The sequence below is a fragment of the Lolium perenne genome, chromosome 7 (genome assembly GCF_019359855.2).
Source record: "Lolium perenne isolate Kyuss_39 chromosome 7, Kyuss_2.0, whole genome shotgun sequence".
Classification (NCBI taxonomy): Eukaryota; Viridiplantae; Streptophyta; class Magnoliopsida; order Poales; family Poaceae; genus Lolium; species Lolium perenne.
In genome coordinates, this window is record NC_067250.2 from 21,255,214 (window position 1) to 21,327,302 (window position 72,089).

The 72,089-nt window shown below is 46.4% G+C and overlaps 1 protein-coding gene across 1 annotated transcript; it reads right to left on the bottom strand.

Annotated features, from left to right (window-relative positions):
• Nucleotides 1-15,179: 15,179 nt before the first annotated feature.
• Nucleotides 15,180-17,646, bottom strand: LOC127311197 (protochlorophyllide-dependent translocon component 52, chloroplastic). The gene is made up of 7 exons (XM_071823331.1): nt 17,080-17,646; nt 16,800-16,987; nt 16,564-16,708; nt 16,323-16,481; nt 16,038-16,229; nt 15,767-15,954; nt 15,180-15,654 (listed from the first exon to the last, which is right to left on the bottom strand). Exons 1-7 carry the CDS (start codon nt 17,572-17,574, stop codon nt 15,396-15,398), a joined length of 1,626 nt encoding a protein of 541 aa, XP_071679432.1. The 5' UTR covers nt 17,575-17,646; the 3' UTR covers nt 15,180-15,395.
• Between the last annotated feature and the right edge of the window lie 54,443 nt (nt 17,647-72,089).

A 72,089-nucleotide genomic window follows, 5' to 3' on the forward strand; every position in this document is an offset into this window, starting at 1 on the left:
GGAGTCTCGATCATGTCCGCATAGTTCTCGAACCGGTAGGGTGACACACTTAAGGTTTGCTGTCGTTTTAAGTAGATATGGAATATGAAATGGAGTTCGAATGTTGTTCGGAGTCTCGGATGGGATCCAGGACATCACGAGGAGTTCTGGAATGGTCCGGAGAATAAGATTCATATATAGGAAGTCACTTTCCAAGTTTGGAAATGATCCGGTGCATTTATGGAAGGTGCTAGAATATTCTAGAACCTTCCGGAGAAATCACCAAGGAAGGTGGAGTTCCGGATGAACTCCACCAACCCTAACCAGCCAACCAAGAGGGAAGGTGGAGTCCATGGTGGACTCCACCACCTTGGCCGGCCAAGGGAGAAGGAAAGGGAGGAGTCCCACTTCCCCTAGGTTTCACCCATATGGAAGGTTTTGAGTTGGACTCTTATTCGGATTTTGGGCAAACCCTTGGGGGTTCCACCTATATAAATGAGGGGGAGAGGGAGGGGGCTGGCCACCTCTTGAGCCTCACCACCAAAGGGCACCCAAGGCCGGCGCCCAAGTGCCCCCTCTCCCAAACCCTAGCCTCTCCCCTCCTCGATCTTCTCCCGCGGTGCTTACGGTGAAGCACTGCCGGAGATCTCCACCACCACCACCATGTTGTCGTGCTGGCGGGATTCCGAGGAAGATCTACTACATCCGCTACCCGCTGGAACGGGGAGAAGGACGTCGTCATCAACACCGTATGTGTGATCGAGTGCGGAGGTGCTGCCCGATTGTGACACCGTCAAGATCTTCTACACGCTTTTGAAAGCGGCAACTGATCAACTACATCCACTACGAGATTTATTTTGTTAAAGCTTAGCGATCTTCGAGTGTATTTTGATCTTCACCTTTTTGCTACCATCTATTAGATTAGATCTTGGCTTGTTATTCGTTCTTGCGGTAGGAATTTTTTTATTTTCTATGCTACGAATCCCTACAACTTGAAATTTATCCAAGTAGCGCCTAGGCGTAAATGAGAAACTTCTTTAGGTATAGAAGAGTGAACAGTGGCTATCCGCTATATGCCTTTGCAAATAACTATTAGCATTATCTTCGTGATGTCTTAGAATCTTCATTGTGTCGAAGTTTTGAAAGTAACTTTAGGTGTTCGATTTTCTCCACACAAAAAATACTTCTAGATTTTTCGGCTCACAGTTGTTGGATACTCTCCCCGAGCGTCTCGACCGACCAATCCATCCCAATTGAAGACCAACATAGATTTACATCCGGCACACCTCTGTATTCGTTTAGGCTTGCGTTAATTAGGTCTAGATCAATATCTTTGGCGATAATCTCCAGGCTCGCTCCATAGTAACAATCCATTTGCAAATGAAAGTGGTAATAAGATGCACATCAAGCCTAAGCTTTAATTACAAAATTGTGATACCTGCAGATTTATATAAAGATATAAAGACGAGCACAGAGACTTCACAAGAGAACATACGTGTGGTCCTAGATAGGAACCACATGCTCCATGCTCATGGACAAGATAAATAATAAGTAGCATTTATTTATAATGATACGTTATCGCAGTTTAAGAGTACAACAATTGTGAAATGGACTATATAGGCAGCCAGCAAACGATGTTATAAAAGGTTAACTAAGTAGCCTAGAGCAAACATGGTATCACCTATATATAGTTCTTGCGAAGTGGGAGAGAGGAATGAAGAGAGATAAAGAAAGTTGCTTGCCACGGTTCCAACCTGGCCTTTGGGTCTTGGGTGGGAGCCCAATAGAAATATGTGGGACTAGGAGACATAGGGAGCTGAGAGAATATCTAGTGCTCAGATCAATTATGTGCTACCAGTTTCCCGGTTGATTCAAACCGTCGGATCAAAAAGTGATGGCCATGTGATTTGTGTGCAGCACATTAGCAATGCAGGTGGACAGTCCAGCTGACCTGATGGACAGTCCGCCAGGTTAGGCGCAAGGAACAATTTGGTTAATTACATGAAAGGTGATTAATAATGAACTGACGAGGTTTATAGTTTTTTGATATTGGCGGGCATCCCTACAACACATTTGCCAGTGGACCCTTGAGTTCTCTGAAATGAACCCGCACACCATCTAAGTGAGATTCCATGTGCAATATTTTTATGGACAGAACCTTCTTCTGTTCTATAATCAACCCGCGCTAAACTTGTGTGAACGCATTGGGCTCAGATTAGGAGTGGGGATTTATTTTTGTCAAAGTCAAGGTCTGCATGAAAATGAGTCGGCACACAAATCAGTAGACCGTCACTTTTTGATCCGACGGCCCAGATCGTGGGAAACCAGTAGCACATAAATAGCTAGGAGCACTAGATATGTTCTCGTAGGGAGCTGATCACTTGAGTCGTTAAAGCGTTGAACTTATCCTTTACTGTTGTTGTTCTGAGCTAGGATGAGTAGTCTCTGCATCGAGTTGTTTTGCTCTCGTCTTCTAATTCCACTTGGAGCTAATTATTTCCGTCTCATGTACGACCAAGAGTGAGGGATCATCTCAGCACTAGCATGCAATTATTGTTGGCTAGGAGGTCTGTTTGAGATGATTATCGCAGGTTCGTCTGGAATGAATCGGGCTGGTCTTTGATAGTAAGGAGCGGCATATCTCCCATGTCCTCGAGGAGATTGGAGTTGACCTCGCGTGCTGGCCGCTAGATCCGTCCTCTACCATGAGTGCAGGCTTTATCTAGTTGTGTTTGTTTCGTCGCGAGTTGTCCCCCCGTCTTTTTGGATTTTTTTTTCTCTTGCCCCATCTGTTCGTAACATATGGAGTTACTATTTCCTTTTTGTAGAGGGGACAATGCCGAAGGACCGAGAAAGAGATGCATTAATACGAAGAGGTGGAATTACAAATAACAAACAGGCCCTCAACAAAAAAAAGTAAATTACAACTTTGGCTCGAAATTTAGCAAAGAGGACGCAAGAAAAAACCTAAAAACTCGATCAGGTCCCTAGTCTTCTCCACCGTTCTTGCAATATGGAGTCGCCCCTCGGCCATCGCTTCTGTCATTGGGGAACATGCCACTTGGGAAGGAAGCGATGATGAATGCCACCATCGATCAATCAAAGAGGGTCCTCTCCTAGAGGTTGAAGAGATGCCACTTCAAAGTTGTCGTGAGTTTCCTCCCATCGGCATAGATTGATGATCTACATAGGATCATCGTAGGAAAACTCACAATAGTAGCTCGAAGTCCCCTCTGTTGTGAATGAGCAACTAGTATTCACAGTGGGCCAAAGGCCAGTACATGTACAAGGGTACAATATGCAGGGAAACCCCTCACACCATGGGAATATACAGTATAGGTGACTATACACCACTAACACCCCCCCGCAAACTCATGGTGGATCAACAACACTGAGTTTGGAGAAAAACAAACCATGTTGTACTCTGGTCTGGGCCTTCGTGAAGAAATCAGCAAGCTGTAGCTCAGAAGGCACATAATGAGGGGCCACAACCTGTTCCTGCACAGCATGACGCACGTAGAAGGCATCAACACCTATGTGTTTGGTGAGCTCGTGCTTCACCGGGTCACCCGCAATGCTAATGGCACCAGTACTGTCCGATAAGAGAGGAGTCGGGGCATCAGCAGAGACACCAAAGTCCGCAAGTAACCAGCGTAACCAAGTCACCTCAGCCGTCAAGAGAGCCATCGCTCGCAACTCAGCCTCAACACTCGAACGAGAGACTGCAACCTGCTTCTTGGTCTTCCAAGCAATGAGAGAGCCACCAAGAAAGACAAAGTAGGCAGAAAGAGACTTGCGATCCTCTGGATCACTAGCCCAGGTAGCATATGAGTAGGTCTGGAGCTGTAAGGAGCTGGAGCGAGGAAAGAAAAGCCGACGGGAGATAGTGCCACGAATATAGCAAAGGACACGAAGAAGATGACTATAGTGGACACTAGCCCAGGCTGCATGTATACCTCCTCAGTCAACTCACCATTAAGAAAAGCATTCTGCACATCAAGCTGACAGACAGACCAGTGACGAACAGAAGCAACGGCAAGAAGAGTACGGGCAGTGGTCATGTGAGCCACTGGAGCAAAGGTCTCATCATAGTCACGGCCATGCTCCTGCTGAAAGACGCGAGCGACAAGTCGAGCCTTGTAGCGCTCAAGAGAACCATCGGAGTGAGTCTTGATTTTGTAGACCCACTTGCAGGTGATGGGACGAACAGAGGAAGGAGGAGTGACAACATCCCAAGTGACAGTGCGCTCAAGAGCAGCAATCTCCTGAGCCATCGCTAGCTGCCATTCGGGATGAGCAAGGGCATCCCGATAAGAGGTCGGCTCAAGGGCAGCAGAAAGACCGTAGTGAGTGGGAGAATAGCGATCAGGAGGAGGACGAGGACGAGCATGAAGATGATGAGTCGGCTCAGACGGAGAGGGCATCGCATCAGAGGTAGAGGGCATGTCAGGAGAAGCAGCATCATCCTCACGGGGACGACGGGAGTAGTGAAAAGGATAGGGAGGGACGACCGTAGTCGAGGAAGGTGACATGGGAGAGGAAGGTGTGGAGGGTGGGGACGGTGGTGAGGGAGGAGAGGGAGGTCTGGCGGGTGGAGGAGGAGAAGGTGGTGAGATACTCGGCGGAGTAGGGACCGGAGGCACAGGAGGAGGTGAGTCAGGGAACATGAGAAAAAAGATATCATCCATCGAGAAGGAAGAGGAGGAGGGACGCGGGTAGAAAGGATGGGACTCATCAAAAGTGACATCCCGAGATATGCGCATCCGACGACCAATAGGGTCCCAACACTTATATCCTTTGTGCTCAGGGTTGTAGCCAAGGAAGACACACTCAACAGATTGAGCACTCAGCTTGGTGCGTTCGCGTGGAGCAAGAAGAACATAGCACACGCAACCAAAAAGACGAAGGGTCGAGTAATCAGGAGTGTGACCAGTGAGACGCTCAAGAGGAATACCACCCTGCAAGGCTGTGGAGGGCTGAAGGTTGATGAGATAGGTGGAAATAGACACAGCCTCAGCCCAGAAGTGAGGAGGAAGAGAGGCAGCGATCATCATCGCACGAGCCGTCTCAAGCAGGTGGAGATGCTTGCGCTCAGCCACGCCATTTTGGGCATGGGCGCCAGGGCAGGAGAACTGGGAAAGAGTGCCCTGCTCAGCAAGAAAACCACGCAACAGCTGGGAGATATACTCACCAGCAGAATCAGCCCGAAAGACATGTATGGGCGTGGAAAACTGAGTGTGGACCATGGCAGCAAAACGCTTGTATATCGAGAGAACCTCGCTGCGAGAAGTCATGAAATAAATCCAAGTGTGGTGAGAGAAGTCATCGATAAAAAGAACATAGTAGCAGTGGCCTCCCTTGGAAGCAAAAGGAGCCGGACCCCATACATCAGAATGGCCCAAATCAAACGGACGCTGAGATACAGACACACTAGTAGTATAAGGTAACTGATTCTGTTTACCAAGCCTACAACCCTGACAACCCTGAAGCGAGACATCTCCTGAGACAGGCCCCAGAAGTCCTCGACGAAGTAAAGATGACAAGCGAGAACCACAAAGATGACCAAGACGATGGTGCCACTGCTGAAAAGAGGAGGTGGTGGAAGCAGCAAGCACACATGGAGCGGTCGATGAAGTGGTGGAAGAAGGAACATGAAGCCAATCAAGCTCCCAAAGTCCCTGGGAGTCACGGCACCAAGGGCCAGCCCCAACCAGGGCCCGAGTGTGAGTGTCCTGAACAGAACAAGAATCAACATCAAGAATGACCCGACAACCAGAATCAGTGAGTTGAGCAGTGGAAAACAAGTTCATGGTAAGACGGGGAACATGAGAAACATCAGGAACGAAAAAGGAGAAAGTAGAAAGAGTGCCACGACTAGCAACAGGGAGGGAAGTACCATCGGCAGTAAGAACACTAACAGGAAGAGGAAGAGGTCGAAGAGAAGAAAGAGATGAAGAATCAAGAGACATGTGAAAAGAAGCTCCGGAATCCAGAACCCACGAAGATGTACCTGACTGTGGAGAGGAAACAGCCGCGGAGGCAGCAGTGCCCGTCGAAGCAGAGCCGGAGGAGGCAAGGGGACGCTGAAGTCTCACTATATCCTACTCAGTGAAGCCGGTGGTGACAAGCGCTGAAGGTGGAGCACGAGGAGGCACACCCCACTGCTTCTGGTAGCAGTCAGAATCAAGGTGACCAGACCTCCAACAGTGAGTGCAGAACCGAGGAGGGCGAGAGCAACCCCCACCCCGAGAAGAGCGGGCTCCTCCAGAAGCAGCAGGCACTGGTGTAGGAAGAAGTGGCGGTGCAGGAGCAGTGGGAACTCGAGCAGCAAGAATAGAGGGTGTCCCAAGCAGTCCAGCACTGCGCAGACGAGTCTCCTCAGCACGAAGCTCAGTCAACACCTCTGAGATAGGAACACGGCCTCGAGCAAACAACTGAGCACGACGGGGCTCAAACTCTGGACGAAGTCGAGACAGGAACTCATGGATCCTCTGAAAGTCCATATCTGAGCATACTGTCCGGCAACACTGGCAAGTACCACAGACAGCACTGCGAAGGGAGTCAAGCTGGCGCCAGATCACCGCACTCTGGGTGTAGAAATCATCAACAGTAGAGTCACCCTGCTAAAGATCATGCTCCTGACGCAACACGGACAAGTACAGAGAATCCCCAGAAGGATGATAGCGCTGACGAAGGTGAGACCACATCTCAGCGACAGTAGCGAGGCCCATAAACTCAGAAGCAAACTGTGGCTGAACACTCTGCGAAAGAACAGCGGCAGCTCTAGCATCCTCATCACACCACTGAGTAAAGGTAGCCAAACTATCGCGGTAGGAGCCAAGAGCCTCTGAATAGGCAAGTACCTGCTCTTCATATGCCTCATCAGCAGCAGTCTCGGCAGACTTGGCTGCATCCCGATCAGCCTGCGTAGCATCCTCAGCAAGGGCTTGTGGCATAGACGGCGGAGTAGGAGGCACAGGAGCAGTGGGGTACGGCGGACACGAGACCTCGCCAGTAAGAACACCCCACAGCCGAAGGCCACGCATGTGGATGCGCATAAAGGCAGCAAACTCTCCATAGTTGGTACCATCAAAAATCACACGGCACCGGGGAATACTGACATATCCAGACGAAGACGACGCCATCTTCCTTCAAATAATTTTTTTTTCTTTTTAGATCACGATCTGGATCGGGATCTCAGGCTGGCCGCCCGTGGCAGCCAGAGGCAGGCGATGCGGCGCCGGAGAGGGGCGGCGCGGCCGACAGCAGGGCGGCGCTGGAGATGGCCGGCGCGGCCAGCGGCGGGGCGGCGCAGGAGATGGCCGGCGCGGCCAGCAGCGGGGCGGCGCCGGAGATGGCCGGCAGGGCCAGCAGCAGGGCGGCACCGGAGATGGCCGGCACAGCCAGCAGCGGGGTAGCACCAGCAGAAGACGGGACGGCGCCGGCGGTGGCAGAGAGGGCTGGCCAGGGACAGTGCCGGCAGGGGACGGGGCGGCGCGAGTCGGCCGGGAACGACGCCGAAGATGGTCGGAATCGGCTCGATTTTGAGCTCAAAATTTGATGAAAAAGGGGAAGAAAGAGGAAAGTGGAGCAGCAGCGGCCGGAAAGATCACCGGCGGCGGCGGCGTGGATCGAGCACGGAGTTGCAGCGTGCAAAAAGCTAGACCTAGAGCTTTGATACCATGTTGTGAATGAGCAACTAGTATTCACAGTGGGCCAAAGGCCAGTACATGTCCAAGGGTACAATATGCAGAAAAACCCCTCACAATATGGGAATATACAGTATAGGGAACTATACACCACTAACACCCTCCTGTTCGCACACGAACACGTCGCCGTGTACCCTCGACGCCGAGCGCGATGCGCGGCAGCACACGCCGAGGGAGGCTCGCCGGAAGCGCGATACGCAAGACAGTCCGGCGGGCTCTTTTGTAGACCCGAAACCCCACTCGCCCGGGAGGGACCCCGTCAGGGCTTGCGGCGGCTATGGGATGCCCTAGGTCGGCCTGACCGCCCCTAGGACCTCGTGGATTCGCAGCCTCCAATCCTGAAGAACAACGAAGAACGAGAAGAAAGATACAAGGGGAGAGAGATAAAAGTAGATGAACACGAAAAAGTAGTAGATGTGTTTGTTCGATTGGTGTTGGTTCAATCGGCCTGCACCCCTCATGTATATAAAGGGCGACTGGACTTTCCGTGCAAGATGAAGGGCTGGATTCACGTCCAAAACCCTAGATTGGGTCCAATTCGGATGGTTTGGTCCGAACTTTCTATAACTGTTCGGTAAAAAACGTATCTGCACATTGCGGGCCCTTTTCGAGGCAGTAAACGACCTCAAATCAAAATCTCGTTAACAACAAAGTTGTTCGCCTCGAAAAAACGAAGAACTTTCATGTTGATCGCTTTTCCATCCGAGTTCATCTTGAACGTCTCATCAAGGTCGCAAGAAAATATATCAATTCTGACATTTTCGTCTCTTCTCCAATTTGGCTCGCGCCCTACCTTAGAGGCCTCTATGGTCGGGCGCCCTACCTCCGGTAATTTGAGTTCCAGCAGTATTTTAGCTCCACAAATTGCATACTAACTCGGATCGCGATGACTCAAAAACCAAAGTTGCTCGTTTCGACGAGACACACAACTTTCGTTTATATCACTTCTTCATTTGAGGTCATCTTAAAGGAGCTCTAATGGAAGCCTTCATATATCGATCCTCGAGATCACCTCTGACTGCTAGTATAATCGGCTATCAAGCCGGATCATGGCACAACTTGGCATGGTGGACATGATGTCTCCTAAATGAGCAATATATCTGTCACGCCGAACACCGAATTATGTTCTTGATTAGCCATCGGCCCAAAACGAGTATCAACACATGCCCCCCTGTTTTCTGGCAGAGCTTGCATGCCAGAAAATAACTTTCTCCACCTTTTGCCCAGGACGATGTCAACACTCCATCGGCCATTGGTTCTCAGGACGATAATTCTATATCGGTCATTTATGTTCAGGTTGTTTGCCACCTTGGTAGAACTTCAAATAATCACCTTTGAGAACAACCACTTCATCTTGACGATTGATGGATGTCCCAAATACGTTCATGTACATCTCCCATAGCGGCCCTTGCTTGATCTTCATCCAATCACTTCAAAAGAATACCGTCAACTGTTCGGCGATAAAGCTTATCGTCCATTAATGCACACTTAAAAGCCATCTGCCGAACAACTCTGTCCGTCTTCTTGCTAGGATCCTGCAAATATTCAACAATATGTCTTTCCAATTTTCTTATTTACCTGCACTAGATCCTTCATTAGTGACCGAATTAATGGGATTTAATTCGGTCTTACCTATGACAACAAGAGCAAACATCGGCTTATGAGATATATGAAAACGCCACGATTAACATGGTAGCCAGATGCTTGTTGTGCTAACTCATTTGCATTCCAAATGTCTTGTCTAGATATATGAGAAATGCAAAAGTACCCTAAGGTAGAAATTATATCTAGAGATTGATCAAGATACATATTAAGTGATTCGTCGAAACATTGGTAAACCTTAGATTTTTTATATACTACTACCAACGAATCACTAGAAGCCTCAATATGTGTAGCACCTATAGCAAAAAAATAGTTCTAGCACGAATAGCGAAGCTTCATATTCGGCCTAAGATAATCTAAGCGGCATGAGGCTTTGAAAATAGAACCAGTAGGAGATAAATAAACAATACCAAAGAATTGGCTATTGCTTTCAAAAACTGAAGCATCATCATACTATCTCCATGGTACTAGAGAGACAAAATCAATAAACATATTATGCTCATAATCAATACCCAGCAATGAAATTTAGAACAATTTGGCCTTTCATAGATTTACAAATTCATAAGCCAAATTGCAAAAGCATAAGCATAATATTCAATAAACACATACCTTGTCTCGGGTTTCAATAGGACTAGGGACGATGTTAGCACAACACATCGTCCATGATTAGATAATTCTCTTAGGGCGATAGGATAAGTATCGGCCATGTGCTGTTTGCCTCAAAGGCCTGTATAATTCATCCACCAAAGTATGTATAGCCGAAATAAACAAAATAAAACAACTCTGATTATGAACTCTAAACATTTCGGCCTCTCAGATTAGCAACAAAATTGCAACTAACCAAATGAATAACGTTTTGGTAATACCCTTTGATGACGTAAAGAATTATGATGCACCCATGGTTCAAAATAAGACCATGGGGGGTAACTGGTCATACCTGGGGATATGCTATATGGCATATGTATAAATGGCAGAACTGAGTAATGTGGACGATGTGCTGACCGAAACTTCTTATTATATGATAGACTATTCAGGATTGATCTTTTGCTAGCCTCGTTATTTTCTTCTTTCATCCTTTTTGTTATTCTTGCAATAGGAACTTGCACATCCTCCTTTCTTTGAGGTCCTCCCTTAGGGACCCATGCCATGTTCTTTGTCTTCAGCTTTGCGGCACTAAGCCGTTTCAGCTTTCTCTCTTGCCAGCTTGTTAAGCCGAGTGGGCAGCCCGGCTGTGATTTAGTTTTGCACACTAGCGTTTCTTCCTTGGCCTCTGGTAGTTTCAACTTTATTTGTTCAGATTTGGCACTTCGAGCTCCAGCATTTACTTGCTTCATCTCTTTGTCTTCTGTAGCCAAGGTCAACTTGACCGGCTCTTTTTTATTTGATACCGAATCTGAAACATCACACTTACGGTTATCCTTTTTCACTTGATAGACTTGCTTGATCGTCTTCTTCTTGTTCGTTGAGCTCCTAACCGATTCCTTTTTATTGAAACGGTCTTTGACATGTGATTGTTGTTCAGATTTTGACCTTCTTGGAGATGCATAATTTTGGTTAGATGATCTATAGTAAGACACATAATGTGCCCTTGGGCCATACCTATCCCATGATGGATATGGATAACAATCAGCGTAAGGAGGTATCCATGACATTGGCATTCGTGGCCCATAGGGAGGATACGAAGCTGCTGCATTGAACTTCTCCCATTGCCAATCCCGGTCTTTACACTTTCGCCTTGGGGGTGATCTTGATGACTTTGCAATACTTGGCCGATAAGAACTCCTTGCTTCACTCTCCTTCTTATATTTCTCCAATAACTCTGCGAAAGTGACTTTAGTTTTCTTACCCTTGTTCTTATCATGGCCTTTGTCATGGTTCCTTTTGCATCCATTGATCTTTGAATTTCGTTGTTGCCCCCCAGTGCTTGATGTCCTTGGTGTAGCTTCAATAGAACACCCAGCTCCAAGAATGTCTTTAATATGCTCTTGAATAATTTCTTTACTTGAGAGTGTGATCCCATTATCTCTAGTGTGTACGTTCTCATCATCATATGAATCGGCTATAGGTAACCGATGCAATAAATTTTTGCCATCAAGACCAATCGAATTAGATTGGCCATCTGTTTTTGTTTCAACAAATTTCAATCGTCCTTTATTAATGGCCGATTGTACTATTTGATGGAACATGATGCAATTCTGAGTAATGTGCTGAAACGAATCATGCAACTTGCAATAGATTCGTCCTTGTACTAATGGCTCAACATTGTGATCAAGAATTCTGATATAATCACTCTTCAGCAATACACACATGCTCAAACTAAAGGTACACATTTTATTTTCCAGCCGATCTTGCTGTGAGAATGGCTTTGAAAGTAAGCAACCAAATGGTTCAGATTTTACATCACCCCATTTAGTTACGTGTTGATTTTCACACTCTTTTTCCGATGTGTTTGAGTAAGTTGTTATACAAGCATCAGCTTTATCACAAGACACTAACCTTGGCTTTGAATTTCTGAAACCAAAATAGTTATAACACACATGTCTCACTTGAGACCAAATGTAAGCCAAGTATGAAGTAAGCAAAGCTACCCATGTAGATATAAAATCCAAATGAAACAATGTGGAAAGCCTTGGCTGTGATAATTTGTCAATATCGGTCTCTCTAAATGGCACAACATGTTGACCGATATGCCTAGTAACCATTTTACTGCTAACAAATAATTTACAGTTCACGATTGGTCTTTGAATGTTTCTTCTAAAACTATTGCTAATAGATGCATGAACAATATATTTTTGACCAAATCTGAAAATAAATAAATTATTTGCTAGAGATACCTCTTTGAAGACGTTAGTAGAACAAGATGGTTGTATGTCATGAACAATAACTTGCCCCACCTTTGGATGATTTTCTAACGCCTTGTCTTCATGTTTTCCTGGATCATGTGCTCCTTTACTTTGATGCTCTTTCTCAACCGAACATTGTTCGGCTATATTTTCTTGTCGTTCATGCTCATTAACTTCTTTGGCATGCAATTCATAGGGCAACATGTAAACTCCTGTGCATCCATAAAAATCAAGCATGGTTGCCCCATGATCTTTTTCACTGAAGCTTGCATCTCTTGATTCAATAGATTCAGCACATGTATTTTTTGATTCAGCTCTTTCAATAACCGAATTAACCATACTAGCAGAACCATCTTTATTTTCTTCATGGATCTTATTACTTTGCAAATCTTCTTCTTCTTGCTTTGGTTTTGCAGAGGGTTCAACTTGTTCACTACATGGAGGAAGGGACTTGATTTTTTCAACTTGAGTAATATTGTCTTGGTGATCTTTTTTGAGGCTTGCAAGAAACTCATGCAAATCTTCATCTTCATACTTTTTCTCAAGTTTCCTCTTACGCTCCTCAAATTCCTCGTTGCGCCTCTTTCTTAGTACTTCATAAGCTTGTCGATATTCTGCTGGCAATTCCTCAAAAGTCGGCGTGGTGAAGTCGCCGACACTATTACCTGTGAGCATTGGCTTGGCTTTCTTTGTATGGGCCATAAATTTTGCTTTTGCCTCAGCCCAACTTGGATAGGTTTGCCCCCCTATGTGCTCTGTTTCTTTCGGCAATGATGTCTTGCCGAAATCTGGCAACTGTGCGGGACAAAACTTGATATTGAATGCTTGGCGCTCCTCTTCACGTCTCTTTTTGTATGCCTCATACGCTTGTATTGCTGCGATATCATGTGGTCTTTCTTGTAATCCTAGGTGAAGAGCATTAAGCTTCTTGAACTCAGCTGCAAGTTTTCCCTTCCAATCATTGTTCTCATACGCTACACCAATAGATGATGGCACCTGGGCTTCTATTGAATCTCCACTTATTCGGCTATAACCATTGTGGAGGTGTGGAGCCGAATTATGGATATCTCCAGTTGCATGTGGTGCTGAAAAGTTAGTAACATAAGGTGCAACATATGATGGTTCAGGGTAATTGGCCAAATAGCTAGTAGTAACATGTCCAATTTCCCTATCCATCGGCATGCATGCAGGTGAAACAATATATTCTGAACTATCTACCGATGAATAAAACGATGAAACACTATCTTGCAAGCTACTGAAATTTTTAACATTGGGTATTTCATATTGATTAACTGAAGTCATCATGTTGTTCATCGGCATATGAACTTCTGGGGATGCCGATGCATGAGAACTCGAATTTATATGTTGCAAGTTGCTAAGAGTATGGATATTATTTCGCATCGGCTTTTGCACATAGTAAGATCTAGGGTTAGTCGATACAGTATATATATCAGAGGATCTAGCAACATCAATATAAGAGCTGTTTGCATCTACATAAGGAGATTGGGGATTCATGATACCGTTGTAGATTGCAGCCTCTTGATGACGATCTTTTCGTAGCAAGAACGGGCTGGAGACCGTTCGAAGCTTCGTCCCCAGCGGAGTCGCCAAAAAGTGTGTTCGCACATGAACACGTTGCCGTGTACCCTCGACGCCGAGCGCGATGCGCGGCAGCACACGCCGAGGGAGGCTCGCCGGAAGCGCGATACGCAAGACAGTCCGGCGGGCTCTTTTGTAGACCCGAAACCCCACTCGCCCGGGAGGGACCCCGTCAGGGCTTGCGGCGGCTATGGGCTGCCCTAGGTCGGCCTGACCGCCCCTAGGACCTCGTGGATTCGCAGCCTCCAATCCTGAAGAACAACGAAGAACGAGAAGAAAAATACAAGGGGAGAGAGATAAAAGTAGATGAACACGAAAAAGTAGTAGATGTGTTTGTTCGATTGGTGTTGGTTCAATCGGCCTGCACCCCTCAAGTATATAAGGAGCGGCTGGACTTTCCGTGCAAGAAATAGGGTTGGATTCACGTCCAAAACCCTAGTTCGGGTCTAACTCGGATGGCTTGGACCGAACTTTTCAAAACTGTTCGGTTTAAAACTGGCAGTACTTTGTGTGGCAACTTTGAGGCAGTAAACGACCTCAAATCAAAATATCGTAAACAACAAAGTTGTTCGTCTCGAAAAAACGAAGAACTTTCATGTTGACCACTTTTCCATCCGAGCTAATCTTGATTATTAAATTGAGGTCGCAAGAAAAACGATCAATTCCGACTTTCTGTCTCAGCCCCAGCCTCAGCTCGCGCCTGACCTTAGAGCCCTTTATGGTCGAGCGCCTCAAACTCGGTAATTCAGGTTTCAGCTGTATTTTGGCTCCACAAGTTGCATACTAGCTCGGATCGCGATGACTCAAAAACCAAAGTTGCTTGTTTCGACGAGGCGCACAACTTTTGTTTATATCACTTCTTCATTTGAGGTCATCTTAAAGGAGATCTAATGGAAGCCTTCATATATCGATCCTCGAGATCACCTCTGACTGCCAACATAATCGGCTATCAAGCCGGATCATGGAACAACTTGATCTGGTGGACATGATGTCTCCTAAATGAGCAATATATCTGTCACGCCGAACACCGAATTATGTTCTTGATTAGCCATCTGCCCAAAACGAGTATCAACACCTCCATATCTTCCATTCGCTTCCATGGCCGGCCAAGAGGAAGAGCCCAACAAAGTGACATAACTGAAGATGGTGTACGCAGACCTTATTTGAAGAGGTTGTGGTAAATCTCGGCTTTGCCTCCTTTGGCTTCCACCATGGAAGTACCATAGCGATGAAGGAATCCACCACACGTATGCTAAAGTGGGCTCATAATAATTTGAGTCATGATAAAATATACGTAGGCACGAGTGGTTATTAGTATTTTCTCTACTAGAGAGTTCGGGCGTGTAAAAAAACATGCCAACGGGCAATTTCTCTATGGCTATTTTTTTATGATTTTTTTGTGCCGGCCCAAAGTAATCTTGACCTGACGATAATGCCCGAACAACGCTGGAAGAAAAGGCTCATACAACGGCCCAATAGTAAATAAAGGGCCAGACTACAACAGTTACAAGCAAAAGATAAAAAAACAACCATAGGCACGAATGTTGACACACAAAACAATCCAACAAACCTCAAACTAACTGAGCATTAAAGCTAGCTCTCATCTAGCGAAGAACTAGCAAATCCCATTGTTTTATTCAGAAAGAAGTGAGAGGATATATCTTTATTTGTAAGCATGGACGTAATCCTGAAAATAGAAATTGCTGTGGATGAAGCTCGCGAGGCAGCGGGAGGCAGCAAAGCAAAACACAGATAACGACACGGCGGCGGTTTTATGCGCGGCCGACGTTACCAGTGTCCCCTTGTCGACGGCGAGGAACCCGACGACTGCGACTGCCGCGAGCTGCAGGGCCACCTCCAGCGCCTTCATGGCCTTGAGCGCTGCGCTGCAGGCCCTGCACTGCGCGACGTGTGACCAGTACCTGCGCGCGCGCGCACGCCGTTCAGATTTCAGAAGATCACTCAGATGTTCCGAGCTTCAGGTTGCAGTGAAGACTGAAGAAGCGGAATGGTACGTAGCTTTAGTACTAGTACCTGTCCATGAGCTTGTCTTTAGTTGGAGTCGCCGGGAGCTGATCGACAGTGGTGGCCGGCCAGCCGATCTGGTTCTTGCAGTGCTCCCTGAACCACCTCCTGAAGGCGATCACCATGGTGTCCGACGACGTAGGCAAGTAGACAGCTCTGTGCCAGTTTTCAAGGCCGGCGGCAGCGAAGTTTCGCTCCTGAAATTGAACAAGAAGGATGGACCATGAGAAGAATTTTAGAATTCCGGTGGCTGAGCCTGAGCTGAGGAATCATGGTTGACCTCGATGTGGAGGATGTAGGTGTCCGAGTCCAAGATGGCGTTCTGCCCAATGTGGTGGAACCACCGTGGTATGATGTTGTCCAGCCAGAGGCCGAAGTTCCTCGGGAAGGCGGTGATCACCCTGCTCCTTCCCGGCGCCACGGGGATGCAGATGAACACGTGCATGAAGTGAGGCTTCTTTCTCTTCTTGTCCTGTCCAAACAAAATCAAACCAAACCAAACCAAGGTGAAGTTGTGGATCATCTGCAACAATTAATGGGAAACAGATACAATCCATACAAATACCTCTCCCTGGGCGTCCCAGGGAAGCGGCGAGCCGTAGAAGGTGCACGGCGCGGCGTAGCGGTAGTATCCGCCGTTGTCCTGCGGGGACAGGAACCCGTCCACGTTGGCCTCCTCTATCTTCATCCTTATCGGCCCGCCACCCTCTGTGTCGAACTCAACTGTGAAGAGAAGAAGTAAGAAGTCCCAATCAGTAAACTCAATTGGAGGCGGTCATGTCATGTGAGGGCAGGGGGGCATCATATCTTCCGGGGTCTTCCTTGTTGTGAAGCTTGCCAACCATTCCCATGTCAGGACCGAGTGCAGTTGCTGCGGGTTTTCCAAGCAGCACCTTGTGCGCGTAGGGGACGTGGACGGGGTCCATGAAGTTCTCCAGCAACACATCGTACCTGCAAAATAATCAACGATCTATCAGCAGGGGAGGGTAGGGGAGGGAGCAAAGGAGGAGGTTGATAACGGAAGCGTATTGGTTTGGTTTACCCGTAGGAGAGGTCCCTGATGGTGAACATGGTAGCGAAGGAGGGGTCGTCGATCTCCGGAATAAAGGGCGGCCGCTTCCTCTGCAGCACGTCCCGGTGTTCCGCGTCCGCCCTCGGGTAGAACCACAAGATGTTGTTCTGCACCACGCTCGGGTACGACGCCACGCACGCCTTGTTGTTCTTGTGCACCTGCGCGCGACACAGCAGCCAAGAATCGACCAGTCAAGAAAATCATCGGAGGAGGAGGAGCAGCGACCGATGGCGGGCGGGCGTGTCATTACAGGCGGGCCGAGGGCGGGCGCCTGGGGGATGAACTGGCAGGAGCCGCTGCCGTCGAAGCACCAGCCGTGGTAGACGCACTGGAGGCGGCCCTTGTGGTCGATCCGGCCCTCGGAGAGCGGCGCCAGGCGGTGCGGGCACGTGTCGTCGAACACGCGCCACTGGTTGACGGCGCGGTCGTGCCAGGCGACGACGCGGAGACCCAGCACGGTCTTGCCGTGGGGCGCGCCGGGGTCGAGGTCGCAGACGGGGGCAAACGGGTACCACTGGTCCATCCAGTTGAACCGCTCCACCTCGTCACCTCCACGGGGCGACGGCGGCGCCACCATGGCCGAGACCGAGAACGACAACCGAGCGGCCTGCTGCCCCCGCGCGGGCGCGGGCGCGGGCGCAGGCGCGAGGCGGGCTGCTCTGGTGCTGTTGGGCACCGGGGCAGAGGTGTGGAGCGGGAGCGAAGGGCATGCGCGCGGGACGAGGAGGAGGGCAAGGGGATTCATGGAGCTTGGCGACCGGAGGGGGCGGACTACTCGGCGAGTGATCGCAAATTCAAGTCTCGCTACATTATTTGATGGTGCATTCATTGGCCTCGTCTGTCGACCCCACCCACGTTTGGTTGTCCATGGGAACAGGGATACCCTTACGGCTTGCCAGTCCAGCCTGCAAAGCTCTGAGCATCGTTGCGCTTGTACGGGAAAAACCCTACATGTCGCCCTTTGTGACCGTTACTCCGTTAGTAACTTGGGCCACGGCGGTAGGGATGCAGTCGGGGTAGATGCTAACGATAATTTCCGCTCAAGATTCGCATCCGAATCCATTTATGAGGGCGTGATATGTTTTTTTTAAAATCTATTGGATATGGATGTAGATGTAAATATTGGTCGAGCGACGGATACAGTAGCGGATATGATATTGGTTAAGTGAACATTTTTTCCTTCTGTTTTCGTTGGATTTCATATCTAATCTACCCTAACCTACTTACAAAAAAGGCTTTACGTTGTTGTTGCTGAACATTTTTAAATTTGCACGTTTTTCAATTTTGAACTTGTTACAGGTTGGACAGTTTTAAAATTTTAACATTTTTTATTTGAACATTTTCAAATAGGGATATTTTTAAATTTTGAATGCTTTTTCAATCCTGAATTGCTATTTTCTTTTAAAAAAAACAGATAATAAGAAAGAGAAAAACTAGAGAAGAAGCTTAATTACCTAGATCGGCCCAACAAGAGGGCGGACACGGGCAAGGCGTCCTTCCATCCCGCGTCTGGCTAGGAATAGGAGCACCCACTAGTAGGGAAATGACTATAGGGGCACGACTAACGGAAGTGGGGGCGGACACGGGCAAGGCATCCTTCCATCCTGCGTCTGGTTGGGAATAGGAGCACCCACTAGTAGGGAAATGACTATAGGGGCACGAATAACAGAAGCGGGCGCATGCTGAGAATAGGAGCACCCTTGTAGCGTCGATCAAAGCATATGCGTACCTTATATACTCTCTATGGGCTCGGCCCATTCATACACATCAACTAATGTGTTGACGAAGTTTTAGAAAGTTCATACAATTCAAAATAATTGCTTACGAGGCTTTTAAAATGTTTATACTGGAAAATAAAAAAAATTGTGCAGTTTAAAAATGTTCATTGGTAGGAAAATAGAGAGAGTACAAAATAATTGCTCACTTATTACTATAAAATATTCATGTGATTTAGAAAAAAAATGAAAGAGTTTCACCGAATGTTCATATCAGTGAAAATTATCTTCACACGCTGCAAAATAATAGTTTTCCAGGCTTCAATATATGCTCACATATTGCACGAATAAAATCTGAATGATTTTAAATATAAAAATAAGAAAACAAAACGTAAACAAACCACCCGACAACAATGGACCAAGGCACAAGAATTAAGGAAGGTATAGACAAAACGGAAACACTACAGCATGCACAGAAAATGAGATAACTGAAGCTTTATAAAGAGGAGCACAGAAACTTCTGACATCTTTCTATATATCTGAATTTAAATAAATTTCCGACATCTTTTCTATAAACGGAGGGAGTACATATATTATAAAAATATGATAACTGAAGCTTTATACAAAATATTCACAAGAGAAAATATGTGCCGGTCCTAGATAGGAACCACATGCTTCCTGCTCATGGACACGATAAATAATAAAAATAAAAGAAACATTTATTTATAGTGAAACATTATTGCAGTTTAAGAGCACAACGACTTGTGAAATGGACTACATAGATGCCCAGTAAACCAACATGTTATGAAAGGTGGATAGAGTAGCCTAGGGTGTACCATATTTAGTTGTTGCAAAATGTGAAAGCGAGGAAGGAAGAGAGACAAAGAAAGTTATTTGCCATGGTTCAACATGGCATTTGGAGTGGAGTCCTATCACAACCCGTGGGACTGAGAGACGTGGGGAACTGATCGCATGTGTTGCAGACGTGTTGTACTTCTTTCCTGGCTTGCTGTTCTGAGCTAGGCTGAGTACCCTCGGTATCGAGCTGATTTGCTCTCGTTATTGAATTCGAGTGGAATTATTCTTGGTGCAATTGTTGTTGCCTAGGCGGTCAGTTAGATGGCAAGGAAGCGGTATGTATCCCATGTCCTCGAGTAGATCGGAGACGAACTCGCCATCTGGGCGCTGGCTCCGGCCTCCAGTACCGTGAGTGTAGGCTTTGCCCTGCAGTGTTTCTTTCACCGTCAGTTCTGCTCCGCCTTTTTTGGTTTTTCTCTCTTGCTCCGTCTGTTCATACTTTTTGTAGAAAGATGATAATAGAGATGGAGTATGTGGAAATAAAAAATGTTTAACAGCTCTCGTCCAAGGAACCACCTCATGAGCGTTGGCAGCTGCAAAGCCGAGATCTCCGACCAAGTGTTGAACAGCTGGCAGAAAGTCAAGGATTGTTACAATGACAATGGATGCTGTCGGCAAGCTCGGCAAGAGCATCTCCACTCGGTTGGCGCTCCCCACGGCGAAATCCGGACGAAACAACCGCCGGATTGGACGAAATAAAGTCGTGGGGAGTTCCGTATTTCCAGTCGTCCACCCGGAGTTCGGCGGACATAGTTTAAATTCAAACAAAGCATCGTCCCGCGCTACAAGTACGACCAGTTGATCGGCAAAAGGAGCAAAAGGATCAGCCACAGATCGGCGATCGGAGGGAAATTAGACGGAAACAGGTTCATCGGCAGTCCCGGCCGGCACGGCAGTGTCCGACGGACCAGTTTCCTCACACGCCGTGGCCGAAGCGGCTGCGGCGATCGGCAACAAAGCGGCAGTGGACGTCGAAGCAGTGGCAGTCGACGAGGTAGACGGTGAGGAAGCCGAGGTAGGAGCCGGCGGAGACGACGAAGGACTGGCCGGAGTGGCTCGGAGAATGTCGCTGCGGTGGCCCTGGTACCAATTCCTCGTCTCCTCGTCCATCAGTTCCATGTTGCCGCTGCCCATCAGGAACGCCAAGTCTGTGTTCCTCTTCTTCGCCGCCGCCGTCGTCTTCAGCAGGGCGATCCGGACGCCTTGGTTGGCGAGCATCTCCCGCCACCTGCCGTCGAACTTGTCGTTCCTCCCGTCGGCGTGCGACCTCAAGTCGGCCCAGCACTTGTCGATCGACGCCTGCATCCTGTCGGCGGGATTGCCCGTCTTTTTTAGCTCTTTGAGCTTCTTCTGGCCGAGTTCAGGGCGCCCTTCCGCCGCGCCAGCCGCCGGAGCGTCGGGGTTGTACTGCTCGGTCTTGCTCTTCGAGAGGGTCGTGCGGACTTCCTTCCACTTCTCGCAGTTCTCGAGGCGGGCGTAGACGTTCAGGAACTTGAACTGCATGCCGGTGTCGTCCGTGTACATGTCCAAAGCACGGCGCAGCTGGGGAAAAAGAGCACGGCGATACGGGTCAGCTCACGACGATGTACACGGTGCACAGCTAACCTCGGCGATGCAGGGTCGATGGAGCATACCTTTTGCTCCAAGTCGTGGCCGCTGATCGGCCGTTCTTCGGCCTCCTCCTGTATGCCATGCCATTTGCTGCACGCTGTCTGCATGAGCCCCCAATGGGTGGCCATTGCCTTGTCTCCCCGGTACACGTTCATGTTCGTCTTGTTGAAGTAGGGATCGACGAGTTTGCATTCGTCGTACGCCTGCTTCACTCGAAGCCAATATGTGTCGAACGACTGATTGGCCCCGGTTATGCCGTTCATGGACACGGCCATCCAAGGTTCGGCGAGGCACTCCTCTTCCTTCGGCGTCCATTTGATACGCGGTTCAGCAGGCGGCGAGTCCTTCTTCCTCTTCTTCTTCCCCTTCGACAGGTTGGCGGCGGCTTGAGTTGGCTGTTCTTCTTCTTCGTCTTCTTCTTCGACGGCTTGGCTTCTGTCGGCCACATCCTCCACATACTCGTTGCGCGCCGCGACAGCTGCCGTCGCCCTCACCTCCTCTTGCGTGAAGAACCCCGGGCTCGCAGCGGCGGCCATGGAGCCGGAGGTGATCATCTCGTGGATCTCCTCTTCGTTCGGCGCCGCCATCGCACCGAACGGGAGCGGCCCTCGTCGCAGGGCCGGCGAGGTGCCCTCGAACTGGCCGCCGCTGCCGACGTCAAGCTCGGGCGGCGACGGCGTGAACCTGGATGGTTGGACGTAGGAGCCCTCTTGGAACATGGCAGGCGGCGACGGCGAGTACATCGAAGGGGAGAAGGATGACGGGGAACTGGTTGTACCTTGCGTCGGCCATTGGCCGGGAAACATGGCGCCGCCGCCGCTCATGGCCATGCTGATCTTCCGCGCTTGTTCGTGGGCCGCCGCCGCCGCCCTCTTGGCGGCGGCTTTTTTCACCCTCTCCGCCCTGCCGCTTGTTTCCACCTCGCGCCGTTTCTCGTCCGCCGCCCACTCGTCGTTCGTCATGCCCGGCGGCCGCTCATTCTTCGCCCGCGGCTTCCTCGTCGTCGCCTTCGGCGGCATTGTGGTGGACGAGAAGACGAGGAGGAGAGCGGTGGTGGACGAGAAGACGACGCCGGGAACTGGAACTAGAAGACAAGGAGGAGAATGGACAAATTCGGCGGGAGAGAATGGGGATATGCAAGCAAATTGGAGGGAATGGGGATATGCAAGCAAATTGGAGGGAAAATCGACAAGATTTGGTTTTCCTGTCGCCGACTACGCGGGTCCACACGACGTTTCGCGCCAAAATCTTTCGTCCGTAGTCCCCGAGCGCGCCCCGGGGGACCGGGGTTGGCGTGGGCTCGCCGGATGGATGAAGGGCCAAATCCGGACGAAAACGAGGAACCGGTGGCGCGACTGGACCGATTTACGCCGTCCGGATGGAAAAAACATCGCTCGGGGACCTCGTCGGGGAGACGAGTGGAGATGCTCTCAGGAAGGATTACCCCATGTGCTCAACGAATCTTGGACAATGGAAATGCATGTCTTCCACCAAGGGCGTTCCTCCGACCATGTAGGGTCCTGTTGCGAAGCTTGATTACTAGGTGTCTGCAGAGTTTGCTGATTTTCTCGCTATGCATGTAGAAATTTGATTTTTTATAATGGGCGCTTTAGTACTTATGATAAGCAATTACACCCGGTATAACTAAGACGCACACATCCGTTCTACAAGTCTCAAAAGTCTGTAGTGCTCGATAAAAGGCGAATTACTTAATAAACATGAGCAAATGTAAGACGCCTAAGATGAAGACGGAGGCCCAATTCGTAGATTATCTGTCACCCGTGTAGGGAAAAAGTATCCCTCGTCGTGTCCTCCAACCGTGTATAGACCTCCGTAAAAAGGTCGCGATTCTCCACCTTCTGCAGTGCAGACCACGAACGAAGAGTAACGGTATATTTGTAGATAACCTGCAAGAGAGAAACATTTTTATCATTAAATTTTTTGTCATTTCTACACAGCCATAGCGACCATATAATGGCAAGCGTCCCACCCTAATAAACGTTTTAAATGTGTGATGGAACCATGAATCCAATTACCGAAGATATTGGTCACACTAGTCGGGGGATACAGGTCAGAAGCTACTTGGATGCATGACCATATAGACCTGACAAAGCGATATTGGAAGAACAAGTGTTTAATCGTCTTGTCGTGATGACAGAAAACACACTGCATACTCCCATGCCAATTGCGTTTCACAAGATTATCTTTGGTTAGGATTACTCCTCGATGTAAATACCAAAAAAAATCTTTAATTTTAAGAGGTATTTTCATCTTCCAAATCTTCTTGTTTTTATCAACTGGTATTTTCGGTTGGATAATTGCATTGTATAATGAACTTACAGAGAACTTTCTATTGGATTGTAAGGCATTCCATGCAAGAAGTCTCGGACCGATCAAATTCTGTCTAAACGTCACTGTCGGAGGTGAGGTTGCCATTACTAATGCAATGGTATCACTTTTCCGATGAACAATGTTGTATAACGCAGGATATTGTTTAGAGAGAGGCATATTCCCTAGCCATGTATCCTCCCAGAACCGTATCTGCGATCCATCCTTAATACTGAAAGTACCATATCTAAAGAAAAATTTCTTCGTTGCCATTAGGCCAGCCCAGAAATGCGAGTGTCTCCGTTTCCAAAGGATCTAGGATAACGCTTTCTTGCCCATGTACTTTCTTTTAACCACGGTCTGCCATATGCCATGTTCGGTTAGAAGCTTAAAAAGTCATTTACCTGACAAGGCCGAGTTCTTGACCTCAAGGTCATGAACCCCTAGCCCACCCATATCTCTAGGTCGGCCTACGACAGATCACTTGACCAGTCAATATTTATTTATTTTCGCTATTCCTTTGCCAAAAAATCTCAATTTGTAGTAGTCGAGCTTGTATAACACACCTTTTTGCAAGATGAAGAAGGATATCATATACATCACCATGTTGGTGAGTACTGCATTAATGAGAACCAGTCTTCCTTCAAGGGATAGCATTTTACCTTTCCAACTACTAAGTCTCTTCTGAAGTCTCTCCTCGACTAGTTTCCACCCAGCCATAGTTAATCTCCGATAATGAATCGGGATGCCCAGATAGTTGATAGGAAACTGCTCTTACCCACAGCCAAATAGCTCCGAATATTCGGCGACTGAGTCCCGAGCCTTGCCAAAGCAGAGCAATTCACATTTATGGAAGTTTATTTTGAGTTCCAATAAATGCTCAAAAGCTGCCAATATTAGCTTTAAATTTCGAGCTTTATCGAGATCATGTTCCATAAATAAAATTGTATCATCTGGGTATTGAAGAATTGATAAACCCCCATCTACAAGATGTGGGATCACTCCTTCAATTTGGCCATCAGATTTAGCTCGTTCGATCAAGATAGCGACCATATCAGCCACAATATTGAATAAAAGTGGTGATAAAGGATTGCCCTGGCGTAAAACTTTCGGTGCCTGGAAGAAGCGTCGTGTATCATAATTGACACAGATCGCAACACTCCCTCCATACACAAAATTATTGATCAACGCTCTCCATTCCGGTGAAAAACCTTTCATCCTGATTGTCTGATGAAGAAAACACCAATTAACTTTATCATAAGCCTTCTTGAACTCAAGTTTTAAAATTACTCCTTTCATCTTTTTGGTATGCAGCTCATGAACCGCCTCATGTAGAACTACAACCCATCTAGGACACTAGTGGAAAACGGGGCTATAGGCCCGGTTCGTCTGGGCCTTCAGTCCCAGTTTCCAAACCGGGACCAACAAGACGGGACTAAAGGATCCCCCTTTAGTCCCGGTTAAAAAATGCACCGGACCTAAAGGCGTCGCCGTGTGGTGCGGCCAGGGCGCTCGCGGTGGAGGACCTTTGGTCCCGGTTCGTGGTACGAACCGGGCCTGGAGGTTCTCTGCCGCGGCAGAGAATTGCTATTTCTCTGCGGCGGCGCAGGTTTATGGTGGAGCAACGTTTCTCTGCCACGGCAGAGAAACAGGGCGTTTCTCTGCCGCGGCAGAGTTTCAGCAATGCATATATATCATTCAAGAAACCACAAAAAATCGTCGTGAATATATAGACATCGTCAACAGTACACGTAATGCATGCATATTTACAATATAAACCTAGTCGGATCTCTTTACTAAATCTATTAGCCTCTACGAAGTTGCTCAATATCTATGACCTTCGCATAGTGCTCTCCACCTGGGGCAATGACCTTGGTAAGAAAGAATCCCGCGATTTCCTCTTGAATTGCTCGTATTTGATCCTCCGTTATGAGAGTGTCCCGCAGGCGTATCATCTATATTTAAAAAAGGAGATCAATATATATATATATATATATGAATGGAACTCAATACAATTGATGGTACTAAGATTAATTGTGAAATTTTGTTATCGTACACGAGTGTGGTGTATACGGGCATCCCCACCCTTGGGACAGGCCATGTCACGAATGAAGTTGCAGACGTAGTATCCACATAAGTTATTCCCGGGTTCGTGCCTCATACACTATACGAAAAAATAGTTCGATCAAACTAATAATCAAGCATCATATTGAAAGTAAATATCATATATAAAGTTTCACGGACATAGCTATATATATAGTACTACTTACAGGATAATCTTTAAATGTAAGCTCCGGTTTTCATTTACCCGAAACAATATTGATGAACCGTTTCCAAGCCCTGCCCGGCAAAAAATAATGAGTAAATGAGTTATTGATTAGTTGATGATATCGTTGAATTAGAACAGATGAAGATGCCAATACGAAATTGATTGCAATTACCTCTGGAGGATGGCAACCATTTTCGCCCATTCCGCATGTTCTTTACGTTTCGAGTCCATGACATTTACGACTCTTTTGTGAAGATCAATGATTAGGAGAATAAAGTGGAATCTGCACAAGCATAGCTCAATGATTACGAGAATAAAGTGGAAGCTGCACAAGCATAATGTATGTTATATATAACACTCACTTGAAGTTGTAGGGAAAGAATATATCCTCTTTGTTTGCTTGCTTCACTAAAAACATTAGCATGTTGTCCTCTGTGTCCTTGGGGTACTGTAGAACTGTAACTTCATGAACTGTGTCTGGGTCAATGAACCCCAGCTCGAGGAGCTTGCCTCTTTTGTATTCGAGCTTCTTCATTCTGCATAATTAAATATATAGCGTACACAAAGAATATATTGAGGATAATTGTTAGTGCAAATGAATGAGCTGAGCTACAGACTTAATTACATAAATAAATCACTTACAGGAAGTAGCAACTGATGACAGATTTGTCGAGGGCGTCTTGATTCAATAACTGAAACAATTCTTCTAACTCAAGGTTTATCTCCTCGTCCCCCCGGAAGTAATGCTCATCTCTAAGATACACCGTGAGGTAGCGATCACCTCTTCGACAGGCTTTCAGGTACCATTCATGCAACCTTCGCATCTGAGTCCCTAGACGTGCGAGCTCGCCAGGTTTGACGAGATCATATCCGTATCTATACTTGTTTACGACTTGAGCCGTTGGATAGTAATCTTCGTACTCAACTGATGCTCCCTGAGCTCTAGCCTCCCGTTCGATCATCAATGCCATCTCTGGATCATCATATGGCTGCACGACGAAGTGGGGTATGGACTGAATGTCCTGCTGTCCAAGCTGGGCGACTTTTTTTGCTTTGCTCGCTCTAGAGGACTGTCCAAGAGAGCGGTCATAATCAGCTCTCAGCTCAAGTCTCTTCATTCTCGTCTCGGCAAAGTGCTTCACTGTATGCGGTGGAATAAACATCTTCTTCGGCGCAAGAAACGCCTTTTGCTCTTCAGTCTGCTCATGTGGTAACAACTCTGGAGTCTGTGCCCTCATCGGAGTTGATGATCTCTTCGGAGCTGTAGGAGGTGCCGCGGTTAGCTTCCTCTTTTGCTTAGGAGGAGGCGGCGGAGTCTCCTGATGATGAGGAGGAGGAGGCGGCGGAGTATTTTCACGCGGAGGAGACTGCTCATGCACAGGGGAATCATCATCGCACAGAGGAGAATCATCATGCGGAGGAGACTGCGCAGGTGGCGGAGGAGGCGGACGAGGTGGCCTGCTTGGTGGCTTCTCACCTGGAAACACAATGTTCTCCTTCCGCCATTGCACGGTGGTTCTACGGGCTTCTCCCAGTTCTTTGATTTCCCCATCTTCACCTGCAGGGTGCTCAAGCACCAACCCCTCATAATCTCTCAACACTTCATCCACCATCACAACAGCAAAGTCGTCTTGGACCGGACGGCAATGGTAAGACCTTGTAGGTAAGAGGATGCCGACCGCCGCCTTGAAGGATAGGTTGAAAACTTTAACATGCAGCTCACAAGGACGGCTCTCAGTGAGATCATCCACGGGGGGGGGGGGGGGGGGGGCTGGGTAGCGAGGAGGCTCGACCACCTGGTCGTCATCATCATTATCCACTTGCTGAGTGGAAGCCACGCTGCTTTTCCAGTGTTGTTGAGATTGCAGCGGGACGATAGCATTGAGCAATGCAGGATCTACAGCCTGCCCCTGAGCCATCTAGGATGTAAGTACTTGGGTTACCATGGTTAATTGGGCTTTCATGGTGCTAAAACCCTCCTCTAAGGACGCTATGCGGTCTGTTTCCCTTGCCTTTCTCCTCTCGTGGCTTTTATCAGGAAATCTCTTCCTTTCCGCAGGAAAGCCATACTTCCACGGAACGGGGCCTTCTGTGCCTTGTGTTCGTCCGCCGTGTTCTTTGTTCCCAAGGGCGCGTGTCAGCTCATCGTTCTCTCTTTCGGGCTGGAACCTCCCCTCCTCCACGTCCCTATGTGCTTGTTCCAGGGCTTCAATGGGAAACTTCAGATGAGCTTTCTTATAGATGCACTTCCCTGTTTCTGGATGCAACGTTCCCCCAATCCCGTAGAACCACTCCTTCGACCGTTCGGTCCAACCGTGTGTCCCTAATCTGATCCCTTTCCTGGTCTGTTCCGCCTCAGCTGCCTGCCACTTAGGACGGTTAGCCCTGTATCCACCTGGACCCAGAATTTGGTGATATAGCTTCAACGCAGCATTTGCCTTATTTGTTTCCGACCTTTTCTTAAATTCTTCTGACTCCGTGATGTACTTCACGAATTCTTCCCAGTGATTTTTTTACCTTCTCACTGTCCGGACTCTTGTCTTTCTTGATAAAGCCGCGCAATCTTTTCTTGTGGTTCTTGAATAGTTTGGCCATCTTCTTCTTGGCAAAGTCGCGGAGGGCCTGCTCCATCTTTTCCTTTTCAGCGGCATCCCCCTCTGGAGGTAGTATGTTGAAATGTGCCATGAGCTTGGTCAGAATGCTGTCTTTGGCTACATCATCGATATAAAGACTTTGAGCTTCTTCCTCTGCAGACAGCACTAGTCCCTTCGGCTTGTTCCATTCTCGAACGGTGATCGGGACGTGGTCCCTAACAAGCACTCCGCATTGAGCTATAAATGACTTTGCATTTTTCTCTGGAGCAATCGGTTTACCATCCTTAGCGATATGGGTGATGTCGTGCCTAACACCGTCGTCCAACTTTTTGGCCGGGCCTCGCTTCTTCGACTTTACAGAAGAAGTGCTCGATCCGGAGGGCTAAAAAAGAAATAATTCATAGTTAGTACAATTTAATTAGTTAATGCATCTAGTCGATCAACATCGGCTTAATATACCAAGGTGATAACTACGGTTCTGGAGCCATTATGATGATCTTCTTCCTCACCGGTGCCATTAGGATCTTATTCCTCAATATTCTCCGCTCCCTCACCGGAGTCATTCAAAAAAGTTGCGGTGACATCGTCACCGCCATCATCTGGAATAACGTCGTCGTCGCGATCATCCAGAGTACCGTTGGCTATGAGGTCAGCCATGAAATTTTCTTGAGTTTCATCTCTGTGTCCCACCATGCTTTCTACAACGACTTGCAAGCTATATATAGGAACCATCATATGATCAAATTAAGGATAATGCAGAAAACTGAAAATGGAGTTACATATGTAGTTCTTAACTAAGGATCGATAATATAGTGTTGAAAGAAGATAGTGCAGTTACATGCATACATAGATTGGGTTCATGTTTATTTAACCCTAATACATCAATCACTACTACAACCTCTCAACCACGCCGACCAGGTCCTATAACGCGCCGACCGGGTCCTGAGCCGCGCCGGGTGAACCCCCAGAGCCACGGAACAGTCACGGGAGCATAGCTAACAAGAGATCCCTGCATAACTGACCATCCGGTCCTATACATGGTGTCTAACGCATACATGTAACGACGAACGTGCTCGCCCTCCGCTGCAATGCGCTGAGCTACCTCCTCCGGCGGGGCCGGCTCCCTCTGGAACGATCGTGGCCCATAAGACCTCCACCAGAGAATATCCGGGTCGATGACGGGACCCGGATTCCGCACCAAGGTGCGCGACCCGGAAGCTAAGACCTCCCAGTGCCACCCCGGCGGAGCCCAGTCCCGGACCTCCCCCAGCTGCTGCATCTCCTCTAGAATAGTCAGACCACGACGCGGCGGCTGTCGCGGCATCGTAGCTACGAAAACAAATCATATATATGTACCAACGTTAACATAAATAAAAAATAGCTTCACTACTTTTATGTTAGTCGGCGCCGGCACTACCGTTTGGGGGGCGCCGGCACTACATACTCTATTTTGGGGGCGCCGGCAGGGGCGTCGGCACTACCGTATTTTGGGGGCGCCATCGCAAGCGTAGTGGTTACCGGCGCGGCGGCCCTCATAACTTCCACATCCTCATATAATTTTCACAACTTTTTAAATTTCACAAAAACACTAACTATTTTTGTAACACTAACACTAACTAACTAATTTTTCACTAACACTAACTAACTATTTTACTAACTAATTTTACTAACTAATTTTCTAACTAATGTTTTAACTAAATTTCTAACTTTTTTTCACTAACACTAACTAACTATTTTACTAACTAATTTTACTAACTAATTTTCTAACTATTGTTTTAACTAATTTTACTAACTTTTTTTCTAACTATTGTTTCTAACTAATAAACCTAACAAACTAATCTAACAAATGAAAAAAGGGGGCGGTGGCTGGGGCTCTACCTTGCGGAGAGGAGAGGTGGCCGACGCGGGCGGCGGCGGCGGGCGTGGAGGAGGCGGCCGACGCGGGCGAGCGGCGACGGCGACGGCGGCGAGGAGCAGCGCGCGCGGCGGTGGAGGAGGAGGCGCGGCGCGGCAGAGAAGGAGCGCGCGCGCAGCGACGGACGCGCGGCGGGTGTGGGGGAGGAGGCGGAGGGCGGAGACGCGCGGCGGCGGTGCACGGCGATGGCGGAGGTGGCGGCGCGTGGCGAGCGGCGGAGGTGGCGGCGCGGGGCGATTGCGGCAGCCTGGCGGCGTTGTGCGCTTCGTCTCCGCGGGATTGATCTCCGCGGAGACGAAGTGTTCAGTTATATACCCCCTCCCCCTTTGGTCCCGGTTCGTATTACAAACCAAACCGGGACTAAAGGCCTATTTTGCTGCGATTTTCGCTGCGCGCGCAAAATAGGCCTTTAGTCCCGGTTTGTAATACAAACCAGGACCGAAGGCCAATTTTTTTTTAAAATTTCGTTCCCGCCTTATTTCAAATATAAAAAAACCACGTACTGGCCACCGCCGTGCCACACGTGTCCACCACCGTCGCCGCCATGTACTGGCCACCGCCGTGTACTGGCCACCGCCACCGCCATGTACTGGCCACCGCCACCGCCGTGTACTGGCCACCGCCGCCACATGCCACTGCCATGTACAGGCCACCGCCGCCATCGCCGTGTACTGGCCACCACCGTCACCGCCATGTACTGGCCACCGCCGCCACCACCACCGCCGTGTACTGGCCACCGCCGCCACCGCCACCGCCATGTACTGGCCACCACCACCGCCGTGTACTGGCCACCACCGCCACCGCCATGTATTGGCCACCGCCGCCGCCGTGCCACATGTGTCCCTTCCCCGTGCCACGTGTCTCCGCCGCTTCCACGTGCCTCGCCCCGCCGCCGCCGGCGTGCGACGTGTAGATGCCGCTTCCACGTGCCACGCCCCGCCGCTTCCCCGCGCCACTTGTCGCCGCCGCTTCCACGTGCCTCGCCCCGCCACCGCTGGCGTGCGACGTGTAGATGCCGCTTCCACGTGCCACGCCCCGCCGCTTCCCCGCGCCACCTGTCGCCAAACTTGCCGCGTCGCTTCATGTGCTATAAAGCGCCGCGTGCGCGCGCAACCACACGTCGCCGTCGCCTCCCTTCATTCGTCGTCGGGATGCCACCGCGCCATTGCGGCTCGTCCGGCTTCCGTGGCGTCCGAGCGCGTCCGAACGGTAGGTTCTACGCCGAGATGCGCGCCGGTGGCTTCCGGCTCACCCTCGGCACGTACAACACCCCGGAGCCGGCGGCGCGCGCTTACGACGCGGCCGCATGGCGATTTCGGTGGCCACGGCGCGACATGAACTTCCCAGACGTCGAATCGCTAGAGGAGGCGGAGTTCCTCGCGCCAACGCCGTGCCTCGTCGACGACGAGGACCGTCGCCGCCACCGCCAGGTGCAGCGCCGGATCGCCATCGCCGAGCACGACGAGGAGTTGATGCGCCAGTGGAGGGCGCAGTTCCCCAACAACGTCGACAACACCGATGCGTTCTTCGCTGACCTCCGGGCACATCGCAGGTCCAACAGGCGCCACCGTCGGGCCGTCGCCGTGTTCGAGCTCGAAAACCCGAATACAACTTGGGCCGACAACGACCCTCGGTGGGACGACATTTGGACCGAGACAACCTCCGACGACGAGTAGATCGACTAGACTAGTTGTTTATCTATTTTAATTGTATTTTCAATAAAGTCGTTGTGGCAGACGCTGATGATGAGAAAAGTTTCCCGCCACGACGGCGCACGGAAGCAAAAGGGCGGGAAACAATGGGCGGAATAAAAAAATTATTATGATTGAACTGGAATTAAAGTACAGAGCTGAACTGAAAATTAATTAAGATACATGGCCAGATTCGATTGTTCAAGTCATTCAGTCATACTCGTGCCTAGCCCTATAGTACTCGCCACTGTAGTCGTCGTAGTCGCCGTCATCATCGTCGCTGGCATCGGGGTCGCGGTAGTCGAACCTCGGCGGGAGAGCACGCGTGGGCTGGGACTGAGGATAGCGCAGGCGGGGGCCACGGTAGGCCATGATGCCCTGGAGAGTCCGGTCGCGCCACCACAGTCGATGGCCGGCCTCGTTGAAGTTCGAAGGAGGCGGGCCGCCCTCCTCGTGCCTGGCAAGCACCCTCACACGCCGATTGATGAAGAAGCTTTCCCAAGTCGGGCTGTAGTCGGGATGCCACTGGGGATTCCTCCGCTGCTCTGGCGTGAGCTCGAAGTAGTAGTTGTTCGTGATGGCCATCTCGCGTGCCACACCTAGAGGGACAGGAGGGACCGGTACGCCTCCGACGCTCAGCAACCAGCCGGTCGGGACGCGGTAGCCCGGCGGGCAGGGGTAGTTCGACGCGCAAAGCGCCTCCGCCTCCTGGAGGGTTAGAGATACGATGGAAGCCATGGGACAGAGTGATGAGGTTTGCAGATATGAGTCTAGATTTGATATGTAAATGGAGGCCAAGCCTACATATATATAGTGAAAAAATGGCGGGAGGACGGAGGCGGGAAGCAGTGGAAAGCGCGGGAAGAAAAATAGGCGGGAACGCAGTGGCGCCGAAAACATTAGTCCCGTCTAGTGGGTACAACCGGGACTAAAGATCCTTTTTTTGTCATCTAACAAAACTGTCGGTGGGATAAGGACGTGTGGGTAACCTGTAGTCCCAGCTGGTGGGTACAACCGGGACGAAAGATCCTTTTTTTTGTCATCTAACAAAACTGTCGGTGGGATAAGGACGTGTGGGTAACCTTTAGTCCCGGCTGGTGGGTACAACCGGGACGAAAGATCCTTTTTTTTGTCATCTAACAAAACTGTCAGTGGGATAAGGACATGTGGGTAACCTTTAGTCCCGGCTGGTGGGTACAACCGGGACTAAAGATGTCGGTAGGATAAGAACGCATGGGTGGACGCACTGCTCGATGAGATGAAGCATGTAGCGCACGACGCCCTGTCAAAGGAACTAGACAAAGTAGAAGAGGTGCCGTGCCTATAAAAGGAGCATCGATACGCCTTGCCAAGCAGATCAACAAGGCAAGCAGAGTTTCATTCCCATGGATGAAGGAAAGGGTTGGGAAATCTCCCGTGGCGCAGCTTCTCGAAGATGTCGTTGGTGCACACGCCCTACGGCATATTCGTAAGCTGCTCCTCGGAATTTTTCCCTGCAAGCCCCTGAACGACTACATCTCCTCTAACAGTGTTGGGGAAAGGGTTGGGAAATCTCCCGTGGCGCAGTTTCTCGAAGATGTCGTTGGTGCACACGCCCTACGGCATCTTCAGAAACTGCGCCTTGGAATTTTTTCCTGCAAGCCCCTGAACGACTACATCTCCTCTAACAGTGTTGGGGAAAGGGTTGGGAAATCTCCCGTGGCGCAGTTTCTCGAAGATGTCGTTGGTGCACACGCCCTACGACATCTTCAAAAACTGCGCCTTGGAATTTTCCCTGCAAGCCCCTGAACGACTACATCTCCTCTAACAGTGTTGGGGAAAGGGTTGGAAAATCTCCCGTGGCGCATCTTCACTTTTAATATCTTACATACAGTTAAATGATTACACAAAAATAAATGGGAAATTGATTGCCATGTTGAGATACTCATTTGTGCCATGAACATTCGTCAATTAACTTGATGATGGAGCATCTTCATCATTTAATCTTCTTCGGCCGTAACCATGGAGCATCTTCATCATTTAACTTGATGCTTGGATCAATGTTCACTCTGAAGGGTGGAATTTCATCAAACTTATTATAATTTTCTAACATGTCTGTCTTGTCCTCCACTCCCACGATGTTTCTTTTTCCAGAAAGAACTATGTGGCGCTTTGGCTCATCGTTTGATGTATTTGTTTCCTTATGTTTCCTTTTTCTTGGTTTGGTAGACATATCCTTCACATAGAAAATCTGGGGCACATCCTTGGCTAGGACGAAAGGTTCGTCTCTATACCCAAGATTGTTGAGATCCACTGTTGTCATTCCATACAACTTGTCTACCTGAACCCCGCCTCCTATTTTGTTGACCCATTTGCACCTAAACAACGGGACCTTAAAAGAAGGTCCATAGTCAAGTTCCCATATATCCTCTATGTAACCATAATATGTGTCATTTGGGCCTTCATTCATTATTGCATCAAATCGGACACCGATGTTTTGGTTGGTGCTCTTTTTATCTTGGGCGGTCGTGTAAAATGTATTCCCATTTATCTCGTACCCTTGGAAAGTCACTACAGTCGAAGATGGTGTCTGGGCCAGCAAGTACAGCTGATCTTCAATATTGATGTTATTCAAGAGATGTTTTTGCAACCAACCGCTGAAAGTCGACATGTGTTCACGTCTAATCCAATCGTTCGACTGCCCCGGGTTCTGGGAGCGTAGAAAGTTCTTGTGGTCACCGATATACGGAGCCACCAAGGTGGAACTTTGTAGAACTGTGTAGTGTGCTTGAGTCAAAGAAATCCCGTCCCTACATATCATTGATTTCCTTCCTAGCATGCCTTTTCCACTTAGTCTCCCTTCATGCCGCGATTCAGGAACACCAATCGGCTTAAGGTCAGGAATAAAGTCAACACAGAATTCAATGACCTCCTCTGTTCCATAGCCCTTGGAGATGCTTCCTTCTGGCCTAGCACGGTTATGAACATATTTCTTTAAGACTCCCATGAACCTCTTGAAGGGGAACATATTGTGTAGAAACACAGGACCGAGAATGGAAATCTCATCGATCAGGTGAACAAGGAGATGTGTCATAATATTGAAGAAGGATGGTGGGAACACCAGCTCAAAACTAACGAGACATTGGACCACATCATTCTGCAACCTCGGTAGAATTTCTGGATTTATTACCTTCTGAGAAATTGCATTGAGGAATGCACATAGCTTCACAATGGGCAGTCGAACATTTTCCGGTAGAAGCCCCCTCAATGCAATCGGAAGCAACTGTGTCATTATCACGTGACAGTCATGAGACTTCAGGTTCTGGAATGTTTTCTTCTCCATATTCATTATTCCATTTATATTGGAGGAGAAGCCAGACGGGACCTTGATACTGCTCAGACATTCAAAACATATTTCCTTCTCTGCTTTTGTAAGAGCGTAGCTGGATTAATGACGTCCTTTATCTCCCTCATGCAGTTTTTTGGGGTCTTTCCTACGTTGCTGGTCCTCCCGTGCTTCTGGTGTATCTTTTGTCTTCCCGTACACGCCCTGAAAGCCTAGCAGGTTCACGCAAAGATTCTCCGTTACGTGCATCACATCGATTGAAGAGCGGACCTCTAAGACTTTGATACGTCTCAAACGTATCTATAATTTCTTATGTTTCATGCTAGTTTTATGACAATACTCACATGTTTTATACACACTTTACATCATTTATACGCATTTTCTGGCACTAACCTATTAACGAGATGCCGAAGCGCCAGTTCCTGTTTTGTGTTGTTTTTGGTTTCAGAAATCCTACAAAGGAAATATTCTCGGAATTGGACGAATTGAACGAGATGCCGAAGACCGAAGAGGATACGAAGTGGGGCCACGGGGCGCCGACACCACAAGGCTGCGCGGCCAAAGGGGGGCCCGCGCCGCCCTATGGTGTGGGGCCCCCGTGCCGCCTCCGACTCTGCCCTTCTGGCTACTTATACTCTCCGTCGCGAAAACCCTATTACCGAGAGCCACGATACGGAAAAATTTCCAGAGACGCCGCCGCCAATCCCATCTCGGGGGATTCAGGAGATCGCCTCTGGCACCCTGCCGGAGAGGGGAATCATCTCCCGGAGGACTCTACATCACCATGATCGCATCCGGACTGATGTGTGAGTAGTTCATCCTTGGACTATGGGTCCATAGCAGTAGCTAGATGGTTGTCTTCTCCTCATGTGCTATCATGTTAGATCTTGTGAGCTGCCTATCATGATCAAGAACATCTATTTGTAATGCTACATGTTGTGTTTGTTGGGATCCGATGAATATGGAATACTATGTCAAGTTGATTATCAATCTATCATATATGTGTTGTTTATGATCTTGCATGCTCTCCGTTGCTAGTAGAGGCTTTGGCCAAGTTGATACTTGTGACTCCAAGAGGGAGTATTTATGCTCGATAGTGGGTTCATGCCTCCATTGAATGCAGGACATGTGAGAAAGTTCTAAGGTTGTGGATGTGCTGTTGCCATTAGGGATAAAACATCAATGCTTTGTCTAAGGATATTTGTGTTGATTACATTACACACCATACTTAATGCAATTGTCTGTTGTTTGCAACTTAATACTGGAAGGGGTGCGGATACTAACCCGAAGGTGGACTTTTTAGGCATAGATGCATGCTGGATAGCGGTCTATGTACTTTGTCGTAATGCCCTAAGTAAATCTCATATTAGTCATCATGATATGTATGTGCATTGTTATGCCCTCTCTATTTGTCAATTGCCCAACTGTAATTTGTTCACCCAACATGCTATTTCTTATTGGAGAGACACCACTAGTGAACTGTGGACCCCGGTCCATTTTTTTACATCTGAATACAATCTACTGCAATCATTGTTCTCTACTGTTCATTGCAAACAAACATCATTTTCCACACCATACATTTAATCCTTTGTTTACAGCAAGCCGGTGAGATTGACAACCTCACTGTTAAGTTGGGGCAAAGTATTTTGATTGTGTTGTGCAGGTTCCATGTTGGCGCCAGAATCCCTGGTGTTGCGCCGCACTACACTCCTCCACCAACAACCTTCACGTGGCCCTTGACTCCTACTGGTTCGATAACCTTGGTTTCTTACTGAGGGAAAACTTGCTGCTGTACGCATCACACCTTCCTCTTGGGGTTCCCAACGGACGTGTGCTTCACGCGTTAACAAGCTCTTTTTCTGGCGCCGTTGCCGGGGAGATCAAGACACGCTGCAAGGGGAGTCTCTCACATCCAATCTCTTTACTTTGTTATTGTCTTGCTTTACTTTACTTTATTTCCTATTTTGTTTGCTTTCTCTATATCAAAAATACAAAAAAATTAGTTACTTGCTTTACTTTATTTATTGTCTTGTTTGCGTTCTCTATATTGAAAACACAAAAAAAATTAGTTACTTGCATTTACTTTATTTTGTTATCATGACTAGTCCTGTAGTTGTTACTCTGTCACCTGAGGAATTGATCTTTACTTTTAAACAAGGGGGTGAGGAGAGTTTTAAAGAAGCTTGGTCTAGAATTTTTGATTCTTATAGTAAAACTGAACCTAAAATGACTCTAAGTTTGCTTCTTAGTAACTTTTATTTTGGGCTTATTCTTCGCTATAGATATGCTTTAGATGCTGTAGTGGGAGGAGATTTCCTTCACTGTGATGGGGACCAAGCTTTTAATGCCATAAAAAAATTGGTTACATCATCTAGCTCCGCTAATAATTTTTATTCATCTCTTGCCAGCATTCATAATAGATTAAACACTCTCGAAACAAATATATCTTGTTTAAAAGAAGGGTACAACCAGATTCACGAATATTATGATTATGTGCCAGTAAGCTTTGAACCGTCAATGTGGGTGCCTACTATTAAGGTTGCTATTTGTGGTGAAACTTTTTATGCCTGTTGTGATATTATGTCTGAGTTTTGCCTGATGTCTAAAAGTATTTATGAATCTTTGACACTTTGGGAACTTACTAAAGGAGGAGAAGGAATAACTCTTACTGATAACTCTGTTATAATTCCTAAAGGAATAGCTGAAGGTGTGTTCACAACCTTTCTTGGAAGGACGGTATCCACTGATTATCTCGTTGTTGAATGTGTAGGGACAGGACAAATCACACTTGGAAGATCCCTGCTGAAACTCGTAGGAGCAATCATAGACGTGGGGAAAGGCACTCTAAATTTTACCTCTACGCCCGGATGCGGTCATATATTCCCTAAACCAAAGAGTAAGAATAAGAGTAAGAAGGGTAGGCGCAAAGCCCCTGGTAAGAATGTTAATGCTTCATCTCTTGATAATACTTGATTCACACTTTCTGCGCCTAGCTGAAAAGCGTTAAAGAAAAGCGCTTATGGGAGACAACCCATTATTTTACTTCTGCACTTTTGTTTTATATTTGAGTCTTGGAAGTTGTTACTACTGTAGCAACCTCTCCTTATCTTTATTTTATTGCATTGTTGTGCCAAGTAAAGTCTTTGATAGTAAGGTTGATACTAGATTTGGACTACTGCGCAGAAACAGATTTCTTGCTGTCACGAATTTGAGTAGGCCTCTCTGTAGGTAACTCCGAAAAATCTGCCAATTTACGTGAGTGATCCTCAGATATGTACGCAACTTTCATCCAATTTGAGATTTTTCATCCGAGCAAGTTAAGTGCCTCCAAAAAATTCGTCTTTATGGACTATTCTGTTTTGACAGATTCTGCCTTTTATTTCGCATTGCCTCTTTTGCGATGTTGGATGGATTTCATTGTTCCATTAACTTTCAGTAGCTTTGTGCAATGTCCAGAAGTGTTAAGAAATATTATGTCACCTCTGAATATGTGAATTTTTGATTATGCACTAACCCTCTAATGAGTTTGTTTTGAGTTTGGTGTGGAGGAAGTTTTCAAGGATCAAGTGAGGAGGATGATACAATATGATCAAGAAGAGTGAAAAGTCTAAGCTTGGGGATGCCCCCGTGGTTCATCCCTGCATATTTCAAGAAGACTCAAGCATCTAAGCTTGGGGATGCCCAAGGCATCCCCTTCTTCATCGACAACTTATCAGGTCACCTCTAGTGAAACTATATTTTTATTCCGTCACATCTTATGTGCTTTACTTGGAGCGTCTGTATGTTTTTGTTTTTGTTTTTGTTTGAATAAATCGGATCCTAGCATTCTTTGTGTGGGAGAGAGACACGCTCCGCTGTTTCATATGAACACTGGTGTTCTTAGCTTTACTTTTAATGTTCATGGCGAAGGTTGAAACTGCTTCGTTCATTGTTATTTGGTTGGAAACAGAAAATGCTTCATGTGGTAATTGGTATATTGTCTTGAATAATTTGATACTTGGCAATTATTTTGCTCAAATAGATCATGTTTAAGCTCTTGCATCATGTACTTTGCACCTATTAGTGAAAAACTACCATAGAGCTTGTTGAATTTGGTTTGCATGATTGGTCTCTCTAAAGTCTAGATATTTTCTGATGAAGTGTTTGAACAACAAGGAAGACAGTGTAGAGTCTTATAATGCTTGCAATATGTTCTTATGTAAGTTTTTCTGTACCGGTTCATACTTGTGTTTGCTTCAAACAACCTTGCTAGCCAAAGCCTTGTACTGAGAGGGAATTCTTCTTGTGCATCCAAAACCTTGAGCCAAAACCTATGCCATTTGTGTCCACCATACCTACCTACTATGTGGTATTTATCTGCCATTCCAAAGTAAATTGCTTGAGTGCTACCTTTAAAATTTCATTCCTTGTCTTTGCAATATATAGCTCATGGGAAAATAGCTTAAAAACTATTGTGTTGAAGAATATGTAGCTTATGTATCTTATTTCTTATAAGTTGCTTGTTGAGCGGTAACCATGTTTCTGGGGACGCCATCAACTATTACACCTTTGTTGAATATCATGTGAGTTGCTATGCATGTTCGTCTTGTCTGAAGTAAGGGTGATTTATCATGATCAAATGGTTTGAGTATGCATATTGTTAGAGAAGAACTTTGGGCCGCTAACCGAAGCCATGTATCATGGTGGAAGTTTCAGTTTGGACATTAATCCTCAATCTCTTATGAGAATATTATCTGTTGTTGAATGCTTATGCATTAAAGAGGAGTCCATTATCTGTTTTCTATGTTGTCCCGGTATGGATGTCCTTAGTTGAGATCTATCAAAAACGAGAAATCAAATGTGATCTATCTCCTTGGACCTTTGTACAGGCGGCATAGAGGTACCCCTTTGTGACACTTGGTTGAAACATATGTAATGCAATGATAATCCATGTAAATCCAAGCTAATTAGGACAAGGTGCGAGCACTATTGGTATTCAATGCATGAGGCTTGCAACTTATAGGATGTCTTATGCATAACACACATGAATTATTACTACCGTTGACAAAATCGTTTCTATGTTTTCAAAATAAAAGCTCTAGCACAAAAATAGCAATCCATGCTTCCCTCTGCGAAGGGCCATTCTTTATTTTATGTTGAGTCATTTTACCTACTTCTTTCTATCTTAGAATCAAACACTTGTGTCAACTGTGTGCATTGATTCCTACATACTTGCTTATTTGCATTCATCATATTACTTTGTGTTGACAATTATCCATGAGATATACATGTTGAAGTTGAAAGAAACTGCTGAAACTTATATCTTCCTTTGTGTAGCTTCAAAACTTTCTACTAAGAATCTATTGCTTTATGAGTTAACTCCTATGCAAGTCTTATTGATGCTTGTCTTGAAAGTACTATTCATGAAAAGTCTTTGCTATATGATTCAGTTGTTTAATCATTGTCTTTACCATTGCTTCGAATCACATCATTCACCTCATATGCTTTACAATAGTATTGATCAAGATTATGATAGCATGTCACTTCAGAAATTATCCTTGTTATCGTTTACCTAATCGAGGGCGAGTAGGAACTAAGCTTGGGGATGCTTGATACGTCTCAAACGTATCTATAATTTCTTATGTTCCATGCTAGTTTTATGACAATACTCACATGTTTTATACACACTTTACATTATTTATACGCATTTTCCGGCACTAACCTATTAACGAGATGCCGAAGCGCCAGTTCCTGTTTTGTGCTTTTTTTGGTTTCAGAAATCCTACAAAGGAAATATTCTCGGAATTGGACGAAATGAACGCCCCGGGTCTTATTTTTCCACGGAGCTTCCAGAAGACCGAAGAGGATACGAAGTGGGGCCACGGGGCACCGACACCACAAGGCCGCGCGGCCAAAGGGGGGCCCGCGCCGTCCTATGGTGTGGGGCCCCCGTGCCGCCTCCGACTCTGCGCTTCCGCCTACTTATACTCTCTGTCGCAAAAACCCTATTACCGAGAGCCACGATACGGAAAAATTTCCAGAGACGCCGCCGCCGCCAATCCCATCTCGGGGGATTCAGGAGATCGCCTCCCGCACCCTGCCGGAGAGGGGATTCATCTCCCGGAGGACTCTACATCACCATGATCGCCTCCGGACTGATGTGTGAGTAGTTCATCCTTGGACTATGGGTCCATAGCAGTAGCTAGATGGTTGTCTTCTCCTCATGTGCTATCATGTTAGATCTTGTGAGCTGCCTATCATGATCAAGATCATCTATTTGTAATGCTACATGTTGTGTTTGTTGGGATCCGATGAATATGGAATACTATGTCAAGTTGATTATCAATCTATCATATATGTGTTGTTTATGATCTTGCATGCTCTCCGTTGCTAGTAGAGGCTCTGGCCAAGTTGATACTTGTGACTCCAAGAGGGAGTATTTATGCTCGATAGTGGGTTCATGCCTCCATTGAATCTGGGACAGTGACAGAAAGTTCTAAGGTTGTGGATGTGCTATTGCCACTAGGGATAAAACATCAATGCTTTGTCTAAGGATATTTGTGTTGATTACATTACGCACCATACTTAATGCAATTGTCTGTTGTTTGCAACTTAATACTGGAAGGGGTGCGGATGCTAACCCGAAGGTGGACTTTTTAGGCATAGATGCATGCTGGATAGCGGTCTATGTACTTTGTCGTAATGCCCTAAGTAAATCTCATATTAGTCATCATGATATGTATGTGCATTGTTATGCCCTCTCTATTTGTCAATTGCCCAACTGTAATTTGTTCACCCAACATGCTATTTCTTATTGGAGAGACACCACTAGTGAACTGTGGATCCCGGTCCATTCTTTTACATCTGAATACAATCTACTGCAATCATTGTTCTCTACTGTTCATTGCAAACAAACATCATTTTCCACACCATACATTTAATCCTTTGTTTACAGCAAGCCGGTGAGATTGACAACCTCACTGTTAAGTTGGGGCAAAGTATTTTGATTGTGTTGTGCAGGTTCCACGTTGGCGCCGGAATCCCTGGTGTTGCGCCGCACTACACTCCACCACCAACAACCTTCACGTGGCCCTTGACTCCTACTGGTTCGATAACCTTGGTTTCTTACTGAGGGAAAACTTGCTGATGTACGCATCACACCTTCCTCTTGGGGTTCCCAACGGACGTGTGCTTCACGCGTTAACAGACTTCCCAATAGGGTAGATCCCAAAATATAGATTTCTTCTTCCACATGGGCGCGTGTCCGGCATCGTCATTCGGAACAGACCGTTCGCCAGGACCCTTTCCAAATATTACATCTAGATCCTTGACCATACCAAATATATCAACACCATCGCGATGGGGAGGTTTCCTCCGGTGATCAGCCTCACCGTTGTAATGCTTGCCTTTCTTTCTTACGGATGGGTAGTCCTAAGAAATCGACGATGCCCCAGGTACACGACCTTCTTACATTTTTCCAAATAATCACCTTCGAGCTCATGTAAACAGTGCGTGCATGCATTGTATCCCTTGTTTGACTGTCCTGAAATGTTACCAAGAGTAGGCAGTCATTGATGGTTACGAAAAGCAGCGCTCGTAGGTCAAATTCCTCCTGCTTGTGCTCGTCCCACACAGGTACACCTGCTATGGACCACAGCTGTAGAAGTTCTTCGACTAATGGCTTCAGGTACACATCAATGTCGTTCCCGGGTTGCTTCGGGCCTTGTATGAGCACTGGCATCATAATGAACTTCCGCTTCATGCACAACCAAGGAGGAAGGTTATATATACAAAGAGTCACATGCCAGGTGCTATGGCTGCAGCTCTGCTCTCCAAAAGGATTCATTCCATCTGTACTTAGACCAAACCTTAAGTTCCTTGCATCCTGTGCAAAGTTTGGGAACTCTCTATCGATTTTTCTCCATTGGGATCCATCAGCAGGGTGCCTCAACATCATGTCTTTCTTACGGTCTTCTTTGTGCCATCGCAACAACCTAGCATGCTCTTTATTTCTGAACAAGCGTTTCAGCCGTGGTATTATAGGAGCATACCACATAACCTTGGTAGGAACCCTCTTTCTGGGGCGCTCGCCCTCAACATCACCAGGGTCATCTCGTCTGATCTTATACCGCAATGCAGTGCACACCGGACATGCATCCAAATTCTCATACTCACCGCGGTAGAGGATGCAGTCATTAATGCATGCATGTATCTTTTGCACATCTAATCCTAGAGGGCAGACAATCTTCTTCGCTTCGTACGTACTGGCAGGCAATTCGTTACCCCTTGGAAGCTTCCTCTTAATTATTGTCAGCAACTTTCCAAATCCTGAGTTAGTGACACCGTTCTCTGCCTTCCATTGCAACAATTCCAGTGTGCTGCCTAGCTTTTTATGGCCATCTTCGCAACTAGGGTATAACAATTTGTTGTGATATTCTATCATCTTGTCGAAGGCCAACCTTTCCTTTTCAGTTTCACATTCTCTCCTTGCATCAGCAATGGCCCGACCAAGATCATCATTAGTAGGCTCATCTGGTGCCTCTTGATCTTCTACTTCATTGTCTTCATTGCCTTCTGCAGTATCATCGTATTCAGGGAAATTGGGTTAACCGTCATCATCCTCTTTCTTTTCTTCATTGTCTTCCATCATAACCCCTCTTTCTCCGTGCTTGGTCCAACAATAGTAACTGGGCATGAAACCGGATCGCAGAAGGTGGCCGTGAATGGTACTCGAGTGAGCGTAATTTACGGTATTCTTGCAGTCAACACATGGACAATACATGAAGCCACCATGTTTGTTTGCCTCCGCCATGGCCATAAAATTACTCAGGCCCGAAGTGAACTCGTCAAAGCGTCGGTCAATGTACATCTATTGCCGATTCATCTGCATGATATAATTAAGCTGATCAAAACCATTACAGAACATCACGATGTATATATACACATGCATTTTATCAATTACAGATGAAAAGGATAAAGTTGTTAACCTCGATGGAGAAGAAAAACACAAGTTAAGTGTGGCTTGATTTGTGTAAACTCAAGTGGCAAATCTTCTTAAGCATTTCATCGAACACCTCTTGTGCATGTGAAGAAGAGAGCAAAGCAATACACCACTCTTGTGAAAAAAGTGAAAAAATGGCTAAGTGTGGCTCACACTTGGGCAGGGGCAAGGTTATATAGCCAGATTGGGGACTTTGTCCCGGTTTGTAATACAAACCAGGTCCAGAGGGGGGGGGGGGGGGGGGGCTTTGGACCCGGTTTGTATTACAAGCGGGGACTAAAGGTTTCCCACGTCTGACGCAGTCTGCCGCGCCCTGCCGCCGACCCTTTAGTCCCGGTTTTTGGTACAAACCGGGACCAAAGGCCACTAACGGACAGGCTCTAGCGAGTGGGGTCGCCCTGGGCCAAACGAACCGGGACCAATGCCCCCCATTGGTCCCGGTTTGGTTCAGAACTGGGACATTTGCTTGGGACCAAAGGCCTCTTCTCCACTAGTGGGATATTACGTCCTTACATGAAAACGGTTTGCGACGGCCTAGCCAAATGATCAGCCACTGTATTCAGTCTAATGGTGGCCACTTTCGTGAAAATCTTGAAACTTACATCACTATTCACGCTCAACTGCAACATGATCTCGAGAATCTATGGAGGCTTAAAGGAGAGCCATCAACTGCACTGGGGCCTTGATCTAGCACAACTTCTATTTGTTTGCTTTGTTGTTTGTTAATGTTTAATTTGGAAATAATATTTTCAAGACATATTTATTTGTATGGTTAAAATTGGTTGTGTCTTCAAATATCCTAAACCCTACACACACAAAAAAAATTGGGGGCAGGGGTGTATTTGGAGGGCCTGGCTGAAAGCAAACGCGCCCCAAAAACAGCAACTAGCGGTGGCGTCCCCCAAACGCTAAACCCGGCGCTATTATTGAACGCGGTCTGGGGCTGGAACGCGAGTGGGGATGCTCTAAGCTTCACTAAAATTCTCAAAGAACACCAAGATAGTCTACATAGCAAAAGCAAAAAAACGCACATGTATGGGCACCACGAGTTTGCATAAATTTAGATGTATCTAGACGCTCTTTACTGTATAGATATATCTGAGATAAATTTACAACATTTTTCTATAAATGTAAGGAGTACATATTATAAAAATGTGATAGCTGAAGCTTTATAAAAACGAGCACAGAGACTTCACAAGAGAAAATACGTGTGGTCCTAGATAGGAAGCACATGCTTCTTGCTCTTGGACACAATAAATAATGAAAAGAGAAAAAAACATTTATTTACAGTGAAACATTATTGCAGTTTAAGAGCACAACTTGTGAAATGTACTACATAAATGCCCAGCAAACATGCTATAAAAGGTGGACAGATTAGCCTAGAGTGTACCACATTTAGTTCTTGCGAAGTGAAAGCGAGGAAGGAAGAGAGACAAAGAAAGCTGTTTGCCATGGTTCCAACATGTCATTTGAGTGGAGTCCTATAGCAACCCGTGGGATTGAGAGACGCGGGGAACTGATCGTATGCACTGCTGCGCTGTCGTACTTCTCAGGATGAGTAGCCTATGTATAGATCTGCTCTACTCTCGTCGTTGAATTCCACTTGCTGCTACTTGGGCTGAGTAGCCGCTGTTCGTTCGAGGAAGACGAGGCTGGCGGGGTGGCGGCGATAGTGGGCTTGGACAATGGACACGATCCTGGGACATGCTTCTGCCATATTGTGTGGTCAAGCTGCCGTAGAGTTTATTTATTCATGTTGGGGGAAGACCTTCGGTATGTCAAAGGCATGTCAAACCGGATGGTTTAGGCCATCAAAGTACCGGTTTAAAGTTTATTCCGGATAGCGAGAGTTGATTCAGAGAATCATACCGGTATCCCAATTGGGGATACCGGAACTTGCTGAGAGCGTACCGGAATAACCGGAACAGGCTACACTGTAGCACGTCAGCAGAGACCAGTCAAAGATGCTCTCCAGAGCTAGAAGACAAAGATGAGCGAAGCACTTCAGTTTTAATCGAAGCCATGACGCCAAAGGCAGAGGATGACGTAAAAGGTGCTGGAGGATGTCACGGCTTCTGATTAAAGGCAAACCGGCCTCACCGGTAGCCAAATTGGCTTTGTAAAGTAGTTTGTCTAGTCAAAGATCCCATTAGGGTTTCTGGGATTCCTTCCCTTGTAAGCCACCATCTCCCCTATATAAGGAGAGAGGGCACAGCCCTTCACGGGCACGAGAGATCAGATTACGTTGCACTACTCGTCTTGTAGAGAGAAAACTTGTAAGCACTTGTTATGAAGAAATAGAGAGATCTAGCGCTGTTCTTGTTCTTGGGTTCATCATCTTCTTCCTTCGGCCAAGGCCCAGTTCTTGAGGAATCCATCCGGAAACCTCTCCATCTATAACAAAAACCCTCCCCCGAATCCTCTAGCGTCCATTCGGCTCCAAGATAAGCCATCCCTTGGCATCTGTCTGTTCACCACGACGACAGTTGGCGCCCACCGTGGGGCCAGCAACGGCGCTTGCTGGAGTTCATATTCGGGCGGGCCTCCTCACCGTCGGCGGCGAGCGCGTCGTCACCGCGCTCGTCAACCGCATCCGCGACATGCGCTTCATCAACGACAACACGGGCTGCTTCTCCAATGGAGGTAAGTTCCCCAAGAACGGCCGCGTCATCGAGTTCGGGAGCATCCCCGTCTACTACGGCACCGTCCCCGAGCGCCAGTGCCTCTCGCCGGTGCTGGTGGCGCCGGACCCGCCAAGATCTGCGCTTCGCAGCGACCGCGCCGCCGGCAGTGTCGAGGTGCTGGTCGTTGGCGCGGGCGACGCCGGCAAGGGAGCTGCGGCGGAAGGCGCTGGCAGAACGAAGTCCGCGCGCACGGCCAAGCCACCGACCGAGCGCGACCAGGAAGACGCAGGAGCTTCTGCACCACCACCGGAGACTCCGCTCCAGGCGGTCATGAGCGTCCTCGCCACGCCCATCGCGCAAAACATTGACCCGGCAGTGGCTCAGGCGGAGCTGGAGGCGCAACGCCAGAAGCTGCTCGCGAACGGAAAGGACATCATCCGGGCGCAGTGCGAGCTGAACCTAACCCTACGTGTGTACAATGCTGCCCATGGCTTTGCTTCTGTTAGCGCTCAGGCTGCAAGGATACCGAAAAACCGGCTTAGAGCTCGCAACCTAGATCAGGATTTGCGTAAGGAGATTCTTACCGGAAAGAGCACTTCAACATCGTTGAGCATGGTAGAGAAACCTAAGTATAGCAGTCCGGATAAAACCATAAAAGCTGCTAAGGCTGCAGTAGAGCTGTGTGAATCCCTTTCCGGAGATGCTTTGGCAAAACAGCAAAAGCGTGTCAGAGAGCTGCTTGACACCATCGAGCAGCAAAATGCTGAGCAGCTAGCCAGGTTGAACAAGGCTGCGGCTTCAAAATCCGTGCATTCAACAAAGAATGCCGAAAGCAGGTCCCATGGGCAGGCATCGTCCCCCCATCCGGACAAAAGAAAAGAAAAAGAGTTAAATGCGCGGCAGATGACTGTGTATGATCCTGTCCTTGCCGGAAAACAACAAGCCGGGCGACACGAGGTCGGTAGGAAAAGCCAAGGGGTAGATCGTGGCTACGTCAAATACGGCAATGCCAGAGATGAGTATGCCGGTAGAGGTGAAACCGGGCAAAATTATCGTGTACCAAGAGCTGCTTATGCAGAGGAGGAAATGCCTCCGCCAAGGTACCGGCAGGCAAGGGCCGCGGTACCGGAAAGATACGATGAAGCTGATTCAGCAACCGAAAGAGTCGGAACCTACCGGAACCCTCTAGGGGAAAGGTTGGGAGAAAGGTGCCTACCAGAGCGGGATGCGAGGCACATGCTGGATAGGATGTATTTGTCTGAAATGGCTGAGGCAGAAGATCCTCCGGGTCCCAAGTGTTTTGGCCCGTGGATCATGAAAGAGGAACCACCGGTTCGCAACTTCACGTTGCCCCGCGATACGAAAACGTACGATGGTAGCACTAAGCCGGAAGACTGGCTTGCCGATTACGTGACCGCAGTTTACGTTGCCGGAGGCGGAGGAACCGTCGCTGGTGGAGGAAACCGGCGTTGGGCCGTGAGAATTGTACCATCCTTCCTGAACAACTTGCCGGCAGGAAGCATAAACGGCTGGTTGGACTTCGAGGAAGCTTTCGTGAGCAACTTCAGCAGTACCTATCGGAGACCAAACAGGCCGCAACAGCTTGCTCTGTGCACGCAGCGTGCAAACGAAACAGACCGGGATTACCTGACCAGGTGGAACTCCACGAGGAACTCATGTGAAGGGGTAATCGAAGCGCAAGCCATAGCTTGGTTTTGCAACGGGTGCAGAAGAGGTTCACCTCTGTGTCAAAAACTACAGAGGAACATGCCGGCAACTTTGTCGGAAATGATACGTGTGGCTGATAGCTACGCATTGGGAGACCCAATGCAACCGGCAGTGCAGGCAGAGCCAGCACAATCAAGCCAACCACGCCAAGATCAATACCGGGATAACCGGCACAACAAAAGAAGGGAAGAATTCCCGGATCGAAGGTACGGTCCGCAGCAAGTTGCTCCTGTACAAGAGAATTCTGGTGCCAGCGGCAGCCAGAGGCAAAAAACCGGATCGCAGCCGTGGGCGGGTCCTAAGAAACAATGGGTTGAAAAGAAACCCTGGGGCCAGAAAAAGAACTGGCAAGAACATGCAAAATACACCATGGAAGCAGCCATGGACCAACCTTGCCGGTGGCACACACCGAATCCGGCTAATTCATCTAACCATTTGACAAAGGATTGTTCTTGGACTAAGTACTTGATGTTGAAAGGCGCGGTAAAAGACGCGCAAGCACAAGGCTGTACCACGATACTACCGTCGTCACAGGATATGCTGCATCAGCATCCCTTGCCACCACCACCACCGCTTACCGGAGCAAATGCTCTACCAGTACAGCCTCAGCCAAACCGGCAGCAACATCAGCAAGTTCATCAGGTGGCTGATGGCAATGGCCAACCACCACCACCGGCACCTTTGGGCCGGAATATCTACCAGGATCCAGACATGTGCTGTGTTGTGTTCGTTACTGAGCCAACTGACAAACAAAGCCTGTACCGCCGTGATACGTCTCCGACGTATCGATAATTTCTTATGTTCCATGCCACATTATTGATGATATCTACATGTTTTATGCATACTTTATGTCATATTTATGCGTTTTCCGGAACTAACCTATTGACGAGATGCCGAAGTGCCAGTTCCTGTTTTCTGCTGTTTTTGGTTTCAGAAATCCTAGTAAGGAAATATTCTCGGAATTGGACGAAATCAACGCCCAGCATCTTAGAATCCCCGGAAGCATCCAGAACACCCGAGAGCCGCCAGAGGGGGGCCACAGGGGCCCCAGATGACAGGGTGGCGCGGCCAGGGCCTGGGCCGCGCCCCCCTATTGTGTCATCGCCTCGTCGCCCCTCCGACTCCGCCTCTTCGCCTATTTAAAGGTCCCTAACCTAAATCTTCGATACGGAAAAGCCACGGTACAAGAAACCTTCCAGAGCCGCCGCCATCGCGAAGCCAAGATCTGGGGGACAGGAGTCTCTGTTCCGGCACGCCGCCGGGACGGGGAAGTGCCCCCGGAAGGCTTCTCCATCGACACCACCGCCATCTTCATCACCGCTGCTGTCTCCCATGAGGAGGGAGTAGTTCTCCATCGAGGCTCGGGGCTGTACCGGTAGCTATGTGGTTAATCTCTCTCCCTATGTACTTCAATACAATAATCTCATGAGCCGCGTTACATGATTGAGATTCATATGATGATGCTTGTAATCTAGATGTCATTATGCTAGTCAAGTGGATTTTACTTATGTGATCTCCGGAGACTCCTTGTCCCACGTGTGTAAAGGTGACAGTGTGTGCACCGTGTGGGTCTCTTAGGCTATATTTCACAGAATACTTATTCACTGTTATGAATGGCATAGTGAAGTGCTTATTTATATCTCTTTATGATTGCAATGTGTTTTGTATCACAATTCATCTATGTGCTACTCTAGTGATGTTATTAAAGTATTTTATTCCTCCTGCACGGTGTAATGGTGACAATGTGTGCATCGTGTAGTACTTGGCGTAGGCTATGATTGTGATCTCTTGTAGATTATGAAGTTAACTATTGCTATGATGGTATTGATGTGATCTATGCCTCCTTTCGTAGCGTGAAGGTGACAGTGTGCATGCTATGTTAGTACTTGGTTTGGTTATGTTGATCTGTCATGCACTCTAAGGTTATTTAAATATGAACATCGAATATTGTGGAGCTTGTTAACTCCGGCATTGAGGGTTCGTGTAATCCTACACAGTTAGTGGTGTACATCATCCAACAAGAGGGTGTAGAGTCTAGCATTTATCTATTTTGTTATGTGATCAATGTTGAGAGTGTCCACTAGTGAAAGTATAATCCCTAGGCCTTGTTCCTAAATACTGCTATCGCTGCTTGTTTACTGTTTTACTGCATTTGTACTGTCTGCAATATTACCACCATCAACCACACGCCAGTCCTGGACAGCAAAGCACTTTTCTGGCACCGTTACTACTGCTCATACTTATTCATACCACCTGTATTTCACTATCTCTTCGCCGAACTAGTGCACCTATTTGGTGTGTTGGGGACACAAGAGACTTCTTGCTTTGTGGTTGCAGGGTTGCATGAGAGGGATATCTTTGACCTCTTCCTCCCTGAGTTCGATAAACCTTGGGTGATCCACTTAAGGGAAACTTGCTGCTGTTCTACAAACCTCAGCTCTTGGAGGCCCAACACTGTCTACAAGAATAGAAGCTCCCGTAGACATCAAGCACTTTTCTAGCGCCGTTGCTGGGGAGGAAAGGTAAAAGGCACTCATACTCTGGTTCCAGGTAACAGTACTTTTCTGGTGCCATTGTGTTTGTGCTCGAAGATATTTCCTTTAGATCCTGCAATTGCATCTTTTTGTTTCTTGTTTACACTAGTAAGGCATAATGGACAACAATGAGCTTCTTATTCTATTTCCTGATTTAAGACATGGATGGTTTGATCCGAAAATTAAAAAACCCATGGAACATATTAGTATGAACACTTTGAACACTATTGTTGCTAATACTATGGAAAATTCTAAGCTTGGGGAAGCTGGTTTTGATGAGCCTGATATTTTTAGTCCCCCGGACATGGAGGAGAAAATTTACTTTGATGATACTTTGCCTCCTATTTATGATGATTATAATGATAGTAGCCTTTTAGTACCGCCTGTTATGGAGGATAAATTTGATTATGATTACAATATGCCTCCTATATTTGATGATGAGAATAATAATGATAGCTACTTTGTTGAATTTGCTCCCACTACAATTAATAAGAATGACTATGCTTATGTGGAGAGTAATAATTTTATGCATGAGACTCATGATAAGAATGCTTTATGTGATAGTTATATTGTTGAGTTTGCTCATGTTGCTACTGAAAGTTATTATGAGAGAGGAAAATATGGTTGTAGAAATTTTCATGTTACTAAAACACCTCTCTATATGCTTAAAATCTTGAAGCTGCACTTATTTTATCTTTCTATGCTTGTTGCATTATGCTTCATGAACTTGTTTATTTACAAGATTCCTATGCATAGGAAGCATGTTAGGCTTAAATGTGTTTTGAATTTGCCTCTTGATGCTCTCTTTTTTGCTTCAAATACTATTTCTTGCGAGTGCATCATTTAAACTGCTGAGCCCATCTTAATGGCTATAAAGAAAGCACTTCTTGGGAGATAACCCATGTGTTTATTTTGCTACAGTACTTTTATTTTATATTTGAGTCTTGGAAGTTGTTACTACTGTAGCAACCTCTCCTTATCTTAGTTTTGTGCATTGTTGTGCCAAGTAAAGTCGTTGATAGTAAGGTTCATACTAGATTTGGATTACTGCGCAGAAACAGATTTCTTTGCTGTCACGAATCTGGGCCAAATTCTCTGTAGGTAACTCAGAAAATTATGCCAATTTACGTGAGTGATCCTCAGATATGTACGCAACTTTCATTCAATTTGAGCATTTTCATTTGAGCAAGTCTGGTGCCTCTTAGAAATTCGTCTTTACGGACTGTTCTGTTTTGACAGATTCTGCCTTTTATTTCGCATTGCTTCATTTGCTATGTTGGATGAATTTCTTTGTTCCATTAACTTCCAGTAGCTTTGAGCAATGTCCAGAAGTGTTAAGAATGATTGTGTCACCTCTGAACATGTGAGTTTTTGATTATGCACTAACCCTCTAATGAGTTGTTTCGAGTTTGGTGTGGAGGAAGTTTTCAAGGGTCAAGAGAGGAGGATGATACAATATGATCAAGAAGAGTGAAAGCTCTAAGCTTGGGGATGCCCCGGTGGTTCACCCCTGCATATTTCAAGAATACTCAAGCGTCTAAGCTTGGGGATGCCCAAGGCATCCCCTTCTTCATCGACAAATTATCAGGTTCCTTCTCTTGAAACTATATTTTTATTCGGCCACATCTTATGTACTTTGCTTGGAGCGTCTGTATGCTTTCGTTTTTGTTTTTGTTTGAATAAATGCTTGTGTGTGAGAGAGACACGCTCCGCTGGTTCATATGAACACATGTGTTCTTAGCTTTACTTTTAATGTCATGGCGAAGGTTGAAACTGCTTCGTTAAATTGTTATGGTTGGAAACGGGAAATGCTACATGTAGTAATTGGTAAAATGTCTTGAACAATGTGATACTTGGCAATTGTTGTGCTCATGTTTAAGCTCTTGCATCATATACTTTGCACCTATTAATGAAGAAATACATAGAGCTTGCTAAAATTTAGTTTGCATAATTGGTCTCTCTAAGGTCTAGATAATTTCTAGTAAAGAGTTTGAACAACAAGGAAGACGGTGTAGAGTCTTATAATGTTTACAATATGTCTTTTATGTGAGTTTTGCTGCACCGATTCATCCTTGTGTTTGTTTCAAATAACCATTGCTAGCCTAAGCCTTGTATCGAGAGGGATTACTTCTCATGCATCCAAAATCCTTGAGCCAACCACTATGCCATTTGTGTCCACCATACCTACCTACTACATGGTATTTCTCCGCCATTCCAAAGTAAATTGCTTGAGTGCTACCTTTAAACAATTCAAAATTTATCACCTCTGATTTGTGTCAATGTTTTATAGCTCATGAGGAAGTATGTGGTGTTTATCTTTCAATCTTGTTGGGCAACTTTCACCAATGGACTAGTGGCTTCATCCGCTTATCCAATAATTTTGCAAAAAGAGCTGGCAATGGGATTCCCAGTCCCAAATTAATTAACAAAAATAGACACTCCTCCATGGTATGTGATTGTTGGACGGCACCCGAAGGATTCGGTTAGCCATGGCTTGAGAAAGCAAAGGTGGGGAGGAGTGTCATCATAATAAAACTAAAATAAAAAGGCACTCCTTCATGGTATGAGATTGTTGGCGGGCACCCGAGGATTCGGTTAGCCATGGTTTGTGAAAGAAAGGTTGGGAGGAGTGCCACACAAAAATAAAAATAAAATGGGAGCCGCTCTTTGAAGGTTTGTCTGGCAAGGGGGTTAGAGTACCCACTACCATTCGTTGACAACAACATACACCTCTCAAAATTTTACTTTTATGCTCTCTATGTTTTCAAAACCAAAGATCTAGCACAAATATAGCAATCGATGCTTCCCTCTGCGAAGGGCCATTCTTTTACTTTTATGTTGAGTCAGTTCACCTATTTCTCTCCATCTCAAGAAGCAAACACTTGTGTGAACTGTGCATTGATTCCTACATACTTGCATATTGCACTTGTTATATTACTTTGCATTGACAACTATCCATGAGATATACATGTTATAAGTTGAAAGCAACCGCTGAAACTTAATCTTCCTTTGTGTTGCTTCAATACCTTTACTTTGAATTATTGCTTTATGAGTTAACTCTTATGCAAGACTTATTGATGCTTGTCTTGAAAGTACTATTCATGAAAAGTCTTTGCTTTATGATTCATTTGTTTACTCATGTCATTACCATTGTTTTGATCGCTGCATTCATTACATATGCTTACAATAGTATGATCAAGGTTATGATGGCATGTCACTCCAGAAATTATCTTTGTTATCGTTTACACCTGCTCGGACGACGAAAACTAAGCTTGGGGATGCTGATACGTCTCCGACGTATCGATAATTTCTTATGTTCCATGCCACATTATTGATGATATCTACATGTTTTATGCATACTTTATGTCATATTTATGCGTTTTCCGGAACTAACCTATTGACGAGATGCCGAAGTGCCAGTTCCTGTTTTCTGCTGTTTTTGGTTTCAGAAATCCTAGTAAGGAAATATTCTCGGAATTGGACGAAATCAACGCCCAGCATCTTAGAATCCCCGGAAGCATCCAGAACACCCGAGAGCCGCCAGAGGGGGGGCCACCGGCAACATCCCCGGAAGCATCCAGAACACCCCTTGGCAACATCCTTAGGCTCCACCGGCAAACCACTGGCGGGGTCCACCTCTTTGACTGTGTCTCTGCCGGTGCCGACCGTGTTTTGGCGCCTTGCCTTCCGCGGCCTCTTGGCTCCACTTGTCCCGGTGGCAGTACTCCCGGCGGCGCCGCTAGGATCGTCGCCGCTTGTCTCGCCGCCACCCCCGGCGGCGCCGGTTGCCTCATCGCCACTAGGCTCGTAGGTACTACCCCCGGCGGCGCCGCTTGCCTCGTTGCCGCTCGGCTCGTCGGCACTACCCCCAGCGGCATCCTCCATCTCATGGTCCTCGTCGCCGCCAACACCAGCGGCCTCGGCATCCTCCTCCGTCCTAAAGAAGTGCCTATTGTAGTGTTCCTCTAACTCTTCTTGAGACGACATGGTGGCTTGCACTAATAGAAGATGAAAAAGAGTTAGAATTCACGGAAAAATTCGGCATGACCTTTGCTAAAAATTGGTCATGCTGAGTGCTAGAATTGCCGGAACGGAAATGAATCGACATTCCGGCACTCAATAGCAACTCAATCCCTGTAACAGAAATGCAAACATATATATAACAACTTCATTTTCACCGGAGCTCAACCATCACCATAATCAGCATGTTCATTTAGCTCAACCATCACCATAACCATAACCATAACAGTAACATGCACAGCAGCAGCATGCATAGCATCAGCATTTAAATACCACCAGTAGCATTTCCACTATAATAAAAACCCCAATTCATTTCCAGAGAACCATGTACATCAAGTAAATGGGTCATCAATTTATCACAGCAAGAAAAATATGTGTGGATGAATAAAATCATCCAAACAGGGGCACCACAATCATATACCCCCAACAGAGAAACCAAATACATTATATATACATAAGCTTCAGGGAATTACTTGGGGTCCAGAAAACTAATCCATGATATATGAATGCTATGAGAAATACAAATGAGTGAAAAAGGTGTACAAATAAGTGGAATTAAAGTGACATTCCTTCACCTTGTACATGCCTTTGGCCAATTAACTAAACAAAATCAATTTTCATTTTAGCTACTGCAAGTAAAATCAATTTTGAGCCAAACCTCTATTTCATTTTCTTTTTTTGGCAGTAGGTAATGATGCATTTTCATTTTGAACCAAATTAATTTACAACCAGTGAGCATGCATGAGCATTTTGAACTAAACAATTGAGCATTTTTAACCAGTAGCAATTTATGGCAGCATTTTTGCATTTCATTCTTGTTAGGAGCATGAGCATGAGCAAGCAATTTTGCATTTCATTCATATTATTAGCATGAGCATGCAACACCTACACTGGCAGCAATTCATTTTGTATATTAGCATTTCATTCTTGTTATTAGCATGAACCAGAGAATGCATTTCATTAGGCATTTAAATGAACCAGAGAATGCATTCTTGCTATATATGAACCCTAAAAATTTAATAAACATGAATCAAGAATGTGTAAACCAACAGCTACTGCTAGCTTCATTTTCATTTCCATCTCAACCAGAAGCAAACCAGAAGCATTTAGTATATAAAGCATTTAGTAAATATAAATTGAAACCCTAAATACTAACCAGCAATGAACTCCACCTAATGAACTAAATACCTAAGCAACATGAACTAAGCAACATTGTAGTTTTAAACCAGTAGCTAAACCAGTAGTAGCATTTGCTACTGCCAACTAGTGTTCATTTCATTTAAATGAACCATGTACTGCTAGCAAATTTTATTAACAAAACCTACTAAATTATTTTAACCAGAGAACCATCATATTATTATGAACATACCTAAGAAACATGAACCTAGCTAGCTACTTCATTTGCATTTCATCTAAACCAACTAAACCAACATATATAAAGTTCATTTTCAACTTGATTGCAGTAGCATAAGCATGAGAATTTTATATATATGGTAGTAGCATAAGCATTGCATCTTGCATTTCATTTTAAAATTGGTTTAGTTTCAAACCAGAGAGCTTAATTATTACTTTAATTTATATGAATTGGCAGTAGCATAACCAAAAAAACCTACTGCCTAGCTACCTAGGTACTGCAAGCATTTTTATTTTCATTTTCACATTTAAAAGAATGAATTGAACCAGAAGAAATCACATGGCATCTAGCAAAACCATTTTCATTTTCATTTTCATTTTCATTTTCATTTAATGAAGAACTAACATACTGCTTAGTGTCTAGTTTTTATTTTCATCATAAACCATAGCATAAAAACACCCTACTACTATAGCTACTCCTAAACTAAATGAACCAGAGAACCATGTACATCATTTTCATTTTGTTTTAAATGAAACATAGAATGAATTGAACCCTAAAGTGTTCATTTCATCATTTTTTAAATGAACCAGAGAGCATTATTGCTATATCAACCAGCCAACAACTATAGAATTTATAGAATTTAAATGAACCAGAGAGCATTGTCATAGAAGGCACTACATTTATAGAATTTCACTGCAAGAATCGGCTACTGCAAGACCTACTGCAAGAACTAAAGCAAGAATCGGAGGCAGAGAGAGGGAAGGAAGAGGGGGATGGATAGGGGAAGGAAGAGGGGAAGGGCGAGGGGTTCTTACCAACGGCGATGGTGGCGACGCCCTGCTGCTCCTCTCCGCGACGGTGGCCGGCGCGCAACGCCCTCGTCCTCTCGGCGACGGTGGCGACGGTGGCCGGCGCGTGACGCCCTCCCCCTCCTCTCCGCGGCGATACCCTGCTCCTCCTTGCGCGGCAGCTCCGGCGTGCAGCGAGGTCTCTTGGTCCAGGGCTTCCGCGCGACGGCGCTCGAGATCGACGGTGGCGGCGGCGCTCGAGATCGACAGTGGCGGTGGCGCTCGATTGGGAATGGGGAGGGAGAAGAGGGTCGCGCAGCGGTTAAGTCCCAGCTATAGCCGGACCCACCTTATTGCCGGCGCACCACATGATTGGTTCGCCGGGGACAATTATACCCCCGGCGAACCAAACAGGTGGTGCGCCGGCAATAAGGTGAGCCCGGCTATACCTGGGACTTGTCCCCCAACCCTGGCTGGCCATTTCCTTTTCTATTTTATTTTATTTTTCTTCTTTTCTTTATTCTTTTCACTTTCTTTTATGTTTATTTTCTTTTCCCACAAATCCTATACTATTTTTTTCCTTCTCTTTTCAAGATAATAACAAAGCAATATGAGTTAATTAGGCATTACAAAAAAATATGAGTTATATATACATACACAAAATATTGACCAACACAATATTAATTAGTCATACATAAAGTATTGGACATGACCATATGAGTAGTTATTAATTAAACAAAATATGAGTTATAGATTGCAAATAAAGTTTTACATCATCGATTGAGAAGAGTGTTTCGCTTTCTTCTTGCTTTTCTTGCTCGTCGTTGAATAATTTAGCCCCGTGTCGTGACTTCTTCTTTTGAAGGGTCGACCTGACCTCGGTAGCGTGGTCCTGCTTCTTCTTGTGGTGTATGTTGTGTCTTCGTCCTCGGATTCTTCCATCATTGGGTCTCCGACTTGTCCTTCGAAGTCTTCCTCGTTGGCGACTCTATCCATTCCGACGATGGTCCTCTTGCCTCTCCTCACGATAACACGGCTAGGCCTAGATGGGTCGGTTATGAAGAAGCATTGATGCACGTGTTCTGCCAGTACCCATGGCTCATTCTGCGCGGTGGCGTTCGTGGACTTTGATTTGTTGGCTTCGGGTAGAAACATGGTGGTGAAATACCGGTCTTCTTTTGTGACGCTCTTAGCCCATCTGATACGGAACATCGGCACTTTCTCCCCAGCGTAGCTAAGCTCCCAGATTTCCTCGATTCTTCCGTAGTATCTAGTCTTTACGTCACCCGTCCAGGAATCCATCGTTACCCCTGAGTTAAGTAAACACTGTTCTTGTCTTTTTCTTCCGTGTAGAATGTGTACCCGTTGATATCGTACGCTTGGTAAGTCATGATGTTGGGCGCGGGGCCATGTGACAAGGCCAATACTAGTTTATCCTTGTCGAGAATCCATTGGTGGGGATTAGCATCAATGTGGTCTTTGAACCAGCGCGCGAAAGAGGAGTTGTGCTCTCTGTATATTTACTTTCCGTCATCATCGGCTTGCCACTGTTCACTATCATGGTTTTGTGCTCTTTCAACCAAGGATCGATCAAGTCAATGTGTTGTAGCGCTACTAAGTTGGCCCTGTCAAAGTCGGAAGTCCGACCAGACATGTGCACGTGCAGTTCCTTACTTCCATTTTTGTGGCCTACTCCCTCGAACCTGCGGACGTGCTTGTTTTGAGGCAAACCAACAGGGTCCTCGATGTCTAGATAATTCGTGTAGAAAGAGATGCACTCTTCGGTGAGCCAGCCCTGGACGATGCTTCCATCCGGATGTGATCTGTTACGAACGTATCCTTTAATGACCCCATTCATTCTTTCAAACGGCATCATGTTGTGTAAGAATGCCGGCCCTAGACTGACGATATCATCCATGATATGGATCAACAGATGGACCATCACGTCAAAGAATGCAGGCGGGAAGTACATCTCCATCTCACATAGGATCACCACGATCTCTTCCTGGAGCCTTGCGAGTTTCTTCACGCTTATCGACTTCCGAGTTATGACGTCGAAGAAGTTACAGAACCCAGTCAGCGTTGCACGGACATGGTCATCCATTATACCTCGGATTGCAACCGGAAGAATCTGCGTCATCATCACGTGACAGTCATGAGACTTCATGCCGCTGAAGTTTCGTTTCTTGGGGTCCATGTATCTGCTTATTAGCCCGGAGTAACCGAAGGGCACTCTGACTCCTAGAAGGCAATTGAAAAATTGATCGACCTCGGCCGGACTAAAAGTGAAGCGGGAGGGGACGATGTAATAGTCTAGCTGCTTAATCCTTTTGCGCTTCTGACCGCCGTCCGCCTCCTCCTCCGACTGTCCCTCTTGGGCCGGCGGGATCTGAAGCTCTTCCCTGATGCCCAAAACTTTCAGGTCGTGTCTTGCTTTCGGCCCATCTTTGGTCCGGTCCGGCATGTTGAGAAGAGTGCCAAGCAAACTCTCGCACACGTTCTTTGTAATATGCATGACATCAAGGCAGTGAGGTGTATCGAGAATTTTCCAGTACGGCAAGTCCCAAAACACGGACCTCCTTTTCCATACACCAATGAGCGGCGTCGTTTCCTTTTTCTTCTTCTTCTCTCTAGGCTTTTGACGAATCTTTCCCGGCGCAGGGCACTCCTTCCAACCTTTCAGTAATGTATCGATCTCTTCGCCGCTCTTCTTACGTGGAGGTCCTCGGGGTTCATTTGTACCATCGAACAGATCTCCACGCTTTCTCCACGGGTCAGTCTTCTGTAGCCACCTTCGATGCCCCATGTAAACTGTTTTCGAAGAGCCGGGATCCTTACCAAGCTACAAAAACATCGTCTCTTCCATGCACCTGACACATGCCTTGTGTCCATGGCACACCTGGCACGAAATGTAACCGTATCCGAGGTAGTCCTGCACCGTCGTGATCAACGCGGCTCTCAAAGGGAAATATTCTTCCGCGACGGCGTCCCATGTATCTACCCCTTCCTCCGCCCACAACGTTTCAAGCTCCTCCTTTAATAGTTCAAGATACATGTTGATATCGTTTCCTGGCTGTGTCGGCCCTTGAATTAGCATACTCATCTGTATGTACTTCCTCTTCATGCACAGCTAGGGCGGGAGGTTGTAGATCCATACAAACACGGGCCATGTGCTATGTGTGCTGCTCTGGTTTCCGAACGGATTGAAACCGTCCGTGCTCGCACCCAACCTGATGTTTCTGGGATCTGCCCCAAAACTTCCGAATTCATTCTCTAATGCTTTCCACTGGCTTGCATCCGAAGGGTGCGTCAGCACTGGGTGCGCAATCCGCTCTTCATCATTCAACACTGCCTCCTTTCTTTCTGCGTGCCAGCGCATGAGCTTTGCTTCCTTGCGGTCCGCGTAGAACCGTTGAAGCCGGGGGGCGAGCGGGAAGTACCACACAACTTTCCGAGGAGCTTTCTTCTTCCCTTTCTTGTACCGTTCAGCTTCACACACAGGACATTTGGTCTTGTCCATGTGCTCCTTGCGATACATGATACAGTCGTTGATGCAGGCGTGATACTTTTCGTGGGGTAAGTCGAGAGGGCACGTGATTCTCTTGGCCTCGGCTAGACTACCAGGACACGTGTTCCCGGCAGGAAGGAGATCTTTCATGTATTCCAGGATGTCGTCGACGCTTGTGTCCGTCCATCCGTGTTTCGCCTTCATCTGCAGCACATCGAGAGCTACTCTCAAGCGAGACTCCCCCAACCCGCGACCTGAGTCGTACAACGGAGTATTCGAGTCTATCTCGAGTTGCTCAAGCTTTGATTTTCGCTTGGCGCCTTTCGTCTTTTCGAGAAGCAGATCTTGAAGATGAGGGTCCCTTGCAGTGAAGCTAGCGGCACCTCTTCGTCGTCGTCAAGGTTATTGTCATCGTCAAGGTTATTGTCGTCGTCAAGGTTATCGTCCTGTGCGACAAGCTCTTCATCGTCATCAATATCATGATGCCCTCCTTCTTGCCGGCCATTATTACCACCTGCTGCCGTCGCCCCATTGACCTCCGCGCCATCATCACTCATCCATTGAGTGTGTCCATGCATGAAACCATTAGTGAGCAGGTGCCCCTGCAATTTGCCTGAATACGGGTCAAACCATTTCCCTCGTTTGCATCTCCGGCACGGACACAATACCTCCGTGCGGTTATTTTCATACATGTCGATGATCGCGTGTTTCAGATACCTCATCACGATGCTTTCACTCATCTCGATAACCATTATCGCCTGCATGGTAAGATTACATAATTGATTAGAACCATGCATCCGTCGGTAGTTTTCACGGAAAATTTTGGCATGACCTTCCTACACGGTAGGACATAGGAGCGCCAGAAATGTGCAGCAGGAAACTTAAAGAATCAACATTTCGGCGCAACGTTGGCAACTCATTTTCAACGCCAACACACACAAGCACAAGCACAAACACAACATATATATATGCCACACACGAGCTTTGCTTCAAATTAATGTCCAATATACGTTGATTTCATTCCTCAATTTGTTCATTAATCAACTATTGGTTTGATATACTCGTTAACAAGATCGAGACGTCGCGCCGCTACCACGGCGTATGGAAGCCGACTTTCTAGATCTAGATCTAGATTGAGCGGTCAATGCGGGATAATAGATCTAGATCTACATAGGGGGATGTGGGAGATGCATGTAGGAAGGGAAGATTTGGTAAAAAAATATGATTTTGTTTGGTCAAATTGGCTAAATTTGGGGTAGAAATGGGCAAAAAATAGGTGGGTTGGGAGAAGGGTCGGGTTGTGTGGAGGAGTGAGTGTAGTGGCTTGTGAGTGCTGGTTGGTGGCTGAAATAACTCCCAGGTTACTGCCGGCGCACCAGGACCTGGGTGCGCCAGTAGTATATAAGCCATCCGGCTATATCTGCTTCAGGCCAGGCCCACGAAACATTGCCGGCGCACCAGCCCAGGAGCGCGCCGGCAATAGCAAATTACCACCGGCGCACTCCTGGGCTGGTGCGCCGGCAATGTTTCGTGGGCCTGGCCCGAATTGGGCGAGGCCATGCCAGGAAAAAGCGCCGGCGCGTCGAATCCACTGGTGCGCCGGTAGTGGGCTGGCATCACCGGCGCGGCTAGTATTTGGTGCGCCGGCAGCACGTTCCACCGGCGCATGCATAGGGTGGTGCGCCGGCACCACTTGCCTCTACCTATAGGCTTTTCCCTAGTAGTGGTAATCGCAGAAGAAAAAAGGAGAATGCAAACTGCGGCTGCGCTGGCTCAGTCCTCACAGTTGAGCTTAGCTGCAATGAGTGCCAACCTTGGCACACCAACGTTCAAGCCAACCAAGGAGACAAAAGACATCGTGCTGAACCCGGCTTACCCTGAGCGCACCGTTCGTATCGGTGCCGGTCTCAGTGAGGCATAGGAAAGCGCGCTCGTCAACTTCCTCCGTGAGAATCGGAATATCTTCGCCTGGTCTACTGATGACTTGGTAGGTGTTCCGAGGGAGTTGGCTGAGCACTCTCTGAATGTCCGGAAGGATGCGAAGCCGGTAAGACAGCCGTTGCGCCGTTTTGCTGAAGACAGGAGAAAGATCATTGGAGAAGAGGTGACGAAGTTGTTAGTTGCCAGTTTCATCATGGAAGTACTGCATACTGAGTGGCTAGCCAATCCGGTGCTGGTCGAAAAGAAAAAAGAGGAGAACCTTGAGGCAAAAGCTCCAAAGGTGTGGCGCATGTGTATCGACTACACCAACTTGAACAAGGCTTGTCCGAAAGATCCTTTCCCTTTACCCCGGATCGATCAAGTGATTGATTCCACTGCTGGATGTGAACTGCTGTCGTTCCTGGATGCCTATTCCGGTTTCCACCAAATTCCCTTGAAAAAGGAAGATCAAATAAAAAATGCGTTATCACCCTGCACGGGGCTTATTGCTATGTTACTATGCCTTTCGGTTTGCGCAACGCTGGTGCAACGTACCAGCGCTGCATGCAAAAGTGTTTATTTGATCAAATCGGTAAAAATGTGCAAGTCTATGTGGATGACATTGTGATAAAAATGAAGGTCAAGGAAACCTTGATCGATTACTTAAGGCAAACGTTTGATTACCTGAGAAGGTTCCGGATGAAACTCAATCCGGCAAAATGCACCTTCGGTGTGCCAGCCGGCAAGTTGCTTGGTTTTCTCGTGTCTAGCCAGGGCATTGAGGTTAATCCGGTAAAGATCCGGGCCATAGAAAGAATGGCAGTACCGCAAGAGCTCAAAGATGTGCAAAAGTTTACCGGAAGCTTAGCATCGCTAAATCGGTTCATAAGCAGGTTGGGGGAAAAGGCCCTACCGCTCTATGCTTTGATGAAAAAGTCTGATACCTTTGTCTGGACCCCTCAGGCAGACGCGGCATTTAAAGAGCTAAAAACAATGCTAGCCACTGCGCCGATATTGGCTTCAACTCTAGAAAGAGAGCCCACGCTGTTGTACATAGCAGCAACAAACCGGGTTGTGAGTGTGGTAGTTGTGGTTGAAAGAGAAGAGGAAGGAAAAACCGTGCAGAGACCGGTATACTACCTGAGCGAGGTGCTCTCACTCTCAAAACAAAACTACCCTCACTTCCAGAAAATGACTTATGGAGTGTACATGGCCGCCACAAAGCTCAAGCACTACTTTGAAGAGCATCCCATGAAGATAGTGAGCGAGGCACCAATTTCTGATATCATGGGAAACAAGGATGCTAGCGGCAGGATTGCCAAATGGGCAATTCAGGTATCACCATATGTACCAGACTACGAAAGAAGGGATGCCATAAAATCGCAAGCTTTAGCTGATTTCTTGGTTGATAGGGCGGAAATGCAATACAAACCGCCAGAACACAAGGTAGAGTACTAGAAGATGCACCTTGATGGATCCAAGTTCAAAGAAGGTTTGGGCGCCGGTGTGGTGCTTACTTCGCCTAAGGGAGATCATCTCCGGTATGTTTTACAAGTGCACTTCCGAGCATCGAACAATGTTGCTGAGTACGAAGCTTTGATCCATGGGCTCAAGGTCGCAAAAGAAATCGGTGCGCACCAGATCATTTGCTATGGAGATTCAGATCTTGTGGTGCAGCAGTGTTCCGGAGATTGGGACGCAAAAGATGCCAACATGGCCTCATATCGGTTTCACGTGCAAAAGATTGCCGGCTTCTTCGAAGGTTGTGAGTTTCACCATGTGCCGCGCGCGGAAAACGAAGCTGCGAATACTCTCTCCAAGCTAGGCTCCTCCCGGCAGGAAATTCCTCCCGGAGTAGCTTTGACTCACCTAATGACTCCATCAATCAAACCAAGTCAGGAGTCAGAGTCCATTTTTGTACCAGAGTCACATGTTGTGCCAATGGATATTGACGAAGGAAACCCGGGGACTATTCCGGTAAACTCGGGGACTGTTCCGGCAGACCCGGGGACTGCGATGTCTAAGCCGGAAGAAGCTATGCTGGTGGACAATATGGAGAGAGACGTATCGGTATTCCTAGTCCGGGAAACGCCAACTTGGGTCGAACCTATTAAGGAATTCCTGATCAACGGCACCTTGCCGGTTGACGAAAATGAGTCGAGAAGGATCCAGAGAAGGTCCAAAGCCTACACTATCATCAATGGTGAGGTATACAAAGAAGTGTTACCGGTATCCTCCAGAGGTGTGTGGAACTGGAAGAGGGAAAAGAAATGTTGGTAGAAATTCACCAAGGAGAATGTGGGCACCATGCTTCGTCAAGGGCTCTGGTGGCAAAAGTCTTCCGGCATGGGTTCTATTGGCCCACAGCTCTCGAAAACACTGAAGATTTGGTACGAAAGTGCAACGGCTGCCAGCGGTACGCTAAGCAAAATCATACCCCAGCGTCTGGTCTCAAAACTATACCATTGACATGGCCATTTGCTGTTTGGTGCCTTGACATGGTAGGTCCATTTAAAACCGCAAGGGGCAACATGACGCATGTGCTGGTAATGGTGGATAAGTTCACCAAATTGTTGGAAGTGAAGCCTATTGCAAAGTGTGACGGGCATACGGCTGTGAAGTTCTTAAAAGATGTGATTTTGCGGTATGGGTACCCGCACAGCATCATCACAGACAATGGCACAAACTTTGCTCAAGGTGAGTTCAAAAGATTTTGTGAGGATAACAATATCCGGTTGGATTTGTGCTCCGTAGCGCACCCCCAAGGCAATGGCCAGGTTGAAAGGACAAACGCTCTGGTGCTTTCCGGTATCAAGCCAAGGCTGATTGAACCGCTTGAAAAGTCGCCAGGATGTTGGCTAGATGAGCTACCATCCGTGCTGTGGAGCATCCGGACGACGCCGAATCGGTCTACCGGATACACTCCATTTTTCATGGTTTATGGGGCAGAAGCTGTAATCCCAACCGATATCATTCATGATTCACCAAGGGTCCAACTCTATACCGAAGAAGAGGTAAAAGAGGCCCGAGAAAATGATGTGGACTTGCTAGAGGAAGCAAGAGAGCTGGCTTTGGCAAGAACAGCCATATACCAGCAGAACCTCAGACGCTATCATAGCCAGAAGGTTAACTCGAGGGTGTTCCGGGAGGGAGATCTGGTGTTACGCCTAGTGCAGCGCACTGAGGGACGCCACAAGCTCTCACCCCCATGGGAAGGACCTTTCATTGTGAGCAAAGCCCTGCACAATGATGCCTACTACTTAATCAACGCACAGGAATCGAAGAAAAGCAAGGCGGACAGGTCTGGAGAAGAAACCAAGCGCCCATGGAACATAGCACTACTGCGTCCTTTCTATTCCTGAAGTTGTGCTGTAAGAAGTTCCTTTTTGTACCTTAAGTACTATGAATAAAGATGCCGACACCTCAAATGAATCTCGGGGACTGCCTCTACCGGAAATTGCATGCAATGTGTTTATTTTTTCAGTTTACCGGTTGCTTGGTGAACATTTTTTCTTTCCGGTTTAGTAACGTGCTAAACCTACCGAAGTCTTCGACTATGCTGTTTTCCGCAGACCGGCTTGATGGCAAGCAAGATAAACCGGTAGGAACTAAGCACGTGAAACACGAAGAGGATGAATGGGAACAATCAATACAGGAAAGTTAAACTAACCCCGATTATACCGTTTTTTTGTGAAAAATTTCGGATTCTTTCTAAGTTCAAGAAAGTGCTTGCTTGGCAAAAGAACTTTGTGACTCATACGCCAAAAAACCCAGAGATGTAGGCAGAGGCAAAGCAAAAGAACCAAGTGTGCATCGGATTGGACGCCGAAACAATTCCGGAATCTTCAAAGTGCAAGATCAAAGCAAACGATATGCAAAATGCTAAGTTAGCACATAAAACTTTGAAGGAGATATGCCCTAGAGGCAATAATAAAGTGGTTATTATTTATATCTTTATGTTTATGATAAATGTTTATATATCATGCTATAATTGTATTAACCGAAACATTAGTACATGTGTGATATGTAGACAAACAAAGAAGTCCCTAGTATGCCTCTTAACTAGCTTGTTGATTAATGGATGATTAGTTTCATAATCATGAACATTGGATGTTATTAATAACAAGGTTATATCATTGTATGAATGATGTAATGGACACACCCAATTAAGCGTAGCATAAGATCTCGTCATTAAGTTATTTGCTATAAGCTTTCGATACAAAGTTACCTAGTCCTTATGACCATGAGATCATGTAAATCACTTATACCGGAAAGGTACTTTGATTACACCAAACGCCACTGCGTAAATGGGTGGTTATAAAGGTGGGATTAAGTATCCGGAAAGTATGAGTTGATGCATATGGATCAACAGTGGGATTTGTCCATCCCGATGACAGATAGATATACTCTAGGCCCTCTCTGTGGAATGTCGTCTAATGTCTTGCAAGCATATGAATGAGTTCATAAGAGACCACATACCACGGTACGAGTAAAGAGTACTTGTCAGGAGACGAGGTTGAACAAGGTATAGAGTGATACCGAAGATCAAACCTCGGACAAGTAAAATATCGCGTGACAAAGGGAATTGGTATTGTATGTGAATGGTTCATTCGATCACTAAAGTCATCGTTGAATATGTGGGAGCCATTATGGATCTCCAGATCCCGCTATTGGTTATTGGTCGGAGTGAGTACTCAACCATGTCCGCATAGTTCACGAACCGTAGGGTGACACACTTAAAGTTGGATGTTGAAATGGTAGAACTTGAATATGGAATGGAGTTCGAATATTTGTTCGGAGTCCCGGATGAGATCCCGGACATCACGAGGAGTTCCGGAATGGTCCGGAGAATAAGATTCATATATAGGATGTCATTTTATGTGAATTAAAATGATACGGAAGGTTCTATGGAAGGTTCTAGAAGGTTCTAGAAAAGTCCGGAAGAAACCACCAAGGAAGGTGGAGTCCCACCGGGACTCCACCTCCATGGCCGGCCAACCCTAGTGGGGGAGGAGTCCCAAGTGGACTCCCCCTTAGGGGGCCGGCCACCCCCCCCCCCATATGGAAGGGGGGAATCCCACCCCAAGTGGGATTCCCACCCTAGGTAGGTTTCCTTTTCATATGGAAGTTTTTGGTTTCGGGTCTTACTCGAAGATTTGGAGTCCAACACTTGGGGTTCCACCTATATAATGAGGGGCCAAGGGAGGGGGCCGGCCACCCCAAAGACCACAAGCTGGCCGCCCCATTGAAGTGGCCGGCCACCCCCTCCCAAACCCTAGCCGCCCCCCTCTCCTCCATATCTCCCGCGTAGCTTTAGCGAAGCTCCGCCGGAGTTCTCCACCGCCACCGACACCACGCCGTCGTGCTGTCGGATTCAAGAGGAGCTACTACTTCCGCTGCGCGCTGGAACGGGAGGTGGACATCGTCTTCATCAACAACCGAACGTGTGACCGAGTACGGAGGTGCTGCCCGTTCGTGGCGCCGGAAGCGATGGTGATCAAGATCTTCTACGCGCTTTTGCAAGCGGCAAGTGAACGTCTACCGCAGCAACAAGAGCCTCATCTTGTAGGCTTTGGAATCTCTTCAAGGGTGAGACTCGATACCCCCTCGTTGCTACCGTCTTCTAGATTGCATCTTGTCTTGGATTGCGTGTTCGCGGTAGGAAATTTTTTGTTTTCTATGCAACGTTATCCTACAGTGGTATCAGAGCTGTGTCTATGCATAGATGGTTGCACGAGTAGAACACAATGGTTTTGTGGGCGTTGATGCTCTTGTTGTCTTTAGTTTGAGTACTTTGCATCTTTGTGGCATAGTGGGATGAAGCGGCTCGGACTAACTTTACATGACCGCGTTCATGAGACTTATTCCTCGTTCGACATGCAACGTGTATTGCATAAGAGGCTTTGCGGGTGTCTGTCTCTCCTACTATAGCGAAGATTCAATTTACTCTTCTATTGACAACATTAGTATCACCGTTGTGGTTCATGTTCGTAGGTAGATTAGATCTCTCTCGAAAACCCTAAACCACGTAAAATATGCAAACCAAATTAGAGACGTCTAACTTGTTTTTGCAGGGTTTGGTGATGTGATATGGCCATAATGTGATGATGAATATGTATGAGATGATCATTATTGTATTGTGGCAACCGGCAGGAGCCTTATGGTTGTCTTTAATTTTCATGTTGAGTAGTATTTCAAAGTAGTTGTAATAGTTGCTACATGAGGTGAACAACCATGAAGACGGTGCCATGAACCTTGACGCTACGCCGACGATGATGGAGATCATGCCCGTTGATGATGGAGATCATGTCCGTTCTTTGGAGATAAAGATCAAAGGCGCAAAGACAAAAGGGCCATATCATATCACATATGAATTGCATGTGATGTTAATCCTTTATGCATCTTATTTTGCTTAGATCGCGACGGTAGCATTATAAGATGATCCCTCACATTAATATCAAGATAATAAAGTGTTCTTCCCTCGTATGCACCGTTGTACAGTTAAATCGTTTGAAGCATCTCGTGATGATCGGATGTGATAGACTCAACGTTCACATACAACGGGTGTAAGCCATGTTGCACACGCGGAATACTTGGGTTTGCTTGACGAGCCTAGCATGTACAGACATGGCCTCGGGACAACGGAAACCGAAAGGTTGAACACGAGTCATATGGATGATATGATCAACATGTTGATGTTCACCATTGAAGCTACATCATCTCACGTGATGATCGGTTTTGGTGTAGCGGATGTGGATCGTGTACCACTTAACAACTATGAGGGATGTTGTATTAAGTGGGAGTTCATTAGTAATTAGATTAAAACATGAACTATTTATCATGAACTTAGTCTGAGTAGTATTTTGAATTAATTTTGTAGTATTGGCATCCGTTTACTACTATGCGCTAGTCTTGTAATTGAGATAGAAATACTGTTAAAATCTGATAAGAAACTTTACGGATTGGTACCGTATTGTTAAAGAATCAAGAATTGATTAAGTCCTATTGCAAACTTTTAGTAAACCTCATATTGTTGATTCAATAAGCTATGGTTTCAATTAGTACCTAAAGTTATCTTGTCTCCGTGAAACTTGAAGTTCAAATCTGTTTGAAAAGTAAGGAGCTGAAAATTTAGTTTTCAGAAATAATCAAGGTATGAGATATATGTGATATCTAAGACCTTATTGCAAGATGATAGAATATAAATTTGGTGAGACTACATAAACTCATAAGTTTTATGGGAATGTATGAAGGTTGAAGACGCCAGGCGTCACAATCCTCCAACTTTTGGGGCACTAATAATATTCGCATATCCATGAAGTTATCATCCTTAGTATGCACCGTTGCTAAGACTCGTCGTTTCGAAGCATCACGTGATGATCGGGTGTGATAGATTCTACGTGTGCATACAACGGGTGCAAGCCAGATTTGCACATGCGAATACCAAGGTTAAAACTTTACGAGCCTAGCATGTACAGACATGGTCTCAGAAAGTCATCATGATACAATGGATAAAATTATGAGTGAAATTGTTCATCATATTACAAAGTTACTAATAGTGAAATCTGAAACACTTGTCATATGATGATCAACTTCAAAGTAAGAACCTCAAGGTTATTGGTATTAGACCAACAAACCTAGAAGTTATTGATGTTGAAGTGTTTTTCTGAATAATGAGGAAAGCTAAAAGAGAAACTGCAAAAGATATTTTGGCAAAAGAAAGAAAAGACTAGAAAGTCTAGCTCAGGTGTATATAAATGATATACATGTTATGGTTGTATTCCTAGTTAAAGTCACACTATGAAATTCTTGGGTATTAGTACTATATTGGTTGGTATGAAGTGTCATACAAAACAACACAATACAAGAATACAATGGCCTAAGTGACTGACAAGGAATATGATAAGAATGCACGTCTGGAACAAAATAAAGTGTTATTATGTTCGTCGTTAGCATTCTATCTAGCCCTTAGAATTTATAATAAAGAACTTAATAATTGTTATTTTGCTCTGGTCAAATGAAAACAATGAGTTGTTCCAATTGTGACATTACTCCATGTATGATGGATAAGTTATTATAAATCTTAATGGTGAAACACACATACATAACACTGAAGCTAAAAACCATAAGGCAAATGATTTGAATTCCACTTATTTGTGGAACCGCTATTTAGGTCATATTAGAAAGGAACGCATGAAGGAACTCCATGCAAATGGATTTTTGGAGTCATTTGATTTTTGAATCATTTGGCGCTTGCAAATCTTTTCTAAAGAGAATGACTAAAATACCGTTTATAGGCCAAGAGTTGAACGGGCAACTAACTTAGTGGAAAAATACATGATGATGTATGTGGTTCACTGGGCATAGTTGTGTGCGGGAGATTCTTCTACTTCATGAAAAATTTCAACAATGAATTGAGTATATATATGTGGATATATTCAATAAGGAATAAGTTTGAAACATTTGAATGGATTCAAATAAATTTCAGCATGAAGTGGAAATCATCGTAATAGAAAAGTCAAATATCTATGATTGGATCATAGTGGAAATATTTGAATTACTAGTTTTAGCGAACATCTAAGAGAGTTATGAAATTGTTCTACAACTCACGTTTCTTGGAGTATCATAGTGATGATGAAGTATCCGAGAGATGTATCCAAACCTTGATGGGTCAATGATGAGATAAAATATTAATGCCATTATATTTTTTATGGATTATGCTTTAGAGACTACCGCTTTTATACTAAATAGAGCATCATCATGATCCGTTGAAATGACACCATACAGGTTATGGCATGGGTATAAACCCTAATAGTCCTTTCTTTAAATTTTGGTCTAAACCAAAATCGGATGAATGTCTTTGTTGGTTATCCCAAAGAATTGATTGGGAATTCTTCCCACTATATAGACAAAGACAAAAGTGTTTGTCAATGTTTCTTATTTCCAAGAAATTGTTTCTAGCGAAGTTTTTGAGTGGGAGGACAATAGAACTTGATAAGGTTTATGAACCTCAGCATAATGATCAGAGTAGCGCAGCATTGGAAATGGTTCCGGAAGTGGCCACGACTATCATGGCTCCCATGACTACAAAGTGTTTTAGCCATGGAGATCGAAGTACATATTGAACCTTGTAGATATGGTTTACTTTGTGATCAAATAAATGATTTGTGGACAAAGGATTGATTTTGAACAATGATAAACCAACTACAAACAAAGAAGTTATGATGGGCCCTGACTCCGTTAAAATGGCTATACACCATGAAATCCAAGATAGATGAATACTTTTTGAAAGTAAATGGATCTATAAAATTAATGGACTTGGATGAAATATCCTTGAAGAAGCTTGACTTGTCAAAAAATTGTTTACGACAAAGTTCAAAGAGTTGACTACGACAAGATTAGATCTTCCGTAGCAATGCTTATAGTCTATATGGATTATTCTAGTAATCACTACATATTTCTTTTATGAGATATGTTAGTAGGATGGCAAAATACATT

Bases quoted from the DNA above. Each gene is read 5' to 3' on its own strand.
- LOC127311197 (XM_071823331.1), bottom strand. From the start codon at position 17,574: ATGAATCCCCTTGCCCTCCTCCTCGTCCCGCGCGCATGCCCTTCGCTC. The intron at 16,482-16,563 runs TATGATGCCCCC...CTTCTCTTCACA, and splicing joins ACAAGGAAGACCCCGGAAGA to GTTGAGTTCGACACAGAGGG. The intron at 15,955-16,037 runs GTCAACCATGAT...GTTCAATTTCAG, and splicing joins CCTACATCCTCCACATCGAG to GAGCGAAACTTCGCTGCCGC.